General features: G+C 38.0%; 1 protein-coding gene across 3 annotated transcripts; it reads right to left on the reverse strand.

Annotated features, from left to right (window-relative positions):
- Window positions 1-3192: 3192 nt before the first annotated feature.
- On the reverse strand, window positions 3193-57267 carry csgalnact2 (chondroitin sulfate N-acetylgalactosaminyltransferase 2). Of its 3 annotated transcripts, none has more exons than XM_028794173.2 (8): window positions 57112-57267; window positions 35631-36810; window positions 19659-19875; window positions 15064-15165; window positions 11726-11904; window positions 7680-7774; window positions 5836-5917; window positions 3193-4250 (listed from the first exon to the last, which is right to left on the reverse strand). In XM_028794173.2, the coding sequence occupies exons 2-8, from the start codon at window positions 36277-36279 to the stop codon at window positions 3955-3957; spliced, it is 1620 nt and encodes a 539-aa protein (XP_028650006.1). In that variant the 5' UTR covers window positions 36280-36810; window positions 57112-57267; the 3' UTR covers window positions 3193-3954. The 3 variants fall into 3 exon arrangements, with proteins under 3 accessions (XP_028650006.1, XP_028650007.1, XP_051778772.1); XM_028794174.2 differs by having other exon boundaries at window positions 57095-57250; XM_051922812.1 differs by lacking the exon at window positions 15064-15165.
- Window positions 57268-60948: the final 3681 nt, after the last annotated feature.

Genomic DNA, 60948 nt, shown 5'->3' on the forward strand with positions numbered 1-60948 from the left:
ATAATGAGTTCAAACAGGTGCCATTACTACAGGTAACGAGTGGAGGACAGAGGAGCCTCTTACAGAAGAAGTTACAGGTCTGTGAAAGCCAGAAATCTTGCTTGTTTGCAGGTGACCAAATACTTATTTTCCACCATAATTTGCAAATAAATTCTTTAAAATCAGACAATGTGATTTTCTGGATTTTTTTTTCTAATTTTGTCTCTCATAGTTGAGGTATACCTATGATGAAAATTACAGGCCTCTCTCATCTTTTTAAGTGGGAGAACTTGCACAATTGGTGGCTGACTAAATACTTTTTTGCCCAACTGTATGTCAACAGCAGCTCTCACTTTAGTATTAAATCTTTCCACCTTACTATTTACATTCTCCTCGCTATTATAGTTGGCACTATAAACGGACTGATTGTTTAGAATGTTTGTAAGTTTTAAAGCTGCTGATGAGTCAAACAAGCGTTTTTTTAACAATATGCTTCTCATGAGTGTTTTTTATCATTATTCCTATATTAAAAAGTAGAAGAAAATGGTCTGATAGACCCGTATCAATGACCTGCTTTATATCAACTTTTATCCATCCATCCATCCATTTTCCAACCCGCTGAATCCGAACACAGGGTCACGGGGGTCTGCTGGAGCCAATCCCAGCCAACACAGGGCACAAGGCAGGAACCAATCCCGGGCAGGGTGCCAACCCACCGCAGGACACACACAAACACACTCACACACCAAGCACACACTAGGGACAATTTAGAATCGCCAATCCACCTAACCAGCATGTCTTTGGACTGTGGGAGGAAACCGGAGCGCCCGGAGGAAACCCACGCAGACACGGGGAGAACATGCAAACTCCACGCAGGGAGGACCCGGGAAGCGAACCCGGGTCCCCAGGTCTCCCAACTGCGAGGCAGCAGCGCTACCCACTGCGCCACCGTGCCGCCCTATATCAACTTTTAGTCCTTTAGTAATCACTAAGTCTAACGTATGACCTGCTTTATGTGTAGGCTGATTAATGAGCTGTCTCAAATCAAGAGTCCAGGAGGTTCATAAATTCTTTTACTTTTTGGTCACACTGATTATCTATATGAAAATTAAAGTCGCCGACTATTAAGAGTGTGTCATAGTTCGTAATTAAAATTGACATTAAGTCAGAGAATTCCTCAAAGAAAGGCACGTTAAATTTAGGTCTATACACGGATAATACTAGAAATTCAAGCACCATACCCAGAGGCTGTCTACTGCCCGTCCTCTCTGTGTTAGTTTACCGAGCAGTGCTCTTTCAACATCAGCTTAGTGTACTGATGAGTAACTGTTACTCTGTACTTGTGTGTTTCAAAATTTTATGAGAGGACCCCCCTGCCTTGCCTGATCGAATGTCCCTGTATCATAGCACTTGTCATTGTGTCAAAGCATACAGTATAAGGAGGAAAAAAAAAAACTTTCAGATAGTGACTTATTCATGGTATAATGTTTTAGGATGTTTTATCCCATTTCTAATTGGGCTTGTTTCACCCCAGCTCCCTCGCCAACACTTAAAAGAAGGGGAGAAACAATCGTGATTACAAAAGGGAAATGAAATTGAATAGCGGGTGAGGGTCACGTAGGTTGAAGGAAGCACGATTAGAAATGAGATTTTTCTAGTGGTGTCACGGGGAAAGGGTTGGGGGCAGATTGTATGTTAACAAGTCTCATATGCTCACAAGCCAGCGATGGCCTCCTGTGACTCAAAAGGGACTAAGAAACGCTGGTGTAGGGGTCTGTATGACCAGCTCGGTGCACACGACTGCCTGAACCCAAGGGTGCAAGCAAAGGCATTGCCCACCCTCCCAGTAGCCCAGCACTGGAAGAAGCTGGCATCACAAGGTACGTATGTACTTAAATTTATTACAGATGTGATACTGTAAGAAAAAAGCAACAACAAAAAACATACAAAACCTTTGTGGGGCAACTACCAAAGAAGGCAGAACATGATGTGTGAAGTGCAGCACAAAAACGACAATCTGTTGTAAAAAAATATACGCTTCCTCTGTGGCTTGAGGTAAACAAAACTGTTTCAAGGGCTGGCAGGAAAACAAATTTTGAAATTAACGGTTTGGATGAATATACAATTATATATACAGGGGTGGGCAAAAGTAGGTTTACAGTTTTGAGTATGTGAAGCCACCACTTATGAGATGGTACTTAAGTGCACTGTGCCACTGTGACATTCTAATAAAGTTTATTAAGCTATTGAGTTAATAAAGCTATTGTGATAATCATAACCTGCATGTCTTTTTCCATATGAACAACTGTACACCTACTTTTACCCACCCCTGTTGTTACAAATTGTTTTCTTGTTACTTCAGAATGATAATGTTTCTGTGTATATTTTTTTCTGATAAATAAAAAGTACTGTATAACTTCAACTGTAATACTTATTGTGAGAGACCGTTCAGGTGCAAGAAAGAAAATGTTTCCAAAATGGGTCATCAACTCAACATCAAAAAGGGGACACCAGGTGCCAAACAGCATAGCTTTACAATGCTAAGGGACAGGACATCTAAACACGGCGCAACGAACTGGGACACAAGAGAAAATGAATTCCAGGGTTTTGCATCATAAAATGGCCACGTACTGTGTTTTGGAGAGAAATCACTAAAGCATTTTTTGTTTTCTTTAGTTCATTTTGGTGTAAACGAAGATTTTTAATCATATAAATCCTTTCTTTTAAAAATCTGAGGTGTTGTACTTGCTGCTTTTTAGGCATTTGCAGCGCCTTTATTGCATAAACAAAGTAATAGTTGTTTATTTTTGGGTATGTAATTTAGCTGCAATGATGCTAAACACCCGTTAGTGCATAAGGGATTAATACACTGGGTGACTCTGAACGGCATATGTGGTGCCTCAGGCTTACACAGCCACGTACAGCGAGTGCAGAGGTCCAACCTGAGGAATCAAAAACTTTTTTTTTTTTTGTAGTATTTTCATAGCAAACGCGATTAATTAACCAGCGGTTATATCATGTTAGTGTCACAAGCTTTTACATTCATGCACAAGTGCCAGCTTCACCATGTTACATTCACAAAGCAATGCATAGCTGACAAGTTGGACTGAGATGGGCCTGGCAGGCTGACGATTATTAAACAAATGGTCACTGGGGAAAAAAAAAGCATTATAGAAAGAAATGTTGCATCTACAATAAACTAACACACACTGGTTTTTGCAGTTTTCCTTTTCAATAAGAGGCCTTTTATTTTAGAAATGCTCAGTAGAAAAAAGAAAAACAAAAAACTGACAAGGATTCGGAGTATGGAAATGAAATCAAACTACAGAGAAAATTTAAGGTTTAAATCAGTGAGAATGTTCAATTTCTGTATAAACTACTATCACTATAAAGAGGGTCAACAACAAAAAAAACAACAAATACAGAAAAGGTATATACAGCACAAATAAAAAAGGATCCTAGATATACAGTAACAGCCACAAGAAAGTTTCATTTGCTTCAGGATGAAGCCCACTTCTAACCCTACTACTCTGCACATTTGGCACACTGCAGACTACACAAGGAACAAGAGACACTGGTGAAATCAGCTACCATGTATGAAGGCACAGCAGAATCTGCTATTCAAGTACCAGTAATCATCTCATTCTCACTGTATACACATCGAAGTCTGTACAATAATGTTTGATATCTGGACCAACCATGTGTTATCTCAGAGTTGAACAGCTTTTAGCACTTTTTATGAAATACAAACTTCATTTGTACGAACACACTTAAGTACGTATTGGTGTTAAAAAAGTAAGGCTGAATAAAAATTTAAATACAAGGTCAGCAGTTTAAGTGGGTTTTGAAAAAAAAAAAAAGAAGACATGCAAAAAATCCAAATATTAACAAAAGACACAATTTTTAATCAAAGTGAATTTTTTTTTATTTGGCAGCCAAGGAGCTCTGCCTTATTAACCAATCAGATGAAGCCCTTTAGACTGCTGGCTTATTGTTGGTCTGACTGGCTTGTTTGCGAAGAAGATGAGATTCAATCTCTTCCCGAAATACTAGCATGCCGAGGTGAGCGTGGGAGGCTTCATTCATGGCTTTGGACTGCATACACATGCGGTACTGGTCTGGTGTCAGCTCGTCATCACACAGCTTCTCGTGCCATAAATGGAAAAGACCAGCGACTGGCGTTCGGACAACAATTAGCTCACTGTGTAAATACTTTCTGTAGAGATGAACATCCTCTACTCCCCAACCTTTCACATCCAAGTCAAAGCCACCTAAACAAGAAAAAAAAAAAAAGGATTAGGGCTCACTTTACACGTTGCATACTCTACTTCTAATAGCTGGGGTCATATTATTCATTTAGGCTTGTAAATATTAAAATGAAAATTTGACTTCATTTTGCATCTTTTGAAGGAAGTGTGTGGAGTCTGTGCTTATCAGTAAACAGTGTCTGCTGTAAGACGGGTACCCGCTTTTCTCTTGTAAGGACGCTTGTTTTCCATTTTCAACAACTGCAAGTTAATGTGCTGAGCGGTAGTGTGCTATGACATGGCGAAGATAATAGCTACTAGTGTGCATGATATCTTCCTAACGAATGCATGAGGCCCCAACTCCACTTTGTGATACGTAAACTTCACAAGAAGCACTGACGTTCAATTTGTCAATTTACTACATGTTGCTGGCTTGAAATAATCTATTTCATAAAACTGTTAAACACATCACTAATATATACACTTTGAATCTGTAAATGTTCAGTTATGTTCTGCAATCCGCAAATCTGTAAGGCCATGCAGACTTTCACCTATTGATTGTTTTTGAGAAATGCAAGTTGAAAACAAAAACAAAGTGCCAAGTGATTCAGCAATGAACAGCAACAACAACATTTAATTACAGTATATTGCATGTTTTCATACAAAATGATGTACCTCAAACTTTACAAGATGAAGAAAGAAAAGTTTATAAAAAAAAAATAAGACTAGGCAACACTAAGTAAAGTAAGAATAAATTAAGATCTGCAAAAATAAACAAAAAACAAAACAAAAAAAAAACTAAAAACAAAATCTGCAGGGGTTCCAAGGCCATGAGACCACCCAGTCCCGACTGGGCTGATTGATATGTTACTGCTAAAATGTGCCTTACTGATTGTATATGAATGCTGTCCTTGAAGACATTAACTTCATCTGTATTAAAAAAAAATCTAGAGTAGGAAACAGACTGAAAACGGCATCATGATAAGGATACCAGTAGTTACTGTGTACTAAGTGTTTTTCCTTTATGACATTTTAAACTGGTTTCAAGCAGAAAGTAACAATAACAATATATATGTAACAATATATTTGTACATGTTGGCTTAAAGTGTATAAAAGTGTAACAGAGAAGACACTTCAGTTTTCATTATTCATATTTCCCAAGTTCATCTTATAGGGTGGTGGTATTTACTTGATAATGCCATATGTACCCTGGGAGCTTTGTCCATATGCAGTTATAATGTACAATGAAGATCTGAGAGACAAGCTAGATATTTACTTTATGCTCCCCAGTGCTCCACCTTCTTTTTCTTAATAATTAGCACAATTATTTTCTTTCCTTTTTCAAATTTGTCAAAAAAAATATGTTGCCTTGTCCATATGCGCTATGTTTTTTATGCTGTAATTATATTTTTGATTTTATTTTAATTGCTGACAGACTTGGGTTGGACCCTGAGGCCGTTGACCATGTTAAGTAATAAAAGCCAAGCAAATAAAAAAGTGTCATTCATCCACTGATTGCCATACAGATACAGGTTGGCTGAAAAAAACGTCTCTTGGGGTAAAAGACATGTAGGAACTCCAACCCCAGCCTGTATTCGACAGTACTCACCAATGCTCAGAAAATCTTCCCGGTAGTGACAAGTCATTCCAAAACCAAAATCTCGCCAAAAACCTGTATCTTTTTTATGAATCTGAAATGACACACACACTTTGATGTTATTACTTTCAAATGACCTTTTATATTCCTAATCATAACAACTCACAACAGCCATAAATATTTGCATTTCTAATGCTGAGAATTAATGCTGTGAGCCACTAACGTACGTCAGCATGAAATAGCCAGATGACAATAAATGAACAGCAGTATTGAAGATCCTCACATCAATCACATCCTTGCATACAAGCAACTTTTCTCTCCTAACTGGTGCCTTCAATTCCATATAAATGGTAAAAACTGAAGGCTATCAATAATTTTATCGTGAATACCATAAACAAAAGTGTCCACAATAAAAGCAAACTATTACTAAATTAATGAAAGGTAATAAAACTAATTTATTTGGGGAAATAAATTCTAGTAAAAGTGATTGCCCATGTGGGAGTCCTGGGTTATTTGGTGCCTGGAGATAAATCCAACAAGGTGCTTAGCCGCCCAGTGAACACAAACTGTACTTGCAGATAAATACAGGAACACTTAGTCAATACCACCTGGTTTTATTGTTATAAATTATTTTATAACAAAAACAATCGTAAAGTGCTGTAATAATTTAATAATCATTTATAAAATTAATAAAACAAAAAATAATATAACACTGAAATAGGAAAAATACTGTACACAAGATTTTAAATTGCAAAGTATAAAAACCAGTAAATAAATAAATTGAACACTGTGCCATTGCTTATAACACTTAAAACCAGAGTTTAAAACCTGACTACTATTCCCCACTCCCCCAACCACAGGGTTGATACTAATGAGAGAAAGATCACGGAGGGATTCTCAGATACTAACTATGAAAGACTTTGACCTTTTCATAATCGATTATGACAACATTTACTGTTCAATAAACTTTTTTCAGATAACACTCACCCTAACAAAATGATAAGTGTCTGTGTCTGTCTGTGTGTCCATTTGGTTGCTATGTCTCTTGTTATTTCAAAAGATGGCAGTTCACAAACATTTTTTGTAATAAAATGCATTGCCATTTGTCATTCCAATAGATTGCACAACACAAATATTAATACTGCTTTTGTGAATCCATTACCAAATGGCATATAACAGAGACATACAAACTGCAAATGTTAATGGTGAGGGTTACGTTGATTACAGTACTTAGATTTCAACTTATCTTAGTTGGGTAGCACTGCTAGTAATGAATAAATTGCCTAGGCTCCATCGCTGAGTGATATCAATCAAAGGTTACATCCAGGTAATGATTATGTGCTGCCAATGTATAATTTTTTTTATACTTTATTGGTAGTTTTCATTATTTGCTGGGATTGTGCACTTAAATAAAACACTGACTGCTACCCAACTGCAGAACACTGACAAGGTCACCCAGCCGCAGCTGTAAACGTGTGTGCCATGTGGATGCAAGTGTGCAGATCGGGGAGATGGAGGCGTTCATTTACCCCAACTATTTGCAACACTAGGCATTTCCCATATGCTGCATATGCCACAAACCACCACTGTTGGTCTTTGATATAGCACAACATTATGGTGCATTTCAATTAATGGTCAACACTTTTAGGAAAACTGTGCACTAAGAATTATGAAGATTAGTCTGATTAATGCCCAGTTAGCTTGAGAAATGACCAATCTGTTAACTATATACTAATAGACATAGGTTGTTTTACCTTTATGGCATAGATTAAATTACTGATGCAAGACTGACACCAAATTGCTTGCTATTTTTCCTTAAAATAATAATCAAATAATTCCTTAAAATAATTACATACCAGCTGGTGTTCAATTGGCGGGGCAAGATCTGCATTCCCATAAACAATTGCAGGATTATATAAGCTAAATACCACTGGGAAAAATACTTTCTTATCTGCAACAGAATAAGATCAAAAAACAAGTTTTTATTTGTCATGATTTGTATGACGTAACAGACAATAAACAATACCATCCACATAATGATAAAGACAATTATAGTAAGGATATGTACAGTTAGCAAAAATGACAAAATATATTAAAATTAGCAACAACTGTTATCAAGTTTTATAAAAACTACACTCAACCCAGAAAAGCAGCTATGACTGAAATCTTACACAAGAGGGTGCTATAAAATCTCCAATCTAACAAACTAAACACCTCAACACAGCTTTACCCAGTCACACAATCAAGCAATGCTAGCATTTCAGTATAATATTCCTTAGGAAAAAATATTATTGCTTGTGATCAGGTGGAGGATTGTGATATTGGTAACATTCAGTTTAGGTACTGCAACAATGCACCTGCTATGTATTTACTCTTGTGTAACAAGACCTTAACAAAAGTTTCTTTTGGTGTTAATGACACAAAGCATCAGTAAAGTGGTTATCCATCTCTGTGCAGTGAGGCATTTGGTATGCCATAGTCATGTCTAATTTGAGACATTTCTGACTGTTCCAAAGTGAAGTTATTTTAGTAGGCCACATTGCACAGATAAATAACCACTTTACTGATGCTGTGCAAGTGTCATTAAAACCAAAAGAAGTCTTTGTTAAACCCAAAGTAAAGAATTACTGTGACACTTAATATTGATATTTACAATTCTGTACAAATTATTGGTTCATTTCAGAAATTCATAAGTTGAGTCTTGTGTGCTATGGTTGAATGTTTTGGTCCTAACTTCATTAATCATGCAGTTATTTTCCAGTTTCTATGTTTTCCTATCAATTCAGGAACTTTTAAATTAGGTAAGCTAAACTGTAAGCAAACACTTAAGTTATATGGAGTAATTTACTGGTTTTTATCTTGTTGGTTTTTTTTTTTTAGATTTTATTTTCACTCACTTTTCCATGTGTTCCAGTTGCCAATGAACCCACTGTGGATATGACACTGAGACAACTGCAGCCTTTTATAATTCAGTGTTGCTTGCCCTAGTGTCTACTCTGCTTATCGTTAATTGTCATTGTTGGGATACAATTAAACAAGTAATATTAACAGAAAAAAAAAATTAATATAAACTGTTACAAAAGAGTGATAGCTATTTAAAGGTATGGCAAAAATACAAATATATCTAAACTTCCTATAAAACTAAATCTCTAAGTACTGTGTTTTTCTGAATGTAGAACAAGAAAAAATAGACTAGCCAATTAAACAGAGTTGTCTATCAGCCACTCTTCCAAGAGTGAATAACAAATTCATGAAGAAGAAAAAAAAAAATCAATAATCCGTATATTTTCCTTTTATGACTTGACCAAATGTTCAACTGTGTTGAAACAGTAAGGCCCTTAAATCACTGCGTGGTGGCACTGGGATGAGTTTGCTTATTCAAGACCCAGTTTTCTATTTCTGATGGAAATGACCACCACTTCCTGAGAATGATACTAAAGAAGGAAGAGGGTCTAAGAAAATAACTGCTGAAAAACAAAGCTGAATTCCTTCACAGCAAAGCGTGACTGGTTGCAGTTACATCAGGATGGTGCACATATGCACTAAAACTAAGACATTGGACTTTTTCTTCGTCCCACATAGATGATGAGTGAAGTGATTTACAAAACTAATCAATTAAGTATGAAAAACTATACTATTTTAATTACAGGTACTCGGGTATCTTTTACAAGGATGTGGATGAAGGTGTGACAATGTTTCAAACTCTTTAGCGTTACATTTTTTCTCAGAAAGACATGTAAAAACTTCCTTTTTTTTTGCTCTCATCTTTGTACTGTAAAATGTGCAAAACACTAAAAATACAAAGTCAGAAGTGTAGAAAGTATAATAATGAATAATAACAATAACAATATGAACACCACACTGCACGTGTGCAAGTGATGCAAGTGTCACTTCCAGATTCACCAGAATCACTTAGTCTTTACTGTTTCAATTTCAATGCCTGAAGACAAATTCACCTTCTCGTCACTGCCGATGAGAGGCTTTACTTATGAGACTAGGAGAAGAGGCTAGGGCCCGACGGTTACGCAAGACGTGACTATTTTATTGCCTTAGTAACACTTGGGACTAGCACTATTGGTAGTTTTGACACTCAGGACTAATGTTAAGGAGGTTATGAGAAATAAAATGGAGACAGTGAATACTTTTTTCAATAAAATGCAAAGAGGATTTGTTTATTTTTAGAGAATTTCCTTTGCAGATTTCTTTCAAGAAATATTAGGTTGGATGGGAACAGTGAAACCCATTGTTCAGATATTTGAGCATATTTTTTAATGGGATTTGAAACCAGGGTTTGGCTAGGTACGTCACTGATAATCACAGAGTGCTCCAGTGTTCCACTGTATATGTTTGGGAGTTATTATCCTGAAGGGGCACAAATCTATACCAAGGTCTCCAGTAAAGTCCTCTTTAATGGTAACACCTACAAAGAGCTTTAGAGTCCCCTCAGGGGAACATAAAAGGAGTCCACAGAAGAGGAATGACATTTTACCGTACTTCACTGAAGGAGACAGAACTGTGCCTTGAAGGCCGCCTCAGATAGTGCTGTGGATAGCGGATCTGCTGGAGAGCAAAAGCTACACACTCTGTTAATTGAGTATTGTAATATAAGCAAACAAATCTGTATCAGTGTCATGAGTGTAGAATGACAAGGACTTCCTAGTAATTCATGTAAAATGAATTTCAGTGAGACTGCAGCATAAATAAATGTTAAGGTAAGAGTGAATGCTTTAGAAAAATATACAGTAATCCCTCCTCCATCGCAGGGGGTTGCGTTCCAGAGCCACCTGCGAAATAAGAAAATCCGCGAAGTAGAAACCATATGTTTATATGGTTATTTTTATATTGTCATGCTTGGGTCACAGATTTGCACAGAAACACAGGAGGTTGTAGAGAGACAGGAACGTTATTCAAACACTGCAAACAAACATTTGTTTCTTTTTCAAAAGTTTAAACTGTGCTCCATGACAAGACAGAGATGACAGTTCCGTCTCACAATTAAAAGAATGCAAACATATCTTCCTCTTCAAAGGAGTGCGCGTCAGGAGCAGATCATGTCAGAGAGATAGAGAAAAGCAAACAAATCAATAGGGCTGTTTGGCTTTTAAGTATGCGAAGCACCGAGGCACAAAGCTGTTGAAGACGGCAGCTCACACCCCCTCCTTCAGGAGCAGAGAGAGAGAGAGATAAAAACAAACAACCAAAAATCAATACGTGCCCTTCGTGCTTTTAAGTATGCGAAGCACCGTGCAGCATGTCGCTTAAAGGAAGCAGCAGCACAGAAGGGAGCAAAGTGAAGATAATCTTTCAGCATTTTTAGACGAGCGTCCGTATTGTCTAGGTGTGCAAACAGCCCCCCTGCTCAATCCCCCTACGTCAGGATCAGAGAAAATCAGCGCAAGAGAGAGAGAGAGAGAGAGTGAGAAAAGTACGTTGGGTAGCTTCTCAGCCATCTGCCAATAGCGTCCCTTGTATGAAATCAACTGGGCAAACCAACTGAGGAAGCATGTACCAGAAATTAAAAGACCCATTGTCCGCAGAAATCCGCGAACCAGCAAAAAATCCACGATATATATTTAAATATGCTTACATATAAAATCCGCGATGGAGTGAAGCCGCGGAAGGCGAAGTGCGATATAGCGAGGGATTACTGTAAAACTTAAACTATACAAACTCTTTGAACAGACAGAAATATGTCGTTAAGGTAAATAATACAGTTTTGTCAGCTTGTGCATGGCAAATGTCAAACATAAAAAATGGAACAATTCCTAAATATTACTAAATGCACATTTTGACATTTTTTAAGATCATACTACAAATTATCCACACCTTAAAATTGTTAATATAAGCAAAAATTTAGCATCACTACTTTCCCCATTTTAAAGAGGACACACACGTCACATACTTGGAGAGGCGTTGAGACGACAGGTGTTCAGGAAATCAGCCGTAAAATAAACATCAACATCACAGAAAAACATCAGCACATTTCCTTTGATCCAGGAGCGGACGGCAATATCCAGACCATGTCCACGTGCAAATTCCTCATCCAAAGGAACTATTGTATAGTTGAAGAAATTTGTTTCACTATATAAAACAAATAAATAAATTAAGAATTTAGAAAACTTACTAATGTGTAAAAATTTGCTGTAACTGAATAAGTTTTGATCCATTCTCTTACAATGTACAAAATGAACCAACAAATAACCACCAGCTATAAAATGAGTAGCACAACAAACCAACTTCTGAAAAATATTCTTACATTCATATAAAGCTTGTGAAAAAATGCAGAATTTTAGATGTATAGGTTTAAAGATACTATACATTAAAGATAAATTAAGAAGCACCCATTTTTAAAATTTCCTTTATATTTACATAATACAGAAATTTTTATGTCATGGTGCTATTCCTCAACATACATTACATAGTTATATTTCAACATTAATTTTTATTGTAAGAATAATAATTAAAATATAAACATTTATATTAATAGAACGTATATTGCTTAAGTTTCAATCAAAAATTACTAAAAGAGCTGCAAGCAATTTCAAAGGAGAGGCCATTGTGTCAAATTCCTGCCTATTTTTCTATTTGATAGCATTAATATTGTACATGTATTTACATCTCCAAAGATTCTGCTCTCACAAGATGTTTGGAATTGTGTACATGGCTCTTTTCTACAATTGCAGTCCTTGATGATCAGTATATTTTATTGTAAACAAAGACCTTTTCTGACATGAAGGGAAAAAGCAGTGCATCTTTTGATGTGTGCAGCAAGCTACTTGAAATGTTCTATCAGTCCATAGTAGCCAGTGTGGTGTTCTATGCTGCACTCTCATGGGAATGCAACTTGCGCTCAGAAAAAACAAAATTCCCCAAATAGACTTATCAGTAAAGCTTGAGCCATCACAGCATGAACCCTGGACACACTGGAAGCTGTTGTAGAAAAGAGAATAGTGGCAAAATTGGATGCCATCATGAGAAATTCCCTCCATCGCCTCCATGAGGCACTTGAAGCACTTTTAGCCACAGGCTCATTCCAAAACAGTGTGTTAAGAAGCACCTCTGGGGGTCTTTCCTGCCCACTGCTATCAAGCAATTCAGCGCTTACACCTGATGTACTTGTTAAGTGTATTTTTATTCATTTATTTACTTATTGATTGATTGATCAATTGGCTGTATTATCTGTCCTATGTATTGTTGTTTTTTTAATGTTCTATTAATACTAATTACTACTAAACACTAATACTACTAATACTCTAATCTAATCTTAGAATTTTTTTTTTTATTTTTGAGCCAATGATTCAGGTGGAATGTAAACTCTGTAGCAATATTTACTTTTGTGTTTGTGGTTTTTTTTTTAAAACTTGGGCATTCAAAGGCCTACTTGATTTTATTGGTAGGAATGAAGTGACCAGAACTGATGAGCTTTGTTGGGCTGAACTGCCTCATCATAACCATTCTAATGTAATAAATTCCAGCAATCAGCAATGCTCCTCATGGACTTTCCAAAACTCAGATGCTTTGAGAAAAATGACTAAGACTAGTATGGGATTTTTAAAATGGATTTACAGAATAACCTTCAGTGACTACATTCTAATACTTTAAGACTTGTTTTGCAGTTTCAGTAGACAAAATATAAATGTTAACATGAGCTGCCTTTAACTGTATACTTGTATACTTATTTAGTAACAGATATTTTATAATAACATAAAGTGTTAGCTTTTGATAACAAAAATAAAAGCAGAAAGAGCCTCTGTGAGCAATATAAGAAATGAGGAAAAATCATTTTTACTTTCGTCTACAGTATATATTGAAACATCATATAGTAGAGTTATAATGCTAATATTCCATTTAAAGAGGACTAACAGCTGTTACATAATGTGTTACATGTGCTAAGGCACATGTAAATAGAATGTGTACATTAAATGAAAACATGATGGTTAAAGTGACTATTTTCACATTCACTAAATAAGATTGTTAAAGACCTATAAGCATTTGTACATTTAATCACATCAAATGACAAGTGTCAAAAATAAGCAAAAAATCTGAATTAAAAAGCACTAATCCACTCAATGAGTTAAAGAAGTCTTTGACTGTAGTTTGAGATGGCTGTGGATCAGCAGTCTCTAAAATATCCCACTGGCCCTGGTTAAACAGAGTCAGAAGAATAAAAATAACATACACAAACTATTTTTACAGCTAAAGAATACTCCAGATACCTGACAGAAGTTTTGCGGTAATTCTTTAGTATGAATAACCAACAGTCTCCTCGGGTTTTACAATAAACTTAATTGGGTATAGTACTGAGAAAGACTACATAAAAACCTTCAATACTGCTAGATCAATACTGTGTTACTTTCAAATTAACAAAAACAAAATGTTAACAAAAAATGTCCTTGCATTGACCACAGATCCTAAAGCAAGTCTGGCTGGATATAGGGAGCAAAACAAAATGTTGCCATAATGGAACAATTCATAATGGGCAATCAAATAGTTTATGTTTACAAGATGGCACAAATTAAAGGGATAAGTTGTGAGTAGGTTGAATCCATGCTTCAGGAACAATTAAGGCAAGGTCTTTACATATTGGGTGTTCAGAATGTTGACTGCTGACATGAATCGAATTTGTATTCAAGGTTCCAGGAAGAATCTTGAGCTAATCATTTCAGATGGGGAGAAATTTAAAAAGCATTTTATAATCTGAGATGAAACTTGTATGCACCACTACACCTCAGAGTCTAAACAATTAAAATAGTGGAAACAGGGATTCTCCAATACTAAAGAAATAAAGTGTCTAAGCCAGTGCTGGCAAGAACATGTGTACAATTTTTTATGATGTTTAGGGTGGCTTGAAAATTTGAAGAGATGACACACACCCCCCATTCTGAAGACCTGGCCCCATGTCAATGTCAGGTCAGCTATAGAAGAGGGGTGGCAGAAGCACGAGGAGATGTTTTATCCCAGTGACATAGAGGAGCTTTGTTCATGTTATAACAAGTGTGTTAGCGTTCATGTATATTATATTGAAAAAAACAAAATGTTTTACTGGCATTTCTCGTAAAAGGTCAGATCTTAAAATAAATCATCTTCTTGGTGTAAACACATTTCCTCTTAAACTAAACTAAATTCTTTAATTCTCATCAATAATTGGCCTTATAGAGAAAATCAGGCTACTGATCTAACACTGGAAGGCAGTTACCATAATTTGGCAAAAAGTATACAAATTTTTAAAGATTGACAGACCTTGATATTGTTTCCAAGATGGTTTTCACTTCAGTCAAGGATTCTTGTCCAAAGTAAACCACTGTAAGATGAACACGTTTGTCCTGCTCTATACACACTTCTCTGCATAATACAACAAAAAAGAATGTTACTTAAATGTTGTTCAGATAACTGACACCCAATTTTCCCTTCTCCACCATCCATATCATTTAGCTGTAGTAATATTTTATATTATATATATATATATATATACATACACACATATATATATACACATACATAGTACTGTGCAAAAGTTTTAGGCAGGTGTGAAAAAATGCTGTAAACAAAGAATGCTTTCAAAAATGGAAGTGTTGATCATTTATTTTCATCAATCAACAAAATGCAGTGAATGAACAAAAGAGAAATCTAAATCAAATCAATATTTGGTGTGACCACCCTTTGCCTTCAAAACAGCATCACTTCTTCTAGGTACTCTTGCACACAGTTTTTGAAGGAACTCGGCTGGTAAGTTTTTCCAAACATCTTGGAGAACTAACCACAGATCTGTGGATGTAGGCTTCCTCACATCCTTCTGTCTCTTCATGTAATCCCAGACACACTCAATGAAGTTGAGATCAGGGCTCTGTGGGGGCCATACCATCACTTCCAGGACTTCTTGTTCTTCTTTACGCTGAAGATAGTTCTTAATGACTTTGGCTGTATGTTTGGGGTCGTTGTCCTGCTGCAGAATAAATTTGGGGCCAATCATATGCCTCCCTGATGGTATTGCATGATGGATAAGTATCTGCCTGTATTTCTCAGCATTGAGAACACCATTAATCCTGACCAAATCTCCAACTCCATTTGCAGAAATGCAGCCCCAAACGTTCAAGGAACCTCCACCATGCTTCACTGTTGCCTGCAGGCACTCATTATTGTACCGCTCTCCAGCCCTTCGACGAACAAACTGCCTTCTGCTACAGCCAAATATTTAAAATTTTGACTCATCAGTCCAGCACCTGCTGCCATTTTTCTGCACCCCAGGTCCTATGTTTTTGTGCATACTTGAGTCGCTTGGCCTTGTTTCCACGTCGAAGGTATGGCTTTTTGGCTGCAACTCTTCCATGATGACCACTTCTTGCCAGACTTCTCCGGACAGTAGATGGGTGTACCTGGGTCCCACTGGTTTCTGCAAGTTCTGAGCTGATGGCACTGCTGGACATCTTCTGATTTCGAAGGGTAATAAGCTTGATGTGTCTTTCATATGCTGCATTAAGTTTCCTTGGCCGACCACTGCGTCTACGATCCTCAACGTTGCCCGTTTCTTTGTGCTTCTTCAAAAGAGCTTGAACAGCACATCTTGAAACCCCAGTCTGCTTTAAAATCTTTGTCTGGGAGAGACCTTGCTGATGCAGTAGAACTACCTTGTGTCTTGTTGCTGTGCTCAATCTTGCCATGACATGAAACTGTCTTCCACAACCTCACCTTGGTAGCAGAGTTTGGCTGTTCCTCACCCAGTTTTAAGCCTCCTACACAGCTGTTTCTGTTTCAGTTAATGACTGTGTTTCAACCTACGTGTGACATTGATGATCATTAGCACCTGTTTGGTATAACTGGTTGATTATACACCTGACTATAATCCTACAAAATCCCAGACTTTGTGCAAGTGTACCTACAGTGCATCACTTTTTCCACATTTTCTTATGTTACAGCCTTATTCCAAAATGGATTAAATTCATTTTTTCCTCAGAATTCTACACACAACACCCCATAATGACAACGTGAAAAACGTTTGAGATTTTTGCAAATTTAATAAAAATAAAAACAATTGAGAACACACATGTACATAAGTATTCACAGCCTTTGCCATGAAGCTGAAAATTGAGCTCAGGTGCATCCTGTTTCCCCTGATCATCCTTGAGATGTTTCTGCAGCTTAATTGGAGACCACCTGGGGTAAATTCAGTTCATTGGACATGATTTGGAAAGGCACACACCTGTCTATATAAGGTCCCACAGTTGACAGTTCATGTCAGAGCACAAACCAAGCATGAAGTCAAAGGAATTGTCTGTAGACCTCAGAGACAAGATTGTCTCGAGGCACAAATCTGGGGAAGGCTACAGAAAAATTTCTGCTGCTTTGAAGGTCCCAATGAGCACAGTGGCCTCCATCATCCCTAAGTGGAAGAAGTTCGAAACCACCAGGACTCTTCCTATAGCTGGCTGGCCATCTAAACGGAGCGATCGGGGGAGAAGGGCCTTAGTCAGGGAGGTGACCAAGAACCTGATGGTCACTCAGTCAGAGTTCCAGAGCTCCTCTGTAGAGAGAGGAGAACCTTCCAGAAGGACAACCATCTCTGCAGCAATCCACCAATCAGGCCTGTATGGTAGAGTGGCCAGACGGAACCCACTACTTAGTAAAAGGCACATGGCAGCCCGCCTGGAGTTTGCCAAAAGGCACCTGAAGGACTCTCAGACCATGAGAAAGAAAAATTCTCTGGTCTGATGAGACAAAGATTGAACTCTTTGGTGTGAATGCCAGGCGTCACGTTTGGAGGAAACCAGGCACCGCTCATCACCAGGTCAATACTATCCCTACAGTGAAGCATGGTGGTGGCAGCATCATGCTGTGGGGATGTTTTTCAGCAGCAGGGACTGGGAGACTAGTCAGGATAAAGGGAAAGATGACTGCAGCAATGTACAGAGACATCCTGGATGAAAACCTGCTCCAGGGCGCTCTTGACCTCAGACTGGGGCGACAGTTCATCTTTCAGCAGGACAACGACCCTAAGCACACAGCCAAGTCATCAAAGGACTGGCTTCAGGACAACTCTGTGAATGTCCTTGAGTGGCCCAGCCAGAGCCCAGACTTGAATCCGATTGAACATCTCTGGAGAGATCTTAAAATGGCTGTGCACCGACGCTTCCCATCCAACCTGATGGAGCTTGAGAGGTGCTGCAAAGAGGAATGGGCGAAACTGGTCAAGGATAGGTGTGCCAAGCTTGTGGCATCATATTCAAAAAGACTTGAGGCTGTAATTGCTGCCAAAGGTGCATCAACAAAGTATTGAGCAAAGGCTGTAAATACAGTAACACCAAATATTGATTTGATTTAGATTTTTCTTTTGTTCGCTCACTTTGCATTTTGTAAATTGATAACAATAAACAATCATTATTTTTATTTCTGAAAGCATTCTTTGTTTACAGCATTTTTTCACACCTGCCTAAAACGTTTGAACAGTACTGTATATAAAATAAAAAAAATATCTATACACATATAGACATACACATCTTATCTTTAAGAGAAAAATTGCAAGACACTACAAATCTGGGGAACAGTAAATTGCTTTTTGCTAGATAGTCTAGGTATGCATATATTCAGGGTGAACTATCCAGGATGTAGAGAAGGATACTATAGTCAGTATATTTTACATAAATCAACAGTACAAGTAAAAAATTTCAAATAAATTCAATTCAGATAAATGTAAGCCGTGTTAACTGTCAACTTTAAATTGGCTCAGTGTAAGTGAGTCTGGTTTTGTGCGTAAGTGTACCCTGCATTAAACTGTCACCAGGATCAGGAAAGATTATCAGTGACACTGACTTATCTAGACCTTAAACTAGATAAACAGGGTAAAAATTGTAATGATGGAGGGATGAACTGATGGAAAAGTCAGATTTTTCTTTTTATAAAACTTTATTTTAATAAATTGTGAAAGATTTTACGTTGTTTTTAACCACAAGTACAGAGATTTCTGGAAATGAGCTCATGTGTTGGGGGACAAGTCTGACTGAGCTTGGCCCTTCTTTTGGATGTACCTTATCGGTTAATGTCTACAAAGGGTACATTTGTACAAAATTAAATTACAATGCAAACAAATAGGCTGGAGAACACCCTCAGATCTCCTCTCAATAGTCCTCATTCTGTATTAGAATTATAAAGACTAACATGTAATGCACTCAGCATAAAAAATAATCCCATCCTTATCTGCCTGGATAACTTCCTTGTGTGCTTTGTGATATAGTCCTTCATAAAGCACATTAATGCAAAAATTACTAAAGCTGCCTTGACCTTTTGTATTTTGTGGACATGACAGGTGCTGAGAGAATGAAGAGTTCTGACCGAGTAATCAAATTCAAATCATTATGTGTTATATTAAGTAATATCCAATCAAAAAGCAATCCTGTTATTGCATTTGAAATTTCATCCAGGTTAGCCTCTGTCTGGTTAATCTGGTTACTTACTGACTGGGATGTCCATTCAAGTACATTCTTCATTTTCATAGGTCATTCCCTAATTACACCATTTCAATTAGGTGTATCATTTGAACTAATGAAATAACTATTCAACAAAAAAGGATGAATATACCTTGCAGGATCGTTTTTACAGCAGAAGCACCCTTTCAGGAGCTTGCCACTGTAATTCCAAATGACCCTTATCCAAAGTGACCCAAAACGTTTTAGAAATTGAAAAAGTCCTGCCTAGAAACAACGGGTCTTTTAAGTGCTATAAATCAGACATAAATCAAATATGTTTGTACTTAAAATTTAAACCACTTGTACATACATTACAAAATACAGTACAAGAAACTTTCTAGATAATGAGATAATAACTTTGCTGAATAAAATATTCACCTGAAATTTTGCATAAACCGGGCAAAGGCCTCAGTTCTCCCAGACAGTGGGACAACTATGTTTATGATGATGTTTGCAGTATCTATGGCAGCACTTCTAACTTTCATTAGGGGTCCAAATGGTCTGAAGAGAGTAACATGCCAATATTTGTCAGAGTTTTCCTTTTTATAAAAGAGATCATACTGTGTTCCCTTATCCTTCTCTGTACGGTACAGACCTGGGGAAATCAAACAAACAAAAACAGATTCAATGGATCATTTCTAGAAAGCCACAATTATTACAAAGTTAAAACCCAGTAAGAACAGAATAACCAAATACAGTACTCTTTAGTTCACTCAGAAAATCATCCATCCATCTTGTTATTCCATTCAGTTAAAAAGACTGTAATGAGGCAAACTAGAAGCCAAAGAACAAACCTAAAAGGGGCATAAGTGCATTGCTGGGCACACATAAGCTCACACTCTCACAGAGCCAATTAACATTTGTAAGCAGCCTAATCTGCCTGCCTTTGGGATGTAGAAGGAAAAAATATTCAAATTAAACATTGTGTGTGGACTGGGATTTCAAATTACCATTCTGTGTTGCAAAACAGTGTGCCACCTCCATATTACAGAGTGATCCTTCTATCTATTTTGTGTTTCTGCTTTATGCAACTCCGACTCACAGGAACTAGGAACTATCCCAGCACCATCAAGAGCAAGGAAATACTTTTTATTTGAATGAAAAATATAGCTGCAGCCTTTCAAGTATGTTAGTAGGACTGGAAGTTGGACAACAGTCGCCAGTTATGCACTACAACCACCAATAGGTCAAACACTATTGTGGCCAGCAAAAAACTCAATTGGGCCATTTGAGTTATTTTGAACCCAAGTTAAATATAAGGGTGACAAACCTTATAAATACCAAAAGCACCAGTTGTGGTGGTGTTGGGAGAACACTTGGGATTTTTCTATTTTTCTAAGCCATTACAGGAGCATTTCCACAAGAGGGAGCTACAGGCTGCCCAGATTAAAATCTGTGATAATATTATTATTAATGCTTAAAACATGAATGCTTTAAAAAGTATCTAGTTATGATGAAGTAGTTTGTAGAAAAAGGCAGAGATGGCAGTTGTTTGATACAGTTCATTCGAAAGGAGTCAGAGCTCATTCTAATGAAGGTCCTCCCATATTAAGTGTTAAAGCATTTATCTGATAATTTATTTAATCACGGAAAAATTTACTATTTACTTGTTATTTTCTGTGTAAGGCCTTTATTATAACAAAGTACATGAGGAGAACAACATTTACTTGCGTTTTGATATTTCACGTAGACCAGCAAATTGCCTACACTATTTTGCCCACAGAAGGACAGACTAAATGGCTTGCTCAGGGTCACAAATTTAAACTACTTATGAAATGACCTGGACTAGACTGTCACATGATTTCACTATAAAAAAGACATGGAAGAATGGCAAGATCATTTACTCTTTTGATTTATTTGGAAAATTCACCCTGTGTCATTTTGTCAGTCTTTTCTTGGTAATTTTGGCTGTTTTCCTATAATCTGTTATTTCTTTGCAATGTAAGCAATTTTTATTTACTGTATGCATGTTTAGGTCTGTTTTGCTATTTTGCTTGTTTGTTTGTTTACAAGACTGCATTTTTACATATTAGTAGCTAGTTAAAAATGCTAGGAAAGAAGCAATCTCAAGAGTACAATGCAGGGCTGCCATTTAACATTTTATTCTGTTTTCTGTAACAGTCTCTCTGCTGGTGCTCACATTTCTGGTGACTCAGCAGAACATTTTGTGCATTTTAATTTTTTTTTTTATGCCTCCTGGTTAGGACACCCATGTCCTCTCTTGAGGTTTTGCTGTATAATTGCTGACAGCTTGCACTACAATTTTCTTTAAAAAGTAGATAGTTATGATGAAGTAGTTTGTGGAAAAAGGCAGCGATGGCAGCAGTTTGATACAGTTCATTCGAAAGGAGTCAGAGCTCATTCTAATGGAGGTCCTCCCATATTAAGTGTTAAAGCATTTATCTTTTGAGAGAAAAGAGAAAAAAAAACATACAATACTTATTTATATTGTGTTTATAGCTTTCATAAACACTGGCAGATACAGTTGTTAACACTAGAATTACCAGAGCCTACGAAAAAACTCGTATATCCGGCCCACCTTAAATCGCTTCTTAAAACCTTTCTCACCTCTCCGCCAGCGTCTTTTGTCATCTAAATGTACTGATAAAGACAAGCTGCCAGCAGCCGGCTATTCCATCCCCCCAACGACTTAGAACGTAAACAGGCTTTTCCCAGCTCTTGCCTTGATTGATTACCTGGGAGTGAAGTGGAGTTTTAGAGTAGAAATAATAAGATTGTTATTTGAAACACACGCATTTCATATGTGTTGCATTTCTACAGTAATCTGTGTAAACACATTGTTAAAACACAAACGTGTTATATATTCTAGTAGCAATTGACAAAATGTAGGCATAAACTATATAATGTATGAAGCCTGAAGTCCAAATATCAAAGAAACACTTTCACAAAAAGTACAAAAAAAAGCCACCGCCAAAAAAACCCGCCTTAGTGTGAGACATTGACATGACTTAACTATCACTGCTTCCGTGGCGCAACAGTATCAGTCACTGACTGGGAATCAGAAGGTCATGAGTTCGATCCTGCACAACTCCCATTTCAGAAGTGTTCTTATTTTCACTATTTTAGAATAAAAAGATACATTTGATTTCAGTCTGTAACAGCTGGTGTAATTTATGATATTTGTAAAGGTTAGCTTTATTTTTTTAAAATTCACTTTTCATTGTCTCAGTCGCGTTCAGGATCCATCCCTACCGCCCCCCACCTGACACTGCTGTTTTTACATAAAGACGCGCTGATTTAGTGTGCGCAAGAACATGCAGGTGGCCAGTTGCTGAGTGCTACAACGCACATTTTAAAAAAAGAAAGAGACAAATATATGTGACGTTTTGAAGAAATCATTTTATGACGCGAATAGTACCAATCAGAAAACATCGTCGAAGTAATGCAATATTATTTGAAAACGAACAGCGTCAGGTTGGGTGTGAAGTTATACTGGCGCTGTTTGAGTCAGATCAGAAGCTGAATAAGCTGAAAAAGCTCCTGTTCTGACTCTAAGTAAAAAAGCATGAATTAATCAACAGAAATAACCGCGATTGACATTTTAAAGTTAACGATTTACAGTGCATACCAAGTTATAAATTCAATGTCCGTTTGAGGAAAAAAAAAACACTTTCTTCAAAGCTGGGAATCGAACTCGCGTCTCTGTGTCACAGTAAGGCAGTGGTGCTCCAAGTCAGCAAACCGTCCTTATAACTTATTTTTTTTCAAGATCCATAACACACAGACAGACAGAGCACTGTGTAATACAGAGACAGACAGGCAGAGATATACAAAAAAACAGGGAAGGCACATGTACTGAAAGAAAAAGCACTGAATAAGCTCACCCGCTCTATATCACCCGTCCCCCCGATCTGACTCTCTAAGTAACAGCGCAAGTACAGACACAAATCAAGTGCATGTGTGTACTGTATAATATTAACAAAAGAGCAGCTTACTACTGAAAACGGCAAATATAGGAGTGAGTGGGGATCGAACCAGTACTCTTGATCACACTTGGTGATATCGATCGCGGTTATTTCTGTTGATTAATTCATGCTTTTTTACTTAGAGTCAGAACAGGAGCTTTTTCAGCTTTTTCAGCTTCTGATCTGACTCAAACAGCGCCAGTATAACTTCACACCCAACCTGACGCTGTTCGTTTTCAAATAATATTGCATTACTTCGACGATGTTTTCTGATTGGTACTATTCGTGTCATAAAATGATTTCTTCAAAACGTCACATATATTTGTCTCTTTCTTTTTTTAAAATGTGCGTTGTAGCACTCAGCAACTGGCCACCTGCATGTTCTTGCGCACACTAAATCAGCGCGTCTTTATGTAAAAACAGCAGTGTCAGGTGGGGGGGCGGTAGGGATGGATCCTGAACGCGACTGAGACAATGAAAAGTGAATTTTAAAAAAATAAAGCTAACCTTTACAAATATCATAACTTACACCAGCTGTTACAGACTGAAATCAAATGTATCATTTTATTCTAAAATAGTGAAAATAAGAACACTTCTGAAATGGGAGTTGTGCAGGATCGAACTCATGACCTTCTGATTCCCAGTCAGTGACTGATACTGTTGCGCCACGGAAGCAGTGATAGTTAAGTCATGTCAATGTCTCACACTAAGGCGGGTTTTTTTGGCGGTGGCTTTTTTTTGTACTTTTTGTGAAAGTGTTTCTTTGATATTTGGACTTCAGGCTTCATACATTATATAGTTTATGCCTACATTTTGTCAATTGCTACTAGAATATATAACACGTTTGTGTTTTAACAATGTGTTTACACAGATTACTGTAGAAATGCAACACATATGAAATGCGTGTGTTTCAAATAACAATCTTATTATTTCTACTCTAAAACTCCACTTCACTCCCAGGTAATCAATCAAGGCAAGAGCTGGGAAAAGCCTGTTTACGTTCTAAGTCGTTGGGGGGATGGAATAGCCGGCTGCTGGCAGCTTGTCTTTATCAGTACATTTAGATGACAAAAGACGCTGGCGGAGAGGTGAGAAAGGTTTTAAGAAGCGATTTAAGGTGGGCCGGATATACGAGTTTTTTCGTAGGCTCTGGTAATTCTAGTGTTAATTAATTTATTCACTTTCAGTCTTCTTTTCTTGTTTGGATCACGCTTGTGACCAGGACGTTCTAACCTTAGCTGCTGCTTTTGGTAAATTCCCAGAGCCTCCTGAGCCATTTGAGTGATATAACTCATCCAGTGTTTTTTTTCTAGGTGTTCAACCAGGAGGGTTCTCTCTCTTAAACCTAACAAGGTAAGTGCCCAGGGGACATCCTAACTACTTGTGTAAACCAGTTCCACTGACTCCTACTGATCTGGAGAATCAGTAGCTTGACTGTGCGTTCCTCTCAAATTGCAGAGCTTTTACAACCCGTCATGGACAGTGAGGCCGGCAACCCTGCACAGGAAACTTATTTTGATGCTGTGTACTTGCAGTTTCAGTATTACTAGACCATGATACACAATTACAGTCCTGGAGGTTTGCAATGCCTTTAAGTTTTCATTCCAACCAGTTTCGTAATTAGAAGTTAGGCCTAAGGGACAAAAAACTTGGTATTTAATTATATTGCTTGTTGGCGTTTTCATTCTTCCAAGATAAAAATTGTATACTTTTGTTTTCTGTTAACTTAATCCATATGTTTTGTGGTCCTTCCCTTTTCTTATTTCAAAACATTTTATTAGCAGATACTTCATAATGCATGTATAAAGGTTTAAATGGAAGCATATTAGCTGGAGAGCTGGTGGTTCCTTTGTCATTTGCAGTTGCAGCCTTTCATCACTCAATGCCATTTTACTAGGTGTCTGTTCTGGTTGTCCTTGATTGTCATTATTAGGGTAGGATTAAGGAAGCGGACTACACAGAAAAAAGCAAAATAACAGGAGTTTAACATGTGAGAATTAAGCATTTAAAGTTTTCACCAAAACTGAAATATTTAGAAATGTCATAAAGTAAAAATAATACTGTTGTGCTTTTCTGAAAGCAGGAGAAAAAGACCAATCATTTAAAGGAGATCAGTTATCACTACTTATTATGAAACTGGATGGTACAAAAGCCTGCAGCCACATTTGTTCCCCAGGACTGAGTACAGGAACGAATGGTCTAATGTGTTCTTCAATTGCACAACACATGACGTGGTCCATGGCACCTGTATGCTGCTATTCACGTTTATAGCTTCATATTACAACTGGGAGCCTTCAGCATTCTGTGCAGTTGCTTGTTTTCTGCAGGATATGTAATTCACATACACATTACTAAAGCCATGGATGATCATTTTACTAAAGGAGCTGCTGCTTGTTAAGCTGTTATTTCATATAGTTTAAAATACTAAACTGGGAAATGTGCCATTCAAAAAAAGGGGAAAAAAAACCTTTTGTTTACACAGCCTACAGTCAATCATATGTAAACACTTGAACATTTTGGGTTGTCCCTGCCAAGCATTTTAATTTAACCAAGAGAAATTCCTTTGTGTTCTGTTGTGCAAATACCAACAGCCAACGGCTGTTAAAATTTAGTATGGCCAAAGGTAATAACGAAAAGTATTCCATCTATCAGTGGGTGCAGGAGTATAACAAAAAACAGTATATGATGGCAGAAGTTCCTTTAGATTAACTTAACAGAGGGAAATTAAGTCAGAAATTAGTTATTTCTGACAAAAAGAAACTGAAATATTTAAAAACAGCCCACACACATGCCCATTATTCTGAGAACAAGCATATGCTTTCCATCTCATCAGATAGACGTGTTGCACACTGTTGCCTCACACATCCAGGAAATTGAGTTAGAATTGCAGCCTAGTTATGGTCTGTGTGGAGCTTCCTCATTTTTTTCTCAGGTTCCGTATGCATGCTTCATTAAATGAGCAATGCTAAATTGCCCTGGTTTGTAAGTGAATCCTGCTTTGGCTTATTTCTCTGTCCAAAGTTACTTCCTGCCTTGTGTTTAATGCTGTCAGGATAACTTTGGCTTTCCACACCTCTTATATATTGGAATTAGGAGCATTAGAAAATGTGTGGATGTTGGCTTGAATGGCTGTGTGATCCAGATTGAGTCACAAGAAATGCAATGTAAAGGCAGCAGAGAAAATAGGTAAAATGAAGGCCTTTATTTGCAGCAGAAAAATATCTATTGAGAGAAAGATTTCCATAATGATTCTGCTTTATTACAATGAAGAGAATACTGTGGAACAAAGCAGCTTGTGATGGCGTGTGCTACGTCCATCCAATATTAACTGCTTGTTGGTGGTAAGTTGGTCAGACCTCTTGAAGAAAGGAGCAGCGCTAACTTAAAACTGCTTCTCAAATGCCTTTAGTGGCTGATGTGCAGTGATGTTTTTGTATTTGAGAAGCATCTAGGTGAATGTAACAGCTGAAACAGATGTTTACTTTAAAAAGAGATAAATGATGCATGTAAAAAAAAAAAGATTCCAAGAGTAAAGGAGGAAAATATTGGCTTACTTTCAAAGAAAAGAAATAATTCACAGTGCACTATGCTGCCATGCAATTGGTAGGCTGTGCTTCTCCGGTTTGTATTTTTTGTTGCAGCTCTGTTTCTTAAACTGGGTGGTTCAGTCAAACAAACTGTCTCCAATTCCTAAGCTCATAATAATTTTACTTGTTTCCTTCTTTCTCTGGTGCCGTTTAGTTAAATCATTGTGCTTAATTGTAAAGGTCAGCTAGTTATTTTAAACTTTTCCATCGACTACAGGCTAAGCAGCATGCTGACTAAATAACAAAATCTAAGAAAACTCAGCAAGACAGTAAGTCGGTAAGTAAAACTGAGAGGAAATGACAGAAACACAATTTAACAATGAAACATAATATAATGAAGCTAATTGGGATTTATACTACAAAAGTTAGCTCCTCTGATAATACAGAGTTGACGTATATGCAAATCAGTAAAACAGAAAAGAAGTAGAAAGAAACTCTTCTACTTACGAACCGACATGCCATAGGGGACTATTTCAGCTGGTCTTGGAAAAGACTTGATTGTATGGAATGTTATATGCTTTTAATAAATTCAATAAAAAAAAGAAAAAACCTTTCAAATTTTAATGTGGTGAGCTGTTAAGAAGCAGCATATTATACCCTGGCCACTGAATTGGAAATAACTGCCCACACAACTTCATAAGATTTTCCTGAAACTGGAGTATGCAGAGACTTCCCAGAGTCCTTGCACATAAATAAAAAAAAAAAATAAAGTGATCATATTGCTTGTAGCACATTAGCAGTGCTATACTGTATTTAAGGTAGAAGTTCAGTGTGAGGCACAGAAATATTATACAGCACGTGTTCAGAAAAAGAGGACATGGCTGTGGCTACTGTGAACAAATACCCACACCAAGAAATGTAAATGTTAATGATTAAAATAGCTTACTTTGTCTCTAATTAGCTGACCCATTTCAATACATAGCATTAAACCACTTGTTATGTTTAAACTGCTCACAGCTCAAAGGACAGACTAAGACAGACTAAGTGGCTTGCTCAGGATCAGAAAGTGCTTCAGTGGTGAGAATTGCACTGGGAACCCTGTAGTTTAGAGTGTTCCTCCCAAGTCATTACGCCACATTACCTGCTGATTTTGTTCTTTGGGCCTGTCCACATTGAACATACAAGTGACGCAACTGCCTGAGGCACTGCAGAAAGTTTGCACCTTGAACTCTGTTATAACTGATTCTACAGTATATATACTGTAATGTTGCCAAGATAAAACAATACCTAGCAATGTTTTTATTGCTTCAATAGATTTTCAAAATAAAGATAATGTATTAGATTTACTTTAATGCCACCTTCTAAATGTAAACAAACTATTATTATTAGCAGATATCTTTAATAGAGGCAGACAGCACAGATAGCCTTTGCTATTTTCTGACAACACAATATTAAATATGTTTAATTAGTGCTAGTTTCATGGACAAATTATATGTCACATTTTCAATTTATTATTGATGTGAAAGGTACATAATCTAGAGTTTAAAAAAAAATACAATTCTAAATACACAATGGACATTTGTTTGGCCCATAAACAGAAAAGAACACCACCTGGAATTTTTGGTTCATATAAAAACTTTAGTCCAGGTGAGTTTCAATGTGCTGGATATAAACAAAGGAAAATGACGAAAACAATTGCAAAACCGATGAGGAAACTAAAATTGTGAACAGCTCTTTACAAATATATTATTACTAACAAAAAGCGAGAAATGCTTCATGACATTCCAGCAACTTGTCAAAGTCAAGGCAATGCAATTGGGGATCACTCCCTTTTGTTATTTTATCTTTTTGTCTACTCCAGTCAGGGAATGTCTGACATGAAGAAATGGAAGCCACCAGGAGACGGAAGCCCTGACATGCATGCAGTGACCCTGAGCTGGAGGAGTTCAGAAGAGGAAAGGAAGAATATGACTCAAATATAACTTATTTACTTTATAAACGTATGGTCATGGTGGGATATTCTTTAAAGTAGTGAAAACGTAGAACAGCACTTAATCCTGAATATTTGTTTTATACCACCAGAAAGCATTTGTGAGAAATATAATAAGGTTTTCTCTGTAAATTCTAGAATAGTGAATTCAAAACTCACAGAAAGATGTTGTTTTTGCCCGATATTAATGTTACATCTCAAATTCTAAATTCTTATGTACACAATACCACCAGCTATTTTAATGTTTTTTCAATCTGATCTTCTTGGCAATGATGCCATATCACGTATCATTTGTCACAACTAAGATAAATTCTTTTTGTTGGTATGCTCAATTTTCAAAATGTTGGCATGCTCAAATTTTCAATTTGTATTACAACTCAGTTCCCAGTTTTCTACCTACTCTTACCAGTCATTTCTTACACATTTCAGATTTCTTGCAGCAGTTTGTTCATTTTTAACAAGTTTTCATAGTAATTAACTTTCCAAAGATGCGGTTATTGCCTTTTGCAATGTGCAACAGAAGCTCATTCAGTAAATGTTGATCTTACAAAATATTACATATTCCTGTGGCCCCAGCTAACCTTAACTCATACCTATTAAACTACACCTACTTTTTAATTTATATTAACTTGAGCTTTGTAATAAAGTTTTTATGACATAAAGCATTCCAAACTAGAAATGTGAGGCCATGAGTTATGGAAGAAAAAACCTGCTTCCTTAGCACAGCACTCTATGACACTCCACTGAAAGTTAATCTGCTTTTTTTCCTTTGGGTTGATGGGAGAATGACTATGCTTAACAGTACTGGCTACCTACCTATAATTGACCCAGATTGACATTTAATTCAAATTATTTATAGGTTTAGCTCATTCTGATGCCATTCTATATGATCATATATTGTATGCTATAACATTGGGGTGGGCCAGAGTAGCTGCTGTTTTTTTGCTCAGGCCACTTTCTTAATTAGTAGCTACTCACTGCTGCCAATGGAAGACAGTGACTTTGCCTTCATTTTTATTGACTTGCTATTTAAGATTCAGAGGTGTTCATTTTCTCAGCCTCCAAAGAAAGATGAGATGTAAAGCAGGCTGACAGACTGCTAGCTAACACAGGCATCTCAAGCACTACTGGAGGGCAACCGTTTTTACTAACAATTTCTTATTAGAAGCCAAATTTTGTTTTTAATGAAACTCATTTTTTAATTCTAGGACTACTTTGTGCTCTCATTTTCGTATACCAGACATTTAACTATTGCTATTTGTTTTACTGAGAACACTACCAAAATGTTTTGTGGACAAGAGCAGATCAATAATTCTCAGATGCTCACTTTTTTCTTTTTAAATATTTTACTGTAACATAGCAAGATGCAGAGGACAGGAAGATATGGAAACAGATGATCTGCTGAGGCAACCCCTAATGGAAGCAGCTGAAAGAAGAAGAAGATTGAAACATATAATGTACACACAAGTGATAATTATCTGCTCACTCGCTTTGCATGTTATTATTGTTTGGCTGCTGGTTAAGAAAGAAAAAAAAAACACAAGTAATTGAGGGTCTTGAATCTTAAAACTAAAGTCAATTAAAATTAAGGAATAAGATGTCTGTTCCAATAACACCAATAATTGCTCACTAATAAAGAAAGTGTGTGGAAATAAAACCTGCAGTCACGGTGGCATTTCAGAATCGGGGTTTGACACTCCTGCTATAAGAAGATGCTATTTACATTTTTTAAATGACTTTCACATATACTATTCTGTTATTTTAAGGATATGTTCTTTTTTGTCCCCTACATTGGGTCTACAAAAATGTCAGGACATTAACTCACTCATGCGTGAATAATTTAAAACATTCATATTTCACAATCTGTGGATACAAAACACTACAAATAAAGTAGTAATGCAAAAATAATAAGACCCTTCACACTTCCCTTTCTCTATGCCTCCTACCTTTAATCTTGCCAAGTGAACTCTTATCTGTATTGTGCCCGATTCCAAGTTCCCTAAACCAATGACCATTGGCCTCTTTTTAATACCCAATCCCTGGGCTACTTCCAAGGTCACTTCTGGCCTCCTCCGAGTCAGGCCTAGCCCTACAAAACCCCTGGGGTAGTCTACCAAGCACTCCCTCTGACAACCCTAGGTATTCCTGCCAGACTGCTGGCTTATTTGTAACCAATGGGCCAGATAAGTAAGCCCTCAATAGCAGCCTCTCGCTGCCAAGCAGTTACAGGGCTGGGTGAGGATGAACTCCTTTATTGTACATCTTTCACTGTTTTTTCACTATATGAATATCCCTTGAATAACCAAGGAATGCTTTTTACTACAATTCAACCTCGTTATGGGTGCCCTACTGTCTGGGATGTGTTCCCTTGACTGTTGATAGAAGCCCTGATGCACCTTTAAAAAGTGTACTTGATTTTATGTTTATTTAAAATAGCTATACAACTCCATATACTGTAACTATTTTTCTTAAAATAATCTAATTGAAGTGGTTAAACATAGAGACAGTGATAAATACCATATGGAACCTGTAATACATTCATTTTTTTGTTCATTCTATGTGTTAAAAATACCATACTGTGTTTTTAAATCAATAACTACTTCTTTATCAATATAAACGTATACACACGCTTGCACTCACTCACTCACTTCTTGCAAATGATTAATTCAGCAAGGGTTTTAACCACTTGCACAACTACAGCTTAGTGGAGAGGAAAAAAATAGCATTAAATCTCATTATTCATAATGGAGTTCTGGATCATGAAAATTCTTTAAGCATTTTATTTTTTTTTTACCCAAATTGGAGATTGTGGAAATTTGACTTATTCACTTCTGAATAAACAGTAACAAAGCACAGAACATTAAAACTATTTAGTTGATCTAATGAATTTGGATATCAGCATTAGTTTTAGAAACGTAGTTTGGAAAGTTTTGGTTTTTAACAAAAGTGGTTTTAGATGTCAAACAAATGACCTGCTGGTACATCAGGGATTTGATTGTTCCCAACCCTGTTAATAAACCATCACTGTTGTTACGTTGCTTCAGATAAAAGCATCTGTTAAGTGAATAAATGTAAATTTTAAACACTTAACAGTTTAAAAAAACGTCTTCCTGTATGGAATTACAAACAGGCACTACCATAATTCATTTGCAAAAGAATCATGCAGGCACATTTGGCCTAGCAATACAGTATACCTTTCTGTTGAAAAAGGTGATTAAACTTTTACATTCAAGATGCCTTTCTTTACTGAAATATGTCAAAAACTGCAATCTCAATATATAATTACTTTTATTCTACAATGTATTCAAATTCTACAAGTATTTTTTTTCTATAATTACTTTTATTCTACAATGTATTAAAATTCTACAAGTATTTTTTTTCTATTTAACTTTTACCAGTTGCATATACGTAAATTTGATTGCATTCTAGACGGTCTCTTTTCAGTGAATATAACATTGTTGTGAATGACACGTCACATCATTACTGACAAAGTGCTGACTGCTCATTACCCTACATACTGTGAATTTCCTTTTGTGCAGCATATGGGATCTTCACCAGACAGTCATTGGGTAATTAGAATCCTCTATGCTGATTATAAAAAGTCAATTACTTCCTGAATTTGTGGGTAAAAATTGATGGGATTTCTTTTTAATTTACTAAATTGAACAAAAAATTGTGCATTTTGTTGCTGTTGCTTTCAGTATGGCTGGACTCCAGCTTCTGCATTTATTACAGTAATCAGTTACGCTTCTCCCTGAACTCGGGTCATAAAGCCTTTACATATGCCTTGCAGAAGTGACCAGTATCCACTTATACTAGAGGTGCCTAGCTCATTTTTCATTTATAACTTGCTCATCTATCACGAAAGAACTAGTTGTTTACATTTTTATCTTAGAAAATTTGTGCTCTGAGTGGAAGGGTGTATTTTAATTTCTAACAAACATTCAGACTTACATTGAACTAGTGCGACAAATATATTTACATAAATGTAAATTTCAATGTAATCATTTTTAAATTCATGACCAGAGAACAATCTTCTAGTGTCCACTAAATGTAGCGTTTGATGCATGTTGATTAGCACCACAGTAAGAATTTCACTGTACTCTGTACATGTGAATAGAGACCCTACAAACCTAATGTACCTTCATATATAATTAAGGACTCTTTACAGTATCTGCAGAGAGGGCCCAGCAACTGTTCCTTTGCGTTGCATTTTTTTCCAAAAAACATGTAAACAGTGTTGCATTTTTTTAGCATGAAAAATTACATTTTTATTAAATCTATATATTGAAAATAATAATATGAAACAAACAATAATAACAAAAATAATAATAACAGAAATAATAATACTACTAATGATGCAAAAACAGTATATAATCTCAAAATTAGTCCTTTGTGTGGTAAATCTTAAAGCATGGTGAAAGGCACGATCAAAGGTCACAGTCAGGACAGTAATAGTGTGTTTCTTTTTGGATTTTCTTTCCAGATTTATCAGTTTTTGAACAGCACACTGGCACAGGTACAAGTTGGATTCTGTTTTAGGTATATAATCAGTAATATGTCTACCAATAAGATGCTCTGGATTGATCAGCAATGTGCTGGGTCGACCAAGTCTCTTTAGACGGGGTGTGGACGGTGGATGTGCGACAATGATTTGTTCTACAAGCTGGCATGTAAAGTTTTCATGAGATACAGTTTTGTCAGCTTTTGTTTGTATAACACGAATGCATTCCAAACGCATTATTCCACCAGATGACAAAATATCTTTTTGTAGCATTTCTTTTGTTGCCTCTGCATAACGGAATAGAAAATCAATTCTTGATCCATATGATTTATGCCACCAATTGTGCTATTGTAGTCAACCACAGCATAGCACAGCAGGCTACGGAACCGGCTTGTTGCCTTTTGACTGTACGGTGACTGCAGCTGTATTATGTACAGTGCTAAGAAGACAAACATCTTTCTTGTCCTTCATTTCAGCACAAGCAATTTACCCTTTTGCCAAGCTGCTAGCACACAATGTTGTAATTCACGTCTGCCAAAGTCTTCAGGCATGCCACGACGGTTGGGACACACTGTTCCATATGCGTCAGTCCTTGCAGCAAAATGTCAAATTGCTCTAGCGAAGTACAAAAATTGTCCATGGTAACCTTGATCCAGCAGAGCATCTATCAAAGTTGGCATCAATGACGTAGCAATGCCATGCTGATTGTATTTTGGATCAAATGTTGTCCCTTTCCCTGCGTACAGAACCAAATTCCAAATGAATCCCGTTTTAGATTCACAAAGCTCATAAAGCTTTATGCCAAATTTTGCTCTTTTTGACACAATGTACTGTTATCCATGACAGTATGCCCTTATAAGCCATGCGACTTTTATCGATGCTGACATCATGGTGCGGAATGTAAACGCTCCAAAATTTTACTACAATCACCTGGTATATCTTCCAAAGTTTCTTCATTTTGGGTGCTGGATGGGTATTCTCATCACAATCTTCATTGTTGGTAAAGTGCAGGTATTTTATAATTAGTGAAAACCTACACTCAGACCTAATTTCTCCAAAGAATGGCAGCACTTTTATAGCCTGAGTGATTCTCGGTTCTAACGCTTACGCAAGACGCATCTGCACAGTTGCCTGAGTGACACTCGGGACTAACGCTTTTAGCATGGTTTTCATAGTCCAAGTAACGCTCTGGTCCAATGCTAAGGAGGTTAATTTATGGATGAAAACTCTACCTTTGTCTATATTAACAATCATCAATTGAAGATGGTAAAGTAACAAATACTACCACAAAGGTAACTAACTATTGCTCTGTGTGAATGGCTGTCAGACCTTGGCTGTTAAATTACCGGCATGTGTGGTGGAAGCATGTTTGTTCAAGATATTCCTGAGATAATTACATAGAATGCCTCAAGGAATGTACAGCAGCTGACACACACTCGCAGACCTTGGATGTAGCTACAGAAGGGCAACAACATACAGGTAAGACTAACAACAACTATACTATAAAGACTAACTGACGTGTATATTATATATATATATATATATATATATATATATATATGCATCAATATAGTAATATTATATTATACCCATACTAATTGGTATTGGCAAAATCAAATAAATGAAGCTTGTAGGATAGCTCCTCTATTGGCAATGACTGCAACAGAAGTGTTTCCCAAAAAAAGTAAATGTCACTTTTCCTCATTAAATTTGTAACAATAAATGTACAACTAAAAGTATATGCCCTTGGCTTCCAAAATATACATGACTGTAGTGGGAAAAACTTATATACCACTGTTTTTTTAATTGGGTCTTGGTTTTTAATATTTAAATCTAATTTTGGAAAATGGCTGAATTTTAAATGATTGATGTGTATACAAACTAACTGGAATGTAAAATTCGTTACACACTGTATTTTGACCTAGTTAATTAATTGGGTATGAGTAATACTAAAGTCAGTAGGTCGATCTTTTCCCTGAGAACTAGATCATCCACAGCCATGTTCTGATACAATGAGAAAATATACTAAGGAGCAGGTTTATCCCCATCCAAAAATGGGCATTAAGCCCATATCCAACAGTCTATGGTTGTTTCAAACCTCAATGACTGCATGTAATGTTATTTGGCATTCAATGTGACCAAAGAAGAATGACATATAACAGTTTAAATGACTCAGGGACCTATCATCCTCTTCACATTACTTTTGGTGAACATATTGCTTTAAATGTGAAGACATGAATAGCAGCAAACCCTTACAGTGTTTCACATGAAGTATCCCAGAATGCTTTGACTATATGTTTGCAGAAACATAAACAGTTAATAACTAAGCCACTCTCTCCATCACAATATTCATTGTTAACTGAAATTTGGAACAATAAAAAGATATAAAATGTATATGCATACCTTCAATAAAGTCATTTTCATGGTATGCATCCCTAGGAAGAATGGCTCCATTTTCATCATGCTCATCATCATCTTCATCTGGATTATTTATAACCTCAAGTCCAGCTTCAATAACCTCTGTCAGTTCATCGCGTCGGTCCTTACGTACTGATTTCTCCTCAGGATGTCTAGTAAGGCCCATCTCCAGTTGAAATACTTTGGTGGCAGTAAAGGACTCAAAGGGAACAACTGCATATTCACTTGGCAGTTTGACACCTGTACTTAACTCTGCTTTGTCTATCTGGGAGTGAAGATATTCCAAAATATCGTTTGGCTCCTGGTCTTTTGTTCCCAAATGACCCCTAACATCAGACGTTTTTTTCTCTTGCAACAATTTAAGCTTTTCACTCATTTCCTGCAGTTCTTGTTTAAGCTGTGCAATCTGACGTTTGAGGTTTGTTGCCCGGGTCATATAGCGTTCTTCTTGTTCTTGCAATAACACCTGATAGTAATCTTTACCATAGGGTTCCCCTCCAACCCCAGGCATAGATGAGCTATGATCCGGGGGCGGTGCACATTCTAACAGATATGTGAGTATTAACAGGCTGAGGAGCAAACATATCCCTAGCAGCAGCCAACGGGCCGGCAGGGTCAAGCCTCTTCTTGGCATATTTAAGCTTTAAAATGTCATTTCTTAAATCCTGGGATAATTTCCAGGTTAAAAAGTCAACATAATCAAGAGAAGGCATTGAGATTCAAAAACAAAAGGCAGAAACAGGGAACTTATCGACTTCCTACATTTTTAGATTTCAAAAACCTCAGCAGCGTTCATTAGATTATTAAAATAAATTAATTTTTGCAATGAAGATAAAGTTTCCCATTAAGGTTTCTAAATACTGATGCTCACAGAATATCATTTATAACAAAGCACTTAAAGATTTGTTGTAAGCACATTAAAGATATTCCTCTTCTACTTTTAGTTGATGTTTAAAGCTTCAGAAAAGCTAGGAATTTGAATATAAACATGGTCTGTCATCTGCATTGATAATAATGGAATGTAAAATCAAGTAGCACTTGAGTTTTATGGACTTGACATGAGTTATTTGTCACGTAGCTTCATTTTATAAGCACAGCCATCATATATACAGTGCAGTCTTGTATCAGATGAAACAAAGTCATCAGTTATGAGCAGAAGTATGACCTAAACAGAAACAAAGAATATGGTAAGTTAAAATCTCATAGAGGTTGCCTATTGTACTACCTTTACAAACCTTTCTTCGACAGATGCTTTTACATAAAGTGATTTATAAATTTCATAAGCATTATACATCCACCCGTTCATTCACTGAACCCACTTAATGAAGTTAAAATTGTGGGGAACCTCAGCTTACCCTAATACTATTATGCTTAAGACAGGAAGTAACCATGGATGGGACTCTATCACACAGGGTCAATTTTGTTTCACAGATTAATCTAACATACCAATTCACTAGGATGAAAATGTGTTCTTTGTCACACACCACGATTCTCTTGGTTTACTGACCCAATGTCATATACACATATAAATACACACACATGCATACATAATATATCTATCTCTATATTATATATTTTCACTGCATTCGTAGTCTGAGTCCCGAACTGATTGTATGGGTGGTTACCTACCAGGTAACGCATGTGGTTGGTCTGCCATTCGGCAAACATCCGCCACGGGGTCGGGACTCAGATTATGAATGCAATGAATGTAAATACTCCGATCTACAGGCTGTCAAATAAACGAACTACACGCCGTAGTGCAGCGTAAAGGGACTTCGTCTCTGACACTGACAATCAAGGTTCGATCCCAGCAAGGGGAGCAGTAGAGTGTGTAAGCCTGATGAGCTCAAATAAGGGCGAAACACATGTCGCGTACTTTTTGCATTATTTCACAGTAAACTATGCAATATATATACATATACATACACAGCACCCTCCACAATTATTGGCACCCCTGGTTAAGATGTGTTCTTAGGCTTCTAATAATTTTTATTTTCCCAAAAAACATAGGCTCACAACACAAAAAAAGAGAAAAATCCATCCATCCATTGTCTCCCGCTTATCCGAGGTCGGGTCGCGGGGGCAGCAGCTTGAGCAGAGATGCCCAGACTTCCCTCTCCCCGGCCACTTCTTCTAGCTCTTCCGGGAGAATCCCGAGGCGTTCCCAGGCCAGTCGAGAGACACAGTCCCTCCAGCGTGTCCTGGGTCTTCCCCGGGGCCTCCTCCCGGTTGGATGTGCCCGGAACACCTCACCAGGGAGGCGTCCAGGAGGCATCCTGATCAGATGCCCGAGCCACCTCATCTGACACCTCTCGATGCGGAGGAGCAGCGGCTCTACTCTGAGCCCCTCCCGGATGACTGAGCTTCTCACCCTATCTTTAAGGGAAAGCCCAGACACCCTGCGGAGGAAACTCATTTCAGCCGCTTGTATTCGCGATCTCATTCTTTCGGTCACTACCCATAGCTCATGACCATAGGTGAGGGTAGGAACATAGATCGACTGGTAAATTGAGAGCTTCGCCTTGCGGCTCAGCTCCTTTTTCACCACGACAGACCGATGCAACGCCCGCATTACTGCGGATGCCGCACCGATTCGCCTGTCGATCTCACGCTCCATTCTTCCCTCACTTGTGAACAAGACCCCGAGATACTTGAACTCCTCCACTTGGGGCAGGATCTCGCTACCAACCCTGAGAGGGCACTCCACCCTTTTCCGGCTGAGGACCATGGTCTCGGATTTGGAGGTGCTGATTCTCATCCCAGCCGCTTCACACTCGGCTGCGAACCAATCCAGAGAGAGCTGAAGATCACGGCCTGATGAAGCAAACAGGACAACATCATCTGCAAAAAGCAGTGACCCAATCCTGAGCCCACCAAACCAGACCCCCTCAACACCCTGGCTGTGCCTAGAAATTCTGTCCATAAAAGTTATGAACAGAATCGGTGACAAAGGGCAGCCCTGGAGGAGTCCAACTCTCACTGGAAACGGGTTCGACTTACTGCCGGCAATGCGGACCAAGCTCTGGCACCGATCGTACAGGGACTGAACAGCCCTTATCAGGGGGGCCGGTACCCCATACTCTCGGAGTACCCCCCACAGGATTCCCCGAGGGACACGGTCGAATGCCTTTTCTAAGTCCACAAAACACATGTAGACTGGTTGGGCAAACTCCCATGCATCCTCCAGGACCCTGCTAAGGGTATAGAGCTGATCCACTGTTCCGCGACCAGGACGAAAACCACACTGTTCCTCCTGAATCCAATCTTTAATTGAAGTACATTTATTCAATGGGAAAAAATCCCACATTAAGAAATAATTTTTTTACATGAAATAATGTGTGCCACAATTATTGGCACCCCTGCTGTTAATATTTCATACAATCCCCTTTTGTCAACAAGACAGCACTCCTATAACATTTCACAAGGTTGGAGAATACAGAGACAGGGATTTTTGACCATCCTCTCTTATGCACTCTCCTCTTCAGCTCACCCTATAGGTTTTCAAAGGGGTTGAGGTCTGGGGACTGAAATGGCCATGGGAGGAGCTTGATTTTGTGTCTGCTAAGCCATTTTTGTGTAGATTTTGCCATGTGTTTAGGGTCATTATCCTGCTGGAAGACCCAATGATGACCCATCTTCAGCTTTCTGGCAGAGGCCACCAGATTTTGATTTAAAACGTCCTGGTATTTCAAGGAGTTCATGATGCCATGCAGCCTAACAAGGGTCCCAGGGCCTTTGGAAAAGAAACAGCCCCACAGCATCACAGATCCTCCATCATACTTTACAGTGGGCATGAGGTGCTTTTCTGCATACTCATTCTTGGATTCATGCCAGACCCACTTAGAATGTTTGTTGCCAAAAAGCTCAATTTTAGTCTCATCTGACCAAAGCACACGGTCCCAGTTGAAGCCCCAGTACCGCTTAGGAAACTCCAGACGTTTATGTTTGTGATTGTAGGTGAGAAAAGGCTATTCCTTGCATGTCTCCCAAATAGCTTGTTGGCATGGAGATAGCGTCTTATGGTTGAGACTTTGCGACCCCCAAGATACTACTTATTGGTGCAGTTCTCTAACAGTGAGCTTTGGAGAATTTTTTACTTCTCTTACCATCCTCCTCACTGTGCATGGTGGCAAGATAAACTTGTGCCCTCGTCCATCCTTGTTTGTCACTGTTCCTGTTGTTTTACTCTTCTTTATTATTCCTCTGACTGTAGATACAGGCAGGTTTAGGCGAGTAGCTATTTTCTTGTAGCCATTACCCGACTTATGAAGGTCGACACCTATCTGCCTTATTTGAACGATATGTTCTCTTGTCTTTCCCATGTTGAAAAGTGGCCAAAAGCAATAGGACTCTGTGTCACGTCATATTTATACCCCAGGGACACAGGAAGTCATTAATTACTATTTAAAATTTCCAATTTACTCTGATCAACTTTAAAAACTAAACTGGAAATTACAAAAATGCTTCAATTACATTTATTTTATAGGAATTGTCAGGGGTGCCAATAATTGTGGCACACATGATTTCATATAAAAAATGTATTTCTTAATGTGGGATTTTTTTTCCTAATGAATAAATGTACTTCAATTAAAGATTGGATATTTCTCTTTTTTGTGTTGTCAGCCTATATTTTTTGGGAAAAAAAAAAATTTATTAGAAGCCCAAGAACACATCTTAACCAGGGGTGCCAATAATTGTGGAGGGCGCTGTATATATACAGTGGTGTGAAAAACTATTTGCCCCCTTCCTGATTTCCTATTCTTTTGCATGTTTGTCACACAAAATGTTTCTGATCATCAAACACATTTAACCATTAGTCAAATATAACACAAGTAAACACAAAATGCAGTTTTTAAATGATGGTTTTTATTATTTAGGGAGAAAAAAAATCCAAACCTACATGGCCCTGTGAGAAAAAGTAATTGCCCCCTTGTTAAAAAATAACCTAACTGTGGTGTATCACACCTGAGTTCAATTTCCGCAGCCACCCCCAGGCCTGATTACTGCCACACCTGTTTCAATCAAGAAATCACTTAAATAGGAGCTGCCTGACACAGAGAAGTAGACCAAAAGCACCTCAAAAGCTAGACATCATGCCAAGATCCAAAGAAATTCAGGAACAAATGAGAACAGAAGTAATTGAGATCTATCAGTCTGGTAAAGGTTATAAAGCCATTTCTAAAGCTTTGGGACTCCAGCGAACCACAGTGAGAGCCATTATCCACAAATGGCAAAAACATGGAACAGTGGTGAACCTTCCCAGGAGTGACCGGCCGACCAAAATTACCCCAAGAGCGCAGAGACGACTCATCCGAGAGGTCACAAAAGACCCCAGGACAAAGTCTAAAGAACTGCAGGCCTCACTTGCCTCAATTAAGGTCAGTGTTCACGACTCCACCATAAGAAAGAGACTGGGCAAAAACGGCCTGCATGGCAGATTTCCAAGACGCAAACCACTGTTAAGCAAAAAGAACATTAGGGCTCGTCTCAATTTTGCTAAGAAACATCTCAATGTTTGCCAAGACTTTTGGGAAAATACCTTGTGGACTGATGAGTCAAAAGTTGAACTTTTTGGAAGGCAAATGTCCCGTTACATCTGGCGTAAAAGGAACACAGCATTTCAGAAAAAGAACATCATACCAACAGTAAAATATGGTGGTGGTAGTGTGATGGTCTGGGGTTGTTTTGCTGCTTCAGGACCTGGAAGGCTTGCTGTGATAGATGGAACCATGAATTCTACTGTCTACCAAAAAATCCTGAAGGAGAATGTCCGGCCATCTGTTCGTCAACTCAAGCTGAAGCGATCTTGGGTGCTGCAACAGGACAATGACCCAAAACACACCAGCAAATCCACCTCTGAATGGCTGAAGAAAAACAAAATGAAGACTTTGGAGTGGCCTAGTCAAAGTCCTGACCTGAATCCAATTGAGATGCTATGGCATGACCTTAAAAAGGCGGTTCATGCTAGAAAACCCTCAAATAAAGCTGAATTACAACAATTTTGCAAAGATGAGTGGGCCAAAATTCTTCCAGAGCGCTGTAAAAGACTCATTGCAAGTTATCGCAAACGCTTGATTGCAGTTATTGCTGCTAAGGGTGGCCCAACCAGTTATTAGGTTCAGGGGGCAATTACTTTTTCACACAGGGCCATGTAGGTTTGGATTTTTTTTTCTCCCTAAATAATAAAAACCACCATTTACAAACTGCATTTTGTGTTTACTTGTGTTATATTTGACTAATGGTTAAATGTGTTTGATGATCAGAAACATTTTGTGTGACAAACATGCAAAAGAATAAGAAATCAGGAAGGGGGCAAATAGTTTTTCACACCACTGTATATATATATATATCTCCTCTTTAATAAAATCCCTGTGTGCATCCAGGTGTCCATGTGTGTGTGTCTTCTGGTGAAGTGCGCATGCGCGGGGCACGGTGCGATGCGAGATATTACTGTCAGAGAAAGTTACAGGCGTTTCACGGAAATACAAACCTAGTATTACTGCGAGAGGAAATTAAAGGTACATAATACAGTGACGCATATTACAGCCACATACAAGCCAGTATTACTGTCAGAGAAAATTAAAGGCATATTACCGACGCGCATGCCTGTATTACCGCCAGATAAAATTAAAGGTATATTACGGACGTACAAGCCAGCGGACGTACAAGACAGTACAAGTATTACTGTCACAGAAAATTAAAGACACACAATATACGGCGGCAGCCCACGAAGAACGGTCAGCTCAGCAATTAAACATCAACAAAAAAAAGACTGAAAGACAAAGAAAAATATGACCAACAAAAAGAATGATGTCAAAGTCCCTTGCCATTTAATATTGACGGTTCCTACTAATGTTTATGCACTACTGTTCTAGCGCCCATTATTGTAACGGGCTTAATGACTAGTATATATATAAAATCCTAAGCCTAAAAGTAGAACGATTTTATGTCATGTTTTTTGTCATGCTTTAAATCTGGCTTATTTTTAAGCCTACATATATTTGTTTGGTATCATTCTTTTCAGAATTTATCGAACTTTAATATGATGTTGTTAGATTTTAAGATTCTTATTCTGTTTTTAAATTATAAACTAAAATATCAAGAACTCACATCCCATGAGATGAGATTTTGTGCCAACAGATTTAACCATGCCCGGGGCTGGAAATAAAAGACAAAGAGTAGATGACAAAGACAGCTGCTGTACAGGGTTTTAAATTTTCGAAGCGCTGCACAAGATGTACATAAAGCAGCAGCAGCAAGCCAGCAGCTGATTGAGCAAAAAAGGAGGTTAAAAAAAAAATTTTTGTTTCCCATTGGTTTCGGAGTAGCGACCGTGTTCTCCTTAGGGTACACATACACACCAGTATTTGGCCGAGTAAATCCACAAACACTAAAACTATTACACTGAAGTTTAGTAAGGCGTACTCCTGTGACGCCAGTCGTGTAAAGTGACATCATTACAGTGACTCACTCCAACTAGTCCACAACGTTTATCTACAATTCATATAAGGCAAGAAGAGGAATACAGAATGAGAGTGTTTAAGACCTCACAAACAAAAGAGAGAAGCGTCTTTGTGATATCTTGTGTTTTACATACCATGACAGAATAGAAGAAAAACAAAAAACAAAGGGCCAAGAATATGGTTAAACTCACCATACCCATTAACAGTTCATAAAACACCGGATCCATCAGGCAGCACATTGTTGGTTGTCACAAAATGAGTCAATCATGACTGTACTGAAAGGTCTGTACAGTCTGGTGTGCCCTGCAGTTTCCAGTCTTTTAAATTGACATGGTCAAGTGATAAGCTCAGAAACATCTCGATTAATCTGACACACCTAATGACTAGGAGTCACATAATGCGAGTTCAGCTTAACATGCATAACTATTGCATTAACCGATTGGGTTTACAGACACTCGAGAGTAACCTTTAAAATGAAAATTTTACAAAAGTAAATAACACATCAGCTGTAACTGTGTTTTCGAAGTAAATAATAATCAAGGAGGATTTAAAGTGTATTAGGAAATAAAAATACTTTGTTTAGAAAATGAAATAACCTAATGCTCTTAATTTAGATTTCTCCACAAGTTTTCACTTGACAAAAAGTCAGAAATCTGCCAATAATTGTAACATTAATGAAACTAAATGATTTGAACTTTAAAAGGGTACAGGGGCGCATTTCTCAAAAATACTGCAATACTAAGAACATTGTAACCAAACAATGTATTAATGAAAGTATATCAAAAAAAAAAAAAAAACATCAAATGCTTGAATGTTTCTCTATTGTAACCAAACTAGCGCAATAAATCTCTCATAAGCTACATGCTCTCCAACCCACTCTTTAATCGCTAAGTGCTTCTTAAACTGGCTAACTCTCACATCAACCACAAAAACAGACAGTGCTAGCCAGATGGAGCACATTAAATTCATATCATGAATCATCAATTCTCTGAAATTTGGAATACTACTTTATACTGGACTACAGGATACATACTGTATCATTTTCATAATGAAATGCAGTAATGCATTTGTATGATTATAGAGGTAAATTGCAAAGTTAGTTTAAATAATTTTTGACTGTTAGATATATCTATGTTTTTAAAAAATTTTGAAGAGTCTGTATTCTAAGGGTGCAATATAGAAAACATTTTTTTGAAAGTAATACTAGCTGCAGTTGGTTATGTAGGGGGAAAAAAAGAAAAGGACAAGAATTGAGGGTTGGTACATGTGGGAAGAAATAATATATCTGTGGTAAAGAAAAATGAATCAGAAGAACTGAATTTGTGTCTCCGACCACCAGAAAGAAGCCAGCCTTTAAATCACTGGGTTGTAGCTCATACTCATTTATACTGTATTCCGAGACTCTTGGGGCCTGCTTACACATACCATAAATGTTCTCAGGTTTAAATGTACAGGTGACCTTTTATGGGTGTTGTGGCAAGGTAGCCTGGGAGTACAAATGTTGATGAGTTTGGTGGTGGATAGCTACTGAGTGATAGCCTATTTGTTCTTACACGTTTATTCCTGTAACTAACCTACATACAGCAGCTTCAGCACATCAAACCTGCAACACAGTCGAATATACTGTGGGTAAAGGGATAAATGTTTCTCTGTTATCTTCATAAGGCATCAGATTTTGACCTCAGCAGTGCCTCACTATAAATGTTTGTGTTTGCAATACTGCAGTATATTTTGAGTATACTCCTGCATAATGAAGAAAGAGTGATTGGGGTTGTAACTGTGATTGGGGTTGTAACTGTCAAAAGTTTTGAGTTTAGAGCAGGAAGTACAAGTCAGGCTAGTCAGGTCATCATCACTACTATTCTCATAGTTACTTCCTTGTTCATCAGTGTGCACGTCATCAAGCTTGAGAAATTCCATAACCATTTGAGAAATAAATACAGTGTGCAGTCTGAAGGAATGTGGCACATAATGAAATAACACAATGATTTATTATACACACACACATACATTACATTATATAAACATATACATACACACACACACACACACACACACACACCATACATATTATATATTCACAAATTGCCTCCATGCTGACCAGTTAGTGTTCAAATGAGTGAAACAGAGCAAAGTTAGGCTGTGATATGCTGGCAGTTCTTGAATTTGCCATCTCATCTCACTGTTGGAAAGGCTACCACTTCCCTTAGTAAACAATAACACTCTGTTGTTCAAAAAAAGGAACAAACTAACAAAATATGTACATTTTTTTAACCACATATGGTCATCATTTCTGTTCCCGTTCATCTGACTGTGTGCCCATTTATATGCTTCTTCTTATTTTGATATTTAAAATTTTGTGTCATGTTTTTACTTCATATTAATTTTCACAACAAAGGACCAAAAAACATCACCATATAATGAAAGCATTTTAAAATGTATGTTTTTAATGGGCAACTTTAGGGTCAGAGTAAAAGGAGTATTACTTTATACTTACTAAAATCAAATAAGAGGGTTTTTGGGGAAATGGATGACAAATAGCTTGTATATTATGTAGGAAGTCTGTCCGAAAAGAAACCAAACTTCATATTCCAAAAAAAAAAAAAAAAAAAAAAAAAAAAAAAAAAAAACATTTATGCTTACACCTTTATTATACTTTTCTCCTTCAAATAATTCTCCTATAATTATACATCATTCTCAACAGTTTTTCATCTCTGAAATGCATCCTGGAACTTGTTTTGTGGAATGTCACATAGGTCCCATGTGAAAATTTTATGTTGTTTCAGGGTGGATTTCAACTTTCATCGGCATTTGAATAATCTAACAACCACTGACTAATTGTAACATGGTTCACTTTTTCCTCACCTGTCAAGAGATATGGCACAAATTTTGCAGCAACATGATGCATCAGCAGTTTTTCAGTCAAAACTGTTTGACACAAACTTTTACTACTTCACGGACAGTTAGGCAATGATTTTCACAAATCAAAACACGCACTTTCCCAATGTGTTCATCGTCCAGTTTTAGGATCATCTGGCCAATTTGAAACGTCAGTACCACACATAACATTGTGTGTGGCTTAAACAAAAGTTTATTTCTTTTATAGTCCAAAAAAAGGAATGTCCCAATGGGTTTTAACAGGCCCCGTTTCTGAATCCCTAAGAAGACAAGAAAAATCTCCCCCACCATCCAGAAAAAAAAAAAGAGAAGAAAATCTTGGGAAAGGCAAATTTAGAGAGAGAGAGAGAGAGAGAGAGAGAGAGAGAGACCCTTCCAGGTAGGTTGACGATGAAATGGCTGTCAGAGAAACAGAACAGAAATAATCCTATTCACAGCGCAAAAATGGCAAATCTATCATTGCCGCCACAGAAATACAACACAATAGTACAAACTACTTTGTTCTTGCACAGCATTCCTCACCAAGAGTGGGTGCAGAGTGTCGCAACAACACTCAAGGCAAATGCAGGAATAGATTATACCACTCACTAAATATAGAACTATCATAAATTAGGATATAGGTTTGTTCAAATACAAATCAAAAACAAAGTTGAAACGAATTAGCAAAACGAATAAACAACAATACTTGTCCATCATCTAACTGTAGAACAACTGTAAGAATGTTGAAAAAGAGTCAAACAAGGCAGACACAGTCAGAGTCCTGGAGACTTTGGCCAACTAGCCACCTCCCCCTACTGGCCAGTCTGCAGCCAAGTTAGTCCTGGACTGGCCAGTCTGAAGAAAGGACAATTCTACCTGATCATTGCAGTGCACCTTTATCTGAGATCACTTTTCCATGGTAGGGAAACAACTTGGCAGTAAAGCATCTAGTGCCACACAAGGTTACAAAGCAGAGAAACAATAATTCTCTCCATAAGCTTGCTGCAACATGTGAAAAGTCTGGGTAAAAATTTGCCAATTTCACGCAGAATTTCATGGAAACACCTTGCTCTTCAAGATCTTTCATATTTCAACTTGCAAAAAAATTGCAATAGACACAAGAGACAAGTTCTCTCTAATGCATATACTCGATGACTGAATGACATGGTGTAATTGAACAAGTGGGGATTTTAAAGGTCAAATCAGGTCACTGCTATCACAGGTCACCACTATCATAAGTCGGCTGTGTTGACTTGATGGCATCCTACTTAAGAAGTTAGCTTTTTTTTTTTATTTGGACAAACCTCATGTGTGTATATTAAAGTTGCTTGTTATTACTAAGATTCATCATTGTTGAGAAAAGCAAGTTGAAATTATTCTTTTCACAATGAAGGTATATATTAACTTGCCACAGGAAATTGTGTTCTAAAGTAAAGAGTTTTTGATAAATTCAAAAATGTACTGTATATCACTTGTTCTTGCAGCGTAAAAAGGGATCTATGCGGTAACCGTCCAAATGTGAAAAGGAAACCCTTAAAACTTCCACCAAATCTGTTCACTAAAAACAGAACTAAGAACTCTGCCAGCATGTCTATGTCGATAAAACACAGGAAGCTCTGCAGTCTACTTGTGATGTTACACTGTAGGAAGATAAGTAAATAAATATAGGTAAACAACATTCAATCTGGCTTTTATATAAGTAACATATATAGTGGAATCTGTAATTTCCCCCATAGGATTATATGTAAATACAGTTAATCCGTTCCAGACCGTACAAGCTGTATGAAAATATATATAAGCTCGCTCGCGCTCTCTTTCTCTCTCGCTCACTCTCACACTCTCTCTCTCTCGCTCTAATCCAATTTCTTTTCCTTTGATTACAGTCCTGGATAAAAGTGCACTCGTTTTGTTATACCTGAACCTTTTGTGAAAGTGTTTATTTCATATTTGGACTTCAGTTTTCGCACATTATTATACACATCACATCAGCATTTTGCCAATTATTAGTAGAACATGAAAAAGGTTTCTTTTTTAGTTAGTGTTCAACCTTTCTTTTGTACTCGCATTTCCTGTCATTCTACATTTACCCAGATTGTTTTAGACACGGAACACACATGAAATGCACATATTCCAAATAACGATATATTATTTACCCTATACAATTCAAGGAACCTCACACCCAGATAAAAACTTCAGCAGGGAATGGGATAGCAGGCTGCTTGCTGTTTGTGCTTATTGACACATTTGTAAAACAAAGACGCTAATGGAGAGGTGCAAAAGAATTTAAGGTGGCCTGGGATTACGACTTTTTTCATAGGCTTCATGGATTCTAGCGTTAAAATGCAGATTAAAGCTAGACAACATCCTTGGTGTGAAAACCAGCATATTTTCATAAGTTTTAAGGCTTTTGTTTTCATGTTTAGATGGGTGCCCTGTAGACATTTTAAAGTGCAAGAACAGGCGCAGCACAACTTATAATAGGCTAGCAATCAAACTACAGCAGACAAATTCAGGGCACAGTAAGCTGAATGCAGATATAACAATGCATTTCAGTAAATAAATATGACTTCAACGTTTAAAGAAAAAATTCATTCAAATAAAAAAAGACAATTGTCTGCTTTACCTTGCATTAATTTCAGCATTGAGTTACTCTTGACATGCAATACAATCTTAGTATCAGCAAAAACAATTTAAACTATCCATAAAATTGTGCAACTCCAACAGAGATGTCTTTTGAGACAGCACCGCCCAAGAAGCTGGTTTAAATGTTATTTTGTAGACGGACATGAACCCCTCGAAATTTCTAAATAATCTACAAAGGTCGTTCAAAAAGATTCTGCACTTTTATATTTTTGTTGGAAATGGTGAAGGAGGGAGGAGTAGTAATTGGTCGTGTCTGAGAGTGTCATGTGACTAGTTATGTCTAGTAAGCCGGCTGCCCTTGCAGTTTAGTATAAGAGTTGTCACCTTGTGGTGACGATGGCTGCAAAACTGATAAATTGCACGAAATAGAAGAGTTCTGTCATATGCTTTTTGTGGGCACAAATTCATCACCACATATGTGCTCAGTATGGGGATAAAGTTCTCTCTTTTAGAGTCATCTATGATTGGATTGAAATGTTCAAAAATGGCCATAACAGTGTGATGGATGCAGAGTGCTCTGGACGTTCAGCTACAGCCATGACCACACGGAATGAAGAAAGAACCCTGATGTGAAAGCAACTGTGCATCAGTGGCAACATAATTTGCTGATGTCATTAAAATGTTGATACGACACAGGGAAAATTGCATCGCAAAAAAGGTGACTATGTAGAATAGTGATGTGATTTGTTTTTGAAATTCTTAATAAAATAGAGTTACAAAAAAAAAAGTGTGGAAAGTTTTTGAACGTTCCTCGTACAATCAATAGAGAAATATTGCCAGAATTTTGCCCTCAGTCCCACTATACAGCTTCCAATGGCTCTTCCTTTATGTGCCACACGTGGATTTCTGTAGACCACTGGTGATGCGCACAACCTCATCAAGGTTGCTGTGCCCAAATCTGTACATGCAGTGACCAGATTACCACTGTGCCATGCATGCAACTACATACAACTTTCAACAGGAGGCAATGCCTTACATGATATTAAAATTGGCATTGGTTTTCATGCCATTGCAGGCACAGCTGGCAGTATAGGTACAATGGATGGAATGCTCATTCCTATCCTTCTAACAGCCTCCTGAATCCCAGCTACACCTGTCACAATAGGTGATCAAAACAAGTCATATACCACCATCAGGGACTTTTTACAAACATTGTGGTCAAGTAGACACATGATGCTTATGTCTGAATCAGATAACAAGGCATGGTGCAGTTGTTGGTTACTGGGAGACAGTCGGTATCCTCTTACCTGCCAGCTCCAGTTTTGAATCCCTCAACTGTGAAGAAATGTATAACATGCAACACTAACTGTTGTAGAGCATGTTCTGGGCACAAAGAAGATGTGATACTGGCGCCTGCAGATGTCTTCAGAGGCTTCCAGGAGCCTTGAAAAACACTTCTTTATTTTTTGTCACCTCCTCCATAAGTTGTTTTATCTCCTCTTTTGTGAAGTGTTGCTTCCTTTTTCTTATCACTGCTTGCCAATGCTCCCTTTTGCAAAGAATTCTCATCACATTTTGAACCGATTTATAGATTTTCAATCAATAGGTTAAATTTATTTTGCCTTTATTTTGGATGCTCTTGCGTGTTTTGTTATATCACGGTTGACCCCAAGTTAGACTCAGGGAGACGTTTAATGATCCACTTCAAAGTGTAAAGCCCGAGTAACTGTTGGGACAGTAGTATGCTGCCATCTAGTGGATGAAAAAACATTATGCTGCTAAAAACCATTAATAGAATGGCAAAATGCATAGATATAAGGTAACTCATTCATATTTATGAGTGGGGAGGAGCCTTCAACCAAAACACTTTTGAGGTTGTAAATGAGAAGCTGTAAAGCCAGTTTTAGAAAAAACAAACTGAAGAATTAGCTGAATCAAACAACAGTGATGACAATATAAAATGAACATCATACGGCCCAGGTTATGAAACTGATGCATATGGCACCATTCGACTGAACTGCTGGGGAATGCATGGAGAATTCGATCTCGTGAATCTTCATCATGGTGCGTGTGGCAAAAAAGACAAAATGATTCCAATCATGTAGAAGGGCGAGAAGACGTTAGCTCCCCAAGCACTGTTCATAATGTAGCAAATGTCAGTTAATTTTTGGGGAAATGCAGAAGTCACTAAGCATTAAGTGTTGCGGTATCCTACAATCACACAGCGGGTATATCGATCGTGCGGTTCAGGCACTGGCATTTTAACCTCTAATGCGCAATAAACAGACACAATATTATAAGAAATACACTTCTACTATCCTGATTGCAACGTTGGGCTGTTCGTTGATGTCCGTTTCTAAATATTTCACACGAAGGACATGTACTGAATCTGCATCTGTACAGCAGTAGACACTAAACATTCCTTCCCTACTGTATTTATGTTGATATTTTAGTATTTACACATTACAACATTTTTTTCTTGCTAAAAAAATCCTTAAGATTTTTGGCTTGTTTTCCAGGGGGTAAACATAACAATTAGGAGGTTAATTGATTTTTATTTTTTATTACTTTTTCTTATTTTTTTTTTTTTTAACATATCTGGCGTGACAATATAAAATATATTCAAATGATATGCATGGGATCAATGCTTCTATTATCAACAGCCTATGCTTTAGTGATGTGGACGCTGGGGAGGAGTCAACAAAGAAGTACTTTAAATTTGTTCATTAAATGTTGGATAATGATGTGCTTTGGGAAATTCTTGCAAAACTCCTTTGTTCTTTACCAACATCATTCATTATCTTGTTCGTGATTCACTAAAAATCAATTGTTTTCAGGAAATGCACCCCAATTGGGCAGAGTGGTGGCTCTGAGGCTAAGGATCTGCGCTGGTATCCCGAAGGTTGCCGGTTTGAATCCCCGTCACTGCCAAAAGGCCACTGCTCTGCTGGGCCCTTGAGCAAGACCCTTAACCTGTAATTGCTCCAGGGGCGCTGTACAATGGCTGATCCTGCGCTCTGACCCCAAGGGGTATGCGAAAACTAACAAATTCCTAATACAAGAAATTGTATAAGGTGAAATAAAGAAGAACAAATATATATGTGACAAGACCCTTCATCAGAGTTTGCACCAGGCAATGCCAAAGAGGTGAAACTAAAAATAATGATGCAGGTCATCTCCTTTACATTTATGCCAAACCTGAAATGTAAAGAATAAAATATTTTCAAAGACTCAAGTTAGTTTAGTCCTATGTGTTTTTCCTTTTCTGCCACTTCTACCCACAAAAATAATTTGGCATCCCACAGAGGAAAACATTAAGTCAGAGTTAATGCACAAAATCATGCACTTTTAATTTTTGTTTTTCATTTTTTGTGAACTGAATTTCAATCAATTTGAAAAAGATGACTGTAAAACAAAACTACACTGTCACACGAATTTGGGCTTCAGAAGCTTCATGCTTGGGTCTCTTGTACGATGTGCGATTTTCAAAAGGAAATAACTGGAGAGTGGGCCAAAAACACTTACTTCATTATTGTCAACAATTTAACTTTACACAATGCATCTAGTTCTTCTTGTAGCCTCCAGCTACAAGAAGCCATGCAAATTTATTCTGCATAAACTGAGCATTGTTTGTGGAGGAGTATGATTGAATGCCCTAAATTGTTAAACTGTAATGATTTATAATCCGTGTATAAGACAACTGCTACATGTGATGCCCCAACATTCACATACTGACTGCCACCTTACAGCACATGACCTGTGAACACTTCTTGCAGAGTCACCATGTGAAGTCTGAATGTACTGTAGCTATCTAACATCAGCTGGAGGAACACGATGAGCCCAAGTCACACAGTAGTATCTGAAGTAGCACAAAAATAAATGAACAGATTTTAAACTCTCAATTCAAACTTCAAGATTTAAACTGTAAAATACTCAAAATACATTCTAAATTCAGATCTACATGTATGAACCCTAGTCGAAGTGCCATATATGCATAATAAATTGTTTTCCACAAATGGTGCAGTTAATAAACACAGAAACAAAGTCCACTATACAGCGCTCTTCTTTTCTTTTGTAATTAAGTTTTTTTACACAATGATTTGCTGACAAGCTGCATATTTTGTGGGCTATTCCCAGGCTCCACTTTTGAACTTGTGCCCCTTGTACTCCTGGGCAACAGTAATCATCTCATACTCAAGGAGGTGGATAAAAGATATTAGTACTTGTGTGTGTGTGTGTGTGGGGGGGGGGGTGTGTGTGTGTGTGTGTGTGTGTACTATCAGTGAATCTCTACTCACAATCTGCACACTTGATAATGGTACAACAATTGTTCTGTGTCAGGTCACCAAGTACACAGGGTAAATAGAGATAAAACATAACATTAAGATCCATTGTTTTCGATTAAATGCCACTTGAAAAAATGTTTTGTACTCTATGTGTATACAATGAAAAAAACGATCCTGAATTCATGTAAAACATATATAGATTAACAATCAGTTTGTTCTATTTATCATTTATGACACTAAAGTTACCTTGCAAAAAGCAAAATCCTAACAGGTGGACCTGAACAGATTTTCAACCTTGCAAAGATAAGTGCAGATAAAGATAGCCTTTATTTGCTTTACTACAAAGGAAAGGTAAATGTCATTGTGAAACAGTACTTGACATATCTGAAATTTAAGAGTACCCCTTATGACAATGAGAGTGACGCAAGAGTCCTCCAACCAGAGGGAACTCAGGATTTATTGAGTCAGTTAACAGAATGTTGAGCCACACAGCCTTCTATGGGGAAAACACTGCCAAGGATGGTGCAAAGGAGTGCATCACCCAATCAAGAATACTGCAAGCAGTTTTGATATCCCTTTTACCAAAATAATATAAACATTTAACAAAAACTTCAGGAGACAATCGTGACTACAGGATTAAAGGGAAATAACCTTGAAAAAAAAAAAAAAAAAACTGAAAGAATGGAATCTTCCATTTCAAGGTAATGAAGACTGACCAATGATAAAACAAAAATGCTTACAATTATAAAATGAGCAAGTAAGGTATATGGTAATAGTCTTTTTAAAATGAACACTTCAACATTTTGAAAGCACAGAAGGAAGCCAGTAACTATTAAATTTTACATGCATCTCAGAGTATTTTTTCATACTGTGAACTGTAGCAACATGGAATATGTTATGAAAAAAAGAACCGTTGTCCTGTGGTGGATTGGCACCCTGCCCGGGATTGGTTCCTGCCTTGTGCCCTGTGTTGGCTGGGATTGGCTCCAGCAGACCCCCCGTGACCCTGTGTTCGGATTCAGCGGGTTGGAAAATGGATGGATGGAAAAAGAACCGTTCATGGTAATACTTGGGCAAACTTGAAGTTTTGAATAGATTAGGTGTTACAAAACTAAGGCAGAAAAATATCAACTTTGTTTGCTTGCCATGTGGAATTTGTTCATTCTCCCCATGTCTGCATAGATTTTCCTTCCGCATCTCAAAGACAAATAAGTTAGGTTAACTGGCGACTGTAATGTTGCCTCAGTGTAGGTGTAATTATGATTTAGTCTTGTCATAGACTGGTGCCATGTTCAGGGTTGCCTTGCGCTAAAATATGCCAACATAACCTCCAACCACCAATGAGCCTGGATTAAGCAGGTTTGAGAAAAGAATGAAAGAATGATTGAATTTTTTAAATTGTAATCTCCAGCATGGCTAACAATAATTGTGTAAGCCTAAGATACGCCATGAGGTACACCTTTATTAAGAAATGAGTGGGCTAAGATCAGTTAAAAAGTCTACTGGCTACTAGGAAAGGACAAAAGAAAAGTGCAGTATAAATACTGATAAATCAATCCTTAACCATGCATTTTATTAAAAGAGTACATTGCTACCAAGAAAGAAAGAAAAAGAAAGTTACATACACTGATAGCTCAGTCCTTAACTGAGTACTTTAGCATATAACTTGTATGTATTTTTTTAAACATTAACTATCTCTGTAAAAGAGCTTGCAGAAAGAAAAATAACAAAAAAAAGAAACATTACTATCTCTGTAAAGCAGCTTGCAGAAAGAAAAATAACAAAAAAAGATACTGCTCTAACCTACGCAGAGGTTATCAGGATGTGCCCAACATTTCACAGAACCCTTTACCACAGACATTCATTAACAGATTTCATGTTATAAATATGCGTCTTTTGCTTTTACGAAATAAACAGACATCCTACAACTACAGTATGCATCAGCTGCATGGCGCAAAGTCTTTTTCAAGCTACTCCCTCACTCAGAAAACAAAAGTAAATTTTCACACATAAACATCAATGCTTTTAATCCTCAAATATTTACATGACATACAGAGAGGGCAACTTAGGTTTAACAAATAACAGTTTAGAGCTGGAGAATGTGGGCAGAGTTACCCCTAACTAAGAAAGCCAGCAGGGGAAAAAAAAAGTGAAATGATATAAGAACTACAGACACACAGTCATGTGTAGCTCACATTGTTTAACGAAGGTATAAATATGGAGAAAACCACAGTAACTGCTAAGGATTTAACTAGCCTCGCCTTACTTTACCAGTAATCCGAGTAAAACCAAACTCTTTTCTTGCACTCCTGCCATTTTGGGCATTCTCAGGGGTAAATACATCATGCCTGCTACACTGCCTTTGGCCTTAAACACTCCATCTCTGACAGTTAGCTTCCTCTGCCAGTCACTCTCTACCTTTTGCTCAACATGCCCTAACTATGTCAGTCTGTTTGCTCCAATTCCTTTACTCAACTCTTGATCTGCATATCCATCCGTTTTTATTACTGGCTTTCCTAATTTTGTTCTACCATTTTCTTCACAAATTAGAACCTCAATGACATAAAAATTATCACAAAGCTGAAACCTCATATTTTTTCCAATGCCAAAACAGCTGGTTGAGAATACCAAAGAATCAATATCTATTTGATATAGTGCCTTTGTATATTATTTTGAAATTAACACTGTAGTATAGTTGTTTATTTGTGTATTTCTTGTATACAGAACAGAGGCAGGATAAATCACACACTGAGCTGGAGATGAGGACTGAACCTCTAAACTTATGTTTTGAAGTCCAAAGCATGAAACACTTGACTGTACTGCCCTCTCTGACTGCGGACAGCACAAGAATGTTCTCCCACATGCATCTTATGGTGGGCACCCTTGTGGTGTTGGTACAAGCATTCAAACCCAATGCATACATATAAAGTATGTCCATGTGCAACATCCATCCTTCCCACACATATGCAACCAAGAAAGTTTCCACTTTGTAGAAATCAAGAAAAAATATTGTACTTTAGACTGTTGCCAAGCATGTTACCCACATGTAAGCATCTGTGTTTGTTTTAAAAGTGTTCTGCTTTTCAGGTTACATGAACAGACCTCGGAAATATGCACTGGGAAGTTTGGTACAGTGCAAAGAATGCAGAAATCACATTTTTATGTTATGTAGGTAAGACGGGAACAGACAGCTACTAAGTAAAAGATGTGAAGCTAAGAGCAAGCAAGTGGGGTGAACTCCAAAGAAGTCTGCTAATGGGAAAAATATGGAGCAGCCATCTGATCACTGCTGTATTACCCTTTCGTGTGGCCAGGCTGCTTCTGTACCACTTTATTTTATAGGGTCTGCATGTGCCTAAAAAGTGCTACCCACAAAATTCAGACTGGCAACATTACTGCAGAATAAAACACAGAAAAGAATTTGCTTCCCTTAATCATAAGTGTATTCTACATAGTGTAAGAAGAGACAGCGGCACTCTTGTTATTATTTTGTCAGACTACTAGTTATCATATCCTAAAGCTTCAGGTTGTTTGTATTGCGTAATGGCCACTACTGTTTGCACAAAATCCCATCCAGGAGTTGCAGATATGCTGATTTGAGAATCTGACGATCAGTTCCTAACATACATCTGACAAGTAATCTTACCTTGCATTTCAGTTACTTTGTGAACTTGCTGTTGCGTTGGCTGGAGCCAACTGTGAAATGTCCTATATAACATGAAGCATGGCTGAGGTTCAATACGAGAAAAATCAGGCACCTAGTTCATACCACCTTTTTCTAGCATGCAATAGGCAGTCTCCTCCATCATAACAGTTTATGCACTTCAATATTTTCCGTTACAATCTGGAGAGCGCTGATTTTCAACCGCGAACTGATCCGCGCACTTCTTAACTAAACGCCACGCCACGTCACGTCACGTCACGTCTAAAGTTAAGGTAAGCGTGATCCGGGCTGCATCAGCTACTGCTCTACCCCCGTTTGGATGCGGCACAGCCCTTGAGGTGTGAGCTGAGGAAGCAAACCACCGCTGAAAGCAAGCAAGCGAGTGCAATTTTTCAAACCGGTCTCACTCGCTCTGTCACACTCTCACTCCGATGTCTAATGTGTCGCTCTCCTCTTTTTTATGTACGAGACACCCCTACCCCCTCTTTTTTTCGCAGATCTCTTTTGAGCTGGCGAACCGCTGAATTGCGTTTGATCTGTGCGGACGCCAGTGAAGCGCCGCGTCCTTAAACTCACCAGGGAGCACAACCCACCTTAGGCGGCCTCCTGGAGCCAAGACAGTGCTGACATGCCGCGGCTGAGCGCCGAAACTCAATTCCATCGATGAGCGGCTGGCGAGGAGCGTTCGTATGTGGGGAGAATGAATGCGACTTCCGGTCGATCTGTGGAAATGAGTCACTCCTCTCGCGGCTCCGCTCTTAAAGCAACAGCGTCTCCTGAAAAGGCCGATGCTTTACTATCTTAGAACAACCCGTGGATGTTTCTTTAGAACGTGGTCCACGGGAAGCAGCACCTTGACCTAGCAGCGTGCAACCTTGAACTAAACGCGAGACTATCGTATCACACAGTAAGTCATCCACTTGTCCATTTGGGAACCTACTTGTCATTTTTAAGTCTGAGGTGGCCGAGGCGCTTGTAAAGGCTCCAGTGGGGCAGTGTGGTGGTACCCAATCAAAATCACACTACCAATTGTATATGTAATGTTACACCTTACATTTTTAATGGTTTTACTATTGTGCCCATTGTTCCTGTAGGTGTAAAAGTCGAACAGAAAGCATCCATTTATCCATCTTCCACACATTTAGCCAGTGCAGGAACACAGTGCAGTTGGAGCTCATGCCAGGAAGCATTTGTTCCTTGCCAGTCTATTGCAAGATGAACACACACACTCACTAGGACCAGTTTGGCATTGCCAATCCACCCAACTTGAATGTCTTTGGACTGAGTAAGGAAACCAGAGCACATTTAATATAATAAACACGAATGCCCTCAGTCGAGACTCTGTCGCTTCATCAGCCTCCAGGGGGGTACCCTTCTCTTGGTCATTTTGGCACACAATACTCGATTGTTTCATTGAGTGGGGTCATTCCCCTTGTCTGCGTGTACTCCAGCATTTCATTGAGTGAGGGAAACATCTTAGTAATTTTGACTCACAGATACTCAACTGTTTATCAAGATGGGTGAACACCCAGAATGCCCTGATGGTAGATCTACCCCTGTTGATACATGAATACATGACAACAAGAGGGAACAAAGGAGAACAAAATAGGCCAAATAGGCCTTGGTCACAAAAATTTAAAAATGATTACATGTGCCAAGGGGAATAATCCACAGCATATGCCAAACACAGACAAACTGCAACTCCAAAAAGAAAGAGTGGGTGCAAGTCAAAGCTCACCAACAAGGGTAGACACACACTTCACAGGATAATTACCTTGGTGTTAAAAGTCCAAATCTTATAAGACAAGTTGAAATGAAGCCTGCAGCCACTGCCACCTGCAGAACTGAGCTGGCTCAATTACTGCACTAAATCAGTGAGGGGTGAAATTGTAAAAAGTTAACAAGAGGTTTTATGAAAACTGATTATATTTTCCTCACACTTATTACAGACGTGTAGACTGCATTAAGTGGTGACCCTAAACTGGCTAACAGTGATGGACTGCAACCTTGTTTTACGTCCATTGCTGCTTGCAGCACTGGTTCCCCAGGTCTCTGAACTGGCTAGAATGCTTAGGAACTGTATGAGGAAAATAACAATGGGTGGTTGAGCTTTTAATTACAGGGCTCCAAGGTTGTGTAATGATATGAATGCTAATATAAGAGCTACTCCTTTAGTCTCAGCTTTTAAATCCAGGCTGAAGACTTACTGCAGAACTTTAGTCCAGCATTCCCTGCCTACAGCTGCTGATTAGCTGTGCATACTACATTTCCATTTATTAGTCATTTGTACAGAAATAGACATATCACGTTATTTTTAAACCATTACTAACCCTCCTCTATTCTGTTACTTTTCATGGTATCTGTATGTGGCACTTGGTGCCATGGCTCTACTGCCAGGCTACTTCCTGCATCTCATCTCAGATAAATGAGAGTTGGAATCATTGGATAGAAAGATTCTCCCATCAGACTGGGTGGCCAGCACAGATTCCACTATAGAAAACCCAGGAGGGGGTAGGTGGCCAGTTGGCTGATGTCTATAGGTTTGTGACTTTATTTTTGACTTTTTCTTCTACAGTTTTAATCGCCCACATTGTCAACTGGCCATCGTTCATCATTTAATTAATGAGCAGATATTGTTGGTTTCTGTTTATGTTTAATCAGTTTCTACCTTGTTCTTTGTGTGTTTTAACAAATCTGCATCTTTATGCGTACCAGTTCTGTATTTAGTAATTAGTACAATCTATATTTGCATTTTAACTGAAAATTGTTCACAGCACTCTGTGCTTGCACTCACTGAAGAGCACTATACTGTACATCCATCCATCCATCCATTTTCCAACCCGCTGAATCCGAACACAGGGTCACGGGGGTCTGCTGGAGCCAATCCCAGCCAACACAGGGCACAAGGCAGGAACCAATCCTGGGGAGGGTGCCAACCCACTGCAGAACACACACACAAACACACACTAGGGCCAATTTAGAATCGCCAGTCCACCTAACCTGCATGTCTTTGGACTGTGGGAGGAAACTGGAGCGCCCGGAGGAAACCCACGCAGACACGGGGAGAACATGCAAACTCCACGCAGGGAGGACCCGGGAAGCAAACCAAGTCCCCAGGTCTCCCAACTGCGAGGCAGCAGCGCTACCCACTGTGCCACCGTGCCGCCGGAGCACTATACAGTACAAGTGAAAAATAAGTTGTATATCTCTTTGATTGGCTATGCATACTTATACTGACCCATCCCTATTTGGAAATCCTAAAGTTAAGGGTTGATGTGTTGGAGGTACTGAGTCCCATTCCTGTTGCTGTGCTCATTCTGCCATTTTGTACTCTGATGCCACTTCACCAGTTACACTACATGGGGGTTTAATACACAGTCATTCCAAGTTTCTCTTATAACCCCAATTCCAAAGATTGTACAGTATGGAGCATGTTAATTAAAACAAAAAGGAGTAATTTGTAATTTGTTTCCCACTGTACTATATTGAAAACACTGAAACAGCACATTATTTGATATTTGTTAACTCATTCTTTTTTATAACTTCATTTAGGGGTTTGAGTCAAGTAGATCACAACATGAAGGCATCCAACAAAGTAGGCATCTCTTGTAAATTAATTGTTTTTTTTGAAACTATACACTGGTGTCAAATCTGTAACACACTTCAAAAAGTCTGTTATAGTTAAGTGTTTACAATTCTGTAACCTTTAATGATTTCTTTTAATAACACTTAATAAGTGTTTGGATACTGAAGACACATGTTGATTAAGTTTAGCTAATGTGCCACATATTCTCAATATGAGATCAGGCCAACTGAATACCCTCACTCTCTGTTTTTGCAGCCTTGCACTTGTAATTTGGGCCAAATAATAATAGTAATAATTCATTACTTTTATATAGCGCTTTTCAAAGTACTCAAAGCACTTTACACAGTGCGTGGAGAGCCACTTCAAGTGCCACTAATGTGCAGCAACCTCCTGAATGGCAGCCATTTTTGCACTAGTAGGCTTACCACACATTAGCTGTTAGGTGGGGTAGGGCTGAGAGATAGTTAGCCAATCAGAGGCAGAGGATGATTAGGGAGCCAGAATGACCAGGCCATGGTAGGCAAATTATCCAGGAGATTGGGATACACCCTCCTCTTTACGAAGGATGCTCAGGGATCTTTAATGACCACTGAGAGTCAGGACCTCGGTTTTACATCTCATCCAAAGGACGGCGCCATTTTTACAGTACGGTGTCTCTATCACTGCACTGGAACATTGGGATCCACATTCAGATCACGGGGTTGGCACCCCTGCTGGCATCACCAATACCTCTTCCAGCAGCAACCCAAGCTTTTTCCTGGTTGGTCTCCCATCCAATTACAGGCTGGGCCCGAACATGTTTAGCTTCAGGTCTATGACCTGTTCTGAAGTGCATGTGGTATGG

This window comes from Erpetoichthys calabaricus, chromosome 2 (genome assembly GCF_900747795.2).
Source record: "Erpetoichthys calabaricus chromosome 2, fErpCal1.3, whole genome shotgun sequence".
Taxonomy (NCBI): Eukaryota; Metazoa; Chordata; class Cladistia; order Polypteriformes; family Polypteridae; genus Erpetoichthys; species Erpetoichthys calabaricus.

Bases quoted from the DNA above. Each gene is read 5' to 3' on its own strand.
- csgalnact2 (XM_028794173.2), bottom strand. From the start codon at position 36,279: ATGCCAAGAAGAGGCTTGACCCTGCCGGCCCGTTGGCTGCTGCTAGGG. The intron at 15,166-19,658 runs GTGAATATTTTA...TGTATTATGCAG, and splicing joins CGGTTTATGCAAAATTTCAG to AGAAGTGTGTATAGAGCAGG. The intron at 5,918-7,679 runs GTATGTAATTAT...GTGTCATTTCAG, and splicing joins CGCCAATTGAACACCAGCTG to ATTCATAAAAAAGATACAGG.